We start from the raw sequence: 71922 nt of genomic DNA, 5'->3' as shown, positions 1-71922 counted from the left end.
CATCAAAATCTGTTTATTTCTTATGTGGACACAAACTTCCGGTATTATACAGAGTTGAGATGTGAAAGCTAGAGGTATGAAAATACATTGGTTAGAGGGGTTTGTGAAATTTAAGTGTGAAATGTTCAATAAATATTTTAAATTAGTGGGTTTCAAAACAATTTTGAAATGAGTATTTTGTAAAACCACCCAGTATAAATCTTGCCATGGGCTGCGTTTGAAGTTGTCTAAATATACACATCATGACATGGAACTGGAATAAGTACCATCATGTCTATTGTTTAAGAAACTCAGCATTTCTGAATTGAGGAAAGTCTATTTGCTGTAGTTGATGATCGGCATTGTTTAGTATGCTATTAGAATTTTAAATACGTAGTAGTAGTATATTTTTTTTTTTTTGTAAGTTAGAGTGAAAGAAATTCACCGACTAGTTGTGTGGTGTGATTGCTTTAAAAATATAAAGAGAAAGAATAGAAAGAAAAGAAATGATGTATTCATAATTTTCATACTTTACAATTGATGTTAAACTAAAGATTACGGGTAAGGAAGTCAGGATTTTTGCAATTAGGTTTTGTGCGTTGAATTGAGAAAGGTAGAGGAAATACTTTAGGCTGAGGGAAACGAAAAAAAGTCAAACAAGAAGGAAAGTGAGGAGGGAAGCAGATGAAAGATGAGAAAAATGAGGTGTAAGAAGTAGGCTAATCAGGCTTTGTGGAATTTGAATTTTTGACTTGCTAATCAGGAATGACTTACACACCATATCACTGCTGTGAGCTGTTTCATTCCTCTGCAATGTTTTCGTGAGCCTAAAGTTTATTCAGTAGTCCTGTTCTGTAGAATGGCTTGAGCCACCTTATGTCCCAATCTGTGAGCTCTGGAAGGTTGTCAATTTCTGTAATGTAACTTACATTTTTTTTCCTGTTGGAGCGATCCATTTTTGTATCTGTAGTTTTCAGGTTTTCCATGTGGGTTTGCTAATAATAATTTGATAAATGCAGATATGGTGTTACGCCATTTACTCCTCTTAAGGGGCTTCTTATTCAAGGTCCTGTCTTCATCAGTTTTTTCTTAGCTGTAAGTTGATAGTGATAATCTTTTTTTTTGTGGTGCTTGCTAGTTGCTATAGGAAAATAAATTTGATTACCACAAACTATATATGCAGATATCAAATATGGCGGAGAAGGTTCCATCATTTAAAGAGGGTGGAGCATTTTGGTTTACTGATCTTACAACTCCGGATGCAAGGTATATCCTTCCTGTTTTGACGGCAGTGACTTTTCTAATTACTGTGGAGGTATGTATTTATAAAGTTGTTAATCTTATTCTGGATCTTGTACTTTTTACGCTACAGAGCTGTACAAGACTTTTTACTTCCCTTTGTGCTTAAAATCTGTACGGCTCTGGTTTGCGTCTTTATTGTCTAATTATTACCCCGTCTATCTTGTCTCAGTTGAATATGCAGGAAGGTATGGAAGGCAATCCCGTTGCTAGCACTATGAAAAAGTTTTCAAGAGGCTTAGCTGTTCTTACTGTCCCATTCACCATGAGCTTTCCAAAGGTATTACCCCCAGTCCCCCACTTAAGTTATCTCGAAATATTTGTGCATTTAGATTTGATCTGGGATTATATCATTTGATCTGATGGGTTGATGATTAAGTGAGGATAGTCACTAGCTGTTTTAGTTTTAAATTTATATCGTTGTCCCAAAAGAACGCCATCCAACAATTGGGCTGATACATCTCCAGCAATCTGGTGAAAAAAAAACTAATTTGATGCAGGATTGACACTTGAAGAGCTCAAGTAGAGTGGTAGTTTAAATAGCTATTTGATGAAAAACCTCACCTTGGGTGGTACTCTGCTGTTGGGTTTGCAGGGTGATGCACAATTGGTTGCATAGTTGCATTTGTTGTTGCTTTACTGTTTTTTTTAATGCTCCCTTTTCTATATCTTGAATTCATCTTAATGTATTCTTGGAAGTAGTGTATAGAACAAGGTAGAGGGATCAGAACTAAATCTGTGTTTGATTCAACTTATCTTGTGAACTTAACCTCATATGAATTTTTCTAAAATTATCAGTACTTATTTATCTAAACTTATTTTGTCTCAAATTGTATAGTTATTGTTTAAAATTTTCTGGAAAAAAACATAGGATAAAAGCTTGTTGTTTGACTTATTTTGTCTGAAATTATCTATATTTATTTGAACTTAGCTTGTTTAAAACAAGTCAAAACAAGATAAATTAAGTTGAATTAAACATGGCCTGTGACAAGTATTATTCTATGTCATGTAGTATGAGGGATGGAGTTGGAAAGTTATTTCGGACTCCTTTATTTTAATTCTTAAGAAAATATGATAAGCAATATATATTTTGGGTCCCTTGTAAATAGTGCTGACAATCTCTAATACGACACGACAACACGACCGAAACCGGCACGACATGAACACGTAGTTACTGAGAGAAAACACGAAGTCGACACGACATGACACGAAATCAAGCCGAACACGACCCGTTTAGATAAAATGGTCAAATTATGCAATTATCTTACATTTTACATAGTTTTTGATAAATTATATGAATAACACGAAATTAACACGAGACTAAACACGAACACGACACGACATGACTTTTTGCCGGCTCTACTTGTAAAACTATATGTTATTAGAAAATTCTCGAAAGTCACTAAAAAACATCACTAGGCTTTTAAGTGCTCTCGCGAATCAAAGAGAAGTGTTAGACCTTGCTCTCTTCACCTTAAAAAATAATATTCAGTAAAAATATTCAGTGTATTAAAATTAATTTTTAATCGGTAAAAATCAGTAATTTAAAGAAGAAATATATTAGAGAATTGTAACATTAATTTCAGTTCAGGAAATTTAATTTCATTTCAGTAAAAAATATCCAAGTTCAACAAAATTAATTACTTTTTAGTAAAAATAATTTCAGTTGAGCAAAAATGAGGCGAAGAGAGTAGGGCTTTAGAGGGAAAAAAGTAGATCTCTACCCTTCATTCATGCTTGACCTTACAGCTTTTTCTTTCACTCCATATTCAGCATCTTCAGTTCTAGCCTATTCTAACTTAAAATTTCATAATTAGTGTTGTATATATAGGCTTGTTCTCCATGTGTCATCTCTAGTCAATTAATAAAACAATTTGCATGTTTTTAGTCCAAATGGCAAGTGTCAAGCCCATGTTAGAGTGTCAACTGTCAAGTATTTGACTCAGTTCTTGAGGTGTAATAACAAGTTTGGGTACCTTAGATTCTAGTTGTCTTGTCCTCCCTGCCAGCCTAATTATGTTACTGTGGGTAAACAGCTTAGAGAGGTGGTAGTTCCACAGTTTTGATGCTATGTGCTTGTCACTAGTGACCAATATGATCGATGATTTATTCAATGATCCCTGTAGATTTGTAAATCCTGTGATCTTTCTCTCTCAGCTCTGCCTCTCCCGTGCCCACCAAATATCTCCCTGTCACCAAGCCCTTCATCTGATACCTCTCTTAAGTCCAAGCTTATGGTTTAAATTTATGAATGATGACTTGAGTTATGTATCAGAGTATCAGATGTTCAGACTGAGGAATATGGTAATAAGGAGGGATCTTGAATCCTGGATCTAGATGTTATTTGGTTGGTAAAGAATGAAATTCCCTATCAATTTTCTTTTATAATGTTGTTCTATCAAATTGCCTTATCTTTCTCTTCTCATTTTTCTCATCCATTTTGGACTTCCTCAGCCATTTCCACTCCTAATCTTTTTCTATGCTGCTTCAATACCTTCACCACTTTATCTCCTTTCTTTGCTCACCTTGTCTCATGCTCTCTTTTCTTCCCATTTACTACTAGCTGTTGCATTAAGTACCTTCCTTTGTGTGATGTATGCAGCACGGACCTTGCTGATGCCAATGAGGATCCAGCAGGCCTCATGATGCTAATGAAGGTGTAGGATTGGAGGCGCTGATCTTGAGAGAAAGAAGGCCGGGCTGCTTAGTTAGGTCAGGGGAAGTTATAGCAAAGCCACATGGTTGGAGAAAGGTGTTTGAACTTTGAAGTAGTACGAAAATAGAATAGTGGATAATAAAGATCTAGAACTGATGGTCATTTCCAGTTGAGAAGGAGATAGAATGACGAGGACAGTGGATTTGGGAATTGTTGGGGGCAAGAGTCTTGAGGTAGTAAAAGCAATCTGGCTACAAGGGGTATAGTGGGGAGTGCCTGTAGACAGAGAGAGCTATGGGTAGTGTGTATCATCAGGGAGGAATTTTTGTCCTTACCCTGCAACTGAAAATCTTAGATTAATGTTCAGTACCTGTAAATTGTTAAGTGGCAACTGACTTTTGGAGGTGGGGGTGCAGAATGGAGACGGTACAGGTGGAGAAGAATTGATATGACTAATGAGTTGGAAGGGAACACTTTGCATATTTTCTGGATAAACCATCGGCTTTTTTGCTACAAAATAACACTTGAAAATTGGAGAGGGTTTGCTATAACGAATTAAACCTTCACTGACCAAATTTTGTATTACATTGTTTCTCGGATTATCCACAATAACCTCCAAATTACCTATTCAATTCCAAATTACCACAATGAAGTGTTGGTGATAACTATATAACGGTGATGTATCTTTCCCTTTGATTTTTCTTTCTGATTTTCATTCACTTTCATGACTTCATCATATCTACTCTCAATCCATTTACAATTGGCAACCTATTCTTGACCTTACCCATTTTTTCCCACTAAATCATTTTCTATCAGCCCTTCCTTCTTGTTGGTAGGGCTCTTGGTGTTCCTCCTCCCTCAGATTTAATTCTCTTAACATCACCCCCTCTTCCTACTAGCTTTTCAACCCCTTCCATTCTTCTTCCCTTGCAAGAGTCTCAACTCCCTCTTCCTCCACTAACATTATTGTAGGCTTGAGTAGCTTAATTTTAAAAAGCGCACCTAGGCGCTGTTGAGGCGCTGGGGAAATCGCCTCAGCGAAAGAAGGCGTAGTGGGGTCCAAAAGGCGCTAGAACGCGTGCGCCTCCTACCGCCTCAACCAAGGCGCAAGGCGCACCGCCTTTGCCGCCTCGTGTTTAAATGTGCGGTAAAAGGAAATAAAAATCTGAAATTATTAATAGAGACAATTTTTTTTTTCAAAATGTGACTTTATCCATTCTTTAAAAGTTTAAAGTGATAATCGAGCAAAAGCCCTTTATTTATTGTATGAAATTACTTCAATTTAACCCCTAATTGGAGAACCCTAAATTTTTGAAAACCCTAATTTATGGGATGCTAACCAATTCACAAAAATGACGGCTGCTGCAGTAACAGAAACTGCCTGAGGGAATTTCGCGGCGGTTTCCGGCACCAAATCTGCCGGCAGCGGCGCCGGACAAGCATTTTCTTCGATCTGCTCTTCATTTTCTTCTTTCATTCTCTCTCTTCGATCTTCTTCATTTCTTTTTCTTTTGTTTTTCTTTTGAATTTTTTATTAATAAAGTAGAGCTAAAGTCTGCCACTTCTGACTTTTTTCCTATGTGACCCCCCACCGGGTCCACCCCCTCTTTTCTGATTATTTTCATTTAAAAATGTTATAGAGCACTTGTTTTTATTAGTTCTTAATTTTTTTTATTAGTTATTATACTCTAAATTTGATTTTTTTTACAAATTTTTTTATACCAAAACATCAGTAAAATAAAAATAAAATTAAATAATTAATTATACTTAAATTATTTTTAATAATTAAAATCTTAATACCAAAATAGCAGAAACAATAAATTTAAATTAAATTAAAAAATGTGCGCCTCGGATAGAAAAGGCGCTCGCCTCCGCTTCGCGCCTTGCGCCTAGGCTCTGGGGACCCTTTGCACCTAGGTGCGCCTCGCTCTTTTTAAAACTAAGTTGAGTAGTAACATGGAAATTAGTGGCCAAGAAATCTAACCTTTGCCTGCCATAGTAAACTGTGGTTAGCCTTTGTTTTATCACAACTAAGAGGATACTTTGGCAATCCTCTTGTTTTCTAGTAAAACCTTGAAGCCTTTCATTCATATTGTTTCTCGAGGATGGAGTTTTATGCCATTAGTGTAAGCCAGGGTTACTTAATACAATAATACGTAGTACGCTTATGTGGAACAAGAACGAGATTGCAATACACTAGTTATGAGAAAAATAATATGGTTGGGGGTTTTGTTTAATACGGTATTTGAAATCATATTGCGATAAGAATAATACACCCTAGTATGTATAAAGTTATTTTTTTTAAGTCTTGGGAGTAACTAGTGTAAGTCTTGGGAGTAACCAGTATAGAAGGCTTAAATCAGGAGTTTGTGGGGGAAGGAAGAATTAGGTAACCCTGTAAAAGAAACAAAGTGAAATAGGAAAGCAAAAGAAGTAACCAATAAACCCCTTCCTTGTTGACCTATTCTCTCTCCAATACCCCTCCTTGTTCAATCCTATCTCTATGCATTGAGATATCACAATACGCTAAATTGGGAGTATTGATACGCAAAAAGTATTTAAGTATTGGAACAATAGTTTTAAATTGGAGTTCGCGGGTGCAAGGAATCAATATTTAGGGGAAGGGCACATTAGTCATAGTTTATTAGTAGTTACTTGGGGAATAAGCTAGAGGTTTGTTAGGGGGTATTTTCTATAGATAGACCTCATTAGGAGGAATAATCATCATGTTGAATATTATTGAGGATTGTTATTGGGATAGAGTGAGCCTCTCGAAAGCTCATATTAGGAGAGAATCCACCTCTCGAAAGTGGAATTATCGTTCAATTAGTTGTAATTCTCATCTTAATACTATAATCATCTTCTTCCTTCTTAATTTCTGCCATTATTAATTTCTGCCATTATTAGTGCTGTAACCAAGCTAATTCCTAGCAGTGGGGTGGAGGGGAGTATTTGGTAACCCTGGTGTAAGCTCTTACATTTTGCTTTTGGTAGTAATATTAGATCTGGAAGTGAGAGAAATTGGTTCCTTGGTTGATAGGAGAGATTATTTGAAGAAAAGGAAAAAGAAAAGGGGGAAGGTTGGCCTCTATTAATGATAAAGATAATTGAAGAGAGAGAAGAAAGTAGGAGGGATCCAAAGTTGTTATGTTATTGTGTAGCCGTTACCATTATGGTGAAGTTTGGTATGAAATAGCTTAAATTCTATTGTGGATACTCCTGAAATAGTAACATAAGTGCTATTAAATATAGAGTTACATTTTACAACACCCCCCCCCCCCCCCCCCTTTTTTTTTTTAAATGATATACTTTCTCAATTCACTTTTAATTGCATAAGGTTGGCCAAAATTTTTGGTAAAACTGTTGCAACTAAAAGTGAACGGCGGAAGTATAAAGATCTGTGACCGATTGACCGTGTAATCGTTTTAGAGATCGTTTCATGGTTTAGAACACTATTGATCATTTTGCAATTTGCATTGGCTGCACGCATCATTTACACTATTTATCATGGATCCTTAGTAAGATGGAAATAAAACAAGGGATTTATAGTGAATTTGTTTTAAAATCTAAATATTCTATAATGTCTTGAACAATGTTCATCATAATTTTTTCTCCACCCCCTAGTGTGTATTTTTGTTCATTCTTTTTACTGTGTAATTTGATGGTAATATGTGGTGATATAATGAAGCACATTTATGCACTAACATGAACATTCACATGAGGGTATATCCACTTCTCATAATTAGACTCAACCTATTAAACAACTGTTAAGGATAAAGTTTCTGGAACAGGTATGAGGCTGGGGGTTGGTTCTAATTACCTCGGTGTTTCTTATCTTCTAGTTCTGGCATGTTTTAATTTATATTGTGCTTTGTTTAGTTGAAGCTATGAATAGTTCATAGCTGTTCTCTTAAACAGTACATTTCCCAGATATTTCTTTGGCATGTAGTGTGCGAGGTTCTTGTTAATTATCTGAACTTGCCATGTTATTTATGTTGATATGTTCGAGTACTTGGTTCATACTTCACTAGTTTCCGATCTCCAAAATAACTTCCAAAGAAAATGGGTTTGGATTAATTGCAAAAACCATTTGTAGTCACATGGAATGTACATGTTTGTCAATTCCTATACATCAATGAGATGTCTATATTGTACGGTGTATGTACTCTTTTGATCTTTGGCTATCAAGTAGGCAACTATACTCATTTTATGATTTATAATAATTATATCTGCAACCTTTGTGAGCATTCTATAGTCTGAGCTTGGTTGAAAGCATGTACAGTGAGTAGTTTTAGATGAGAACAACATAATTGTAATCTCGAAGTTTATCACTGTCTTTGTTAAAGCTGTAAACTCTAGTGTATTATCTATCTGGTTTAAGATATCTACTGTTATGTATTAGTACATATCCATTATTGACGGGACATGTGAGTAATAAATTTCATGCATGTCTGTGCAGGCTATATTTTGTTATTGGATTACTTCTAATTGCTTCTCCTTCGCATATGGAGCTGGTATGTTTTCCATTCTTCTTTTCTGTCTACTGTACTGGTAATGTACTTTTAATGTTTATGCTCTTTCATTTGAAATACTCCCTCCAGTCTAGAATCGATTGTCACATTGCCTTAATCTCTTTATCAAGGTCATGATGTAATTTATACAAAAAGACCCTTCATTGCTGTTGTGCTATATTTTTCCTCTTCTCCACTTTATTTTATTATTTTAGTAGTCATGTCACTAATTTGTAAACCATTACAATAAGAAAGATAACTTTTCTAGATCACTAAAAAAAAGTCAAATATAGCATACGTGAGTATTAGACTAGTGTAATTTCGTACTACACTTATTAATATCTTGTTAGAACGATATAAGACTAGTCATTTCTTCTGTTTAACATTGTGTAAAAAATGTAAATTCTCATGTCATGACCTAATCTTTGTGACGTTTTTGTAAATCTAATATCTACAGTGCTCAAAATTCCTGGTGTAAAGAAGTCCTTGGGAGTCCCAGATGTACCAGTGCCACCTCCTAACTCACAACAAAAAACATCTGGCTTCTCTCTCTTAGAAGCTCTAAAACAAGCCACTGCACCCCCAAAAGCTCCTGCTGCATTACCTGCAGCTGCTGATCAAGCAAAATCTATCGATGAAAAAACATCATCATCATCGGCAGTTCTCAGTCAGCGCCTTAAAAGTTTAGAGAGAAAAGTGAAGCAGAAAAAGAAAAACAAGAAGCGATGATGGTGTTCTCTGCTCTTATTTCTATCATCTTGATTTTTGGTATTATTTGAATTTTTATCCACCTTATACTACAGAATAAGTGTATCATTATTAGGGAGAGTAGCAAGATTTTGCTTTATAGAAATTAGAAAACTACAGGCTTTCTCATTGATGGTTTTGAAGAACAAGCAGTCGGAGCGTATACATGGATGTATCTGTCTGTTGAGGAGGTTTTTACAGACAGCAGGCGGAAATATCAGAGCATCTTTTTTTGGCTATAAACCTGATTATATAATTATTATTGCAGTTTTCTTTTCTTTTTGTTAGTTGAGTTTTAAATTTATGTAGTTTTCAATGCAAATGAAATATAACACTCTGGAATAATAAGTACGGAGTATGAAAAGCATATTCATGTGTAATTTCATTTCATTATTTTTACAATACCTGTTTGAAGGGTGTTATGTTTACATTTATGTATTGAAATTGTGCCAAAGTTGATTTGGGACTAGCAAAAGAAATAGAGTATTTTTTAATTGGAATGTAATTGCGCTTTTCTTAACTAAAAATTGTGCTCTCTTTGTTTAGGAAAATTGACACGCTCCCTTTGGCATGAATTGTAGACAGGGATTATGAAGTGAGTTGTTTAAGGTAAAAGCTAGTGAATATGGTAACTAAAATTTAATAATTGTGGTCTTTTTATTATTTATATTAGTTTGTCAATTATTCTAAAACATTTAATAGAAGAAAGTGTATCAATTATTTTGAAATGAAAGGCGTTTGAAATTGATGCATCTCAGTATATTACATTCTCAATAAAAGAATAAAGTTGAAAACAAAAGAAGGCATTTCATTTTTCATCTTGGAACATCTTTACAATTATTGGGTTTTTTAGTCACCTTTACCATTATAGAGTACTCCATATAAGATAAGTTTATTTAACCAAAAAAAATATAAGATGAGTTTAGTACTCCCTCCGTCCCTTTATTACATGCCTGTATTCCTTTTTGGAGTGATCAAAATTAAATGTCTGTTTCTATTTATATGTTGTACTTTTTGCCAATATTATTCTTGTTTTGATGATTTGTCATCATTTTTCCTTTTCTTTTTTGTACTTTACATCAATTCCCAATACTTTCTCTCTCCTAATTCTCAACCACCTTTTTCTTTTTCTCTATCTCTCTCTAACCCCACATGCATATTTGTACTCCCAATTTTTAGTTTTAAGGAATTTTTAACTTTCTTAATTCCCGTGCAAATTGAGAAATAGGCATGTAATAAAGGGACGGAGGGAATAGTTCGTATAAATGCAAGTCCAATTACTCATTTTACTCGTAGTACTGTAGAACTTGTTCGTATAAACATAACAAAACTTAAATCTATCAGATACTCGTGTCATTGAAGTGGCTTCTGAGCTTCTCTCGGAGATTCTGAGGTAATTTAATCTTTCTATTTTCTTTCAATAATCAAATATCAGTTTCATAATCTGGGGTTTAATTTCACACAATTGTAAATATAATTCAATTTAGGGCTCTTCTAAGGTAGATTACTGAACTATTAGTTATAAACGATGAAATTATGAAGGAAAATCATTGTAATTGCACCCACGAATCTATAATTATAATTTAGAATTTGGATTATGGTGTTTGATTACAAATTATGGTTTTGAAAACTTTGAATTGAACTCACAAGCAACATATTATGTCCGCCACTTATATGTATGTATGAATTATTTCAAGTAAGTATGAATTTATTATGGATTTTTCTTTTTGTTAGAAGTTGTATCTCTTGGAGGGGTTTTGTCTTTATTTTATTATTCAACTTATGTAGAATTTGAGATTGTTAGTTAGTTAGCTATTGGGACTGTTTGAAATTTCAGTGACTAATCAATGAGTTGATTATGAAATATTGGAGGGGTTTGATTGCCACATCCTTTTCCTGGGTCATTTATAAGGAATTGTATTAAAATTTTGATGTCTTTGACATGCCACGATATCGTTTTTATTGTTCTTAGTTGAATCTGGAAGTTAATATGGAGTATTGAGGTTTATTGTGTGTATAAATGATTTTGTACCATGTTAAGATGAAAATGTGATAGTTTAAACATATTTTTATTGAATAAAAAAAAGTGAGAAATCATTTTGTATGGCTTATAACTTTATAAGTAGAATTGGATGATCATATATAAAGTGGTGAATTTGAGTATGCAAACGTAATATCATTTTTAGTATTGCTAATTAAACCATGGTATATGCAACTGTGCATGTCTTCATGGGGCATTTAGGGGACTGGAAGAAATGACAACGGACTTAAAAAATTTCCAGTAATTATATAGTGGATTGTGAAGCTCACAACCTTTGATGTCACTAGCTTGATTGTTGTGGTTGTTTGTTTGTGCAAACTAAAACATGGTATGCACGTAATGGTAAGGGTGGCTGGGAATCTGATCGAAGAATAACTGAAGATGGTACCTGGTGTTACACTTTATTAAGTTTCAGTTGATGAACTGGCAGTACGTATATGTATTCTTTACTTAATTCCTTGATAATGTGGGTCGCTTGTTGGATGTGTGAAGGCTTAAAGCTTCTATAGGAATCTAAGGTTCAGGTTCATGTATACATCCTTTCAATGTATGAAAATAATCTGAATTTTGAAGCTTAATGCTTTGAAGCTTTAACGCTTTTCAAATTAGTGATAATTGGGCTCTAATCTTAGTGCTGCCACATGTTGCAGTTGTTCTTGCCCTAACGCTTTTCAAAGTAGTGATAATTGGGCTCTAATCTTAGTTGCGGTGTAATCATTCTTGCTTAAGGGTCAAGGTAGACTAGTCTATTAGTCTGGTGCCTCTTTCCATCATAGGATTATTTTGCAAATGATATGCATTGAATGATGTTGTTATCGAATCAGAGCTCATCGGGTAGTCTGAACCGTTGTGCTTGCTACTAGCCGCTGTAGGCTGCAGTTGCTGATTTTCTTATAACCTTCCATGTACTGCCAAATTTATTAGATTTTAGGTGAGAGGAAAGTGTTATGAAAAAGAAAGGGAAAAGGAAAACGTCAGTCACTCAGTTGTATTTTAAGGTATTGAGAGGTGTGGGATTCTGGATGTTAAAGTTGGATGCCTTTACACCAATCTTACTTCTTGATTATCTAGATATAAACACCAATGAAAGTAAGATACTCCTCTGTTTCACAGTGCAGTTGTTTCATGAGTATATACATATTTACGCTTTCCGATATGAAAATTATAACTCTCTCAATCTACAAATAGTCTTCTTGTGTTCTTTTTAGGATTTCTACAAAATATCTTCCTATTACTTAAAATGGAAACTTAACTTACTCAACTCCATATAATGTGGAGCACCCACTAACTTTTTCTCACACGCCGTTTATATCTCATGTGATGTGGGTCCTCTAACTCACTAATCTCTTTCAATCATTTTAATTTCACTCTTATTTCCCCACTATATACCATAAACCTACCGTATCCAACTGATATATAATCCTCAAGTGTGTCTAAACCTCACAAAAAGGTAATTTGTTGACAGAGGAGGGAGTGCATTGTTTTTGCAATGATACTGTCCAATATGGTATGTTATGTATGAAATTATATGATGTCTTTTGCAAATGCAGTAATTTTGAATGTTTTTACTGTATTTGTGATTATGGATGATAGAAAGCATTCTTGGTGTGTTCTTGAAGAGTTGAATCATGGAACAAGTGGGTATGCAGCATTCAAAATCATAGGCGAATCTGTAGCTATTGGTGCTGGTTTTGCCTCTTGTTTGCAATAGTTGCTCAACGCCTTAAGCTCTGTGTGTGTGTGTGTGAATGTATAGCTATAAAATTGCTTTTCATTTTTGGTATGCAACTTAATTTTCCATGGCTTTTCAGGATGGAAGGAGAGGGAAACTTTGTATCCAATCTCGATGATGAAATGAAGGAAATACTGGCAGAATTTATGGTGGGAGTTATACAGTTTGAAGAGTTAGTAGAAGTTGGACGGAAGTATCTCATCAGATTTCAGCAGGCGCTTGAAGCTCTCCAACACCCTTCAATATATGAATCATCAGAGCTAGGCAGGAGCATCACCAAAGCAAACAAAACCAAGAGGATTAATGCATATGTAGAAGCTGGGTGCATCAATGCTTTCAATAACACAAATGATGTAAGTCAGATGAATACAAGTTTTGGTGACCTTCGGGATTGTCTAACCCAAGCCAAAATCATATTAGACAAACTTGAAAGTCTTGTGGATAAGGCAGGCAATGCCTTAATTATGAACCAGAGCTCAGAACAAGTAGTTGCTTCCCAGAAGCTTAATGCTGCTGATTGCGCGTCATATATAGCAGTAATCTACAGCATGTTAAAGAGAGACTATACAATGCAGAATAATATTGTTTCTTCATTGAATTTTACAACATCAAATGGTGAATTAGAGAGCTACTGTCTGATGTGGATGTTAAGGCCGTTTATAAATGATGATGTTATACATCAAGCTTTGAGACATACAAGTATTAGATAACCGATTTTGCTTTGGGTGTTCTTTCATCATCCCTTTTTTTTCAGAGTACTTGGATCTTGTTGAGTTTTAACAAAAGTAACTGTATCTTTAATTCATCATAAACGACTGGAGAAGTTTGCTTGGAAGTGTATAGTGAGATTTTGTCTGATACTGAATAGAAGTTAGAATTCTACAGGCTATCTTTCTGTTGATTTTGAAGAAATTGTATACTCTGTATGTCTGAGGATCCGGATGCTCATTAGTCTCCATATTGGTTTCATGATGTATTTGTCTTGTGGTGAATTTTACGACGGTCAGCAGCAATTTCTGAGTATGCTTTGAGGCTGTAATACTGTCATAAATATTTACAATTGTAATTTGTAAATATGAGATGGAGCTGGTTTAAGATATTAACTCGCAAGTTTGCATTTTATAATTTTATAAAAATTATTAATCCTCAATATAAAGGAGTATATGCAATGTCAACAATCTCAAATTGCTAAAATTTGAATTTTGTTTCAAGACCTGAAATCAAATTCCGTTTATATTATTTGTCTTTTAGGACACTTTATAATCAATACTGTAAAACAAAAAAAAAAAACTATACGCAGATTACACTTTGGATTAGATATGTAAATTACAGTGTACATTACAAAAATAATCAGTCTCTATCATTCAGAAGTGGTTGCTTAATAAAGAAGGCAGATACATCAAGTTTTCGTTGTCGAGCAATGAATCTATTGGGCCTAGATAAGTTTGGGTCAATTGTGTATTAATGTTGATTTATGGGCTTGTGGGTGTGTCAATGGTGGTAGCTGAAAAAGGTCAATTTGTTTGTTCAAAATATTAACTAGACCAATTTCATACGGATCAACTTTTGGTTTCGGTTTAAAGCATAATTAAGCATGTTACTTGTATTTCATCAAATTGGGATTCTCGAAGCTAACAACAAATGAGTAAGTTCTTATAAGACCGTTCAAAAAAAGAGGAAGTTTTTAAAGAGAGAACACACACATATTATAAGGAGCAATTTGCTCGAAAAAGGGTAAACGATTAAATGTGTGCTTTCATCCTATAAAAGGAATTAGTTTACTTGTTCATAAGCAACTTGTACTTGTTTGTTAACTGATTGAAACTCATACGGATTTTTTCCATATTTTTTTTTTTAGATTTTGACCTATTATTTTAAAATGTTAAATTACTCACTCGTAAAAAATTTTCATTACAGACATTTCTAAAACTTGATTCAAGAATATAATTGTCATAATAATATTGATGACAAGTCAAAATCAAGAAGTCAATTTTAAGTTTATAGGTAAGGAGTACTCGGGGAGTTGACCTAATGCCTTAATAAGAAGAGTACCTTAAGAAAGAAGCTTTAATGTCGAAGCAATTAATTTCTTGGACTTTATAAAGTTGTCATTCAGCAAAAATAAAGTCATTTAGATGAGAGATTTAGAGTGAATGGTAATTTTATAGTAGCATTCCTATTAATATTAATTTAAAAGCACATGAAATTCTGATTTATAACCTACGTGTACGAATGACATGGTTGAAGTTGTAAATGTCAAATGTAATTTGATTTGAATCTTCAACATTACATGCATTATATATGTTTGAATTCCTGATTATGAAAGCAATATTGATAATTAGCTAGCTGTACACTATCATTTTCATGTGTATAATTTCTTTCATAATTCATTGTTATCCTGTTATTAAGTTTGCTTAATCATAAGATGTGGACGGCTGTATAATTAAGCTATATAATGAGGTTAGTGGCTCATAATTTTGTGTTTTATTTGTTACCTCAAAATAAGAATATCTTAAACACGTTAATGGCCTGTTTGGAAGCTTGTCATTTCATTTCAAATGATGGAATTGTCTATAGATTGAAACCGAAGTATCATATATGCATTAATACCTTACCAAAGTCCCTCGTCTAGGGTTTGTATGTCCCTCGTCTAGGGTTTGTAGTTTTCCTCGTTTTTTCCCTTCTTCCAATACTCGAACCTCCATAAAACAATCATTTTTCTATTACTTTTCCTATTCTGATCATGGCTGAGGATTTGCTGAACGATTTTGAGAGAATAAGATTAACTGAAGATGAGTCGAAAGTCATTGGTGCGACATCTGATGACCCGGATGATGATGAGACGAAGAATTTGATTGAATTATCGTTGGTAGGGAAACTTATGACCACGAAACCTTTCAATGTAGCAGCGATGAGACGAACCCTAACTTCGGTGTGGAAACTGCACGACAATGTGTCAATTAAGATGGTGGAATCGAATCTCTTTGTTTTCCAATTTGTCAATGAAGCGGATAAAGAGATGGTCCTTGATGGTTGCCCATGGTTCTTTGATGGAAAACTTCTGGTCCTTAAAGAGGTGAATGGTGATGAACAACCCTCGGAAGTTGTCTTCAAGCACGCTCCAATGTGGGTAAGATTGTTGGATGTTCCTTTTAGTAAACGTACCAAGAAGTCTTTAATTGAAATTGGGGATTTTTTGGGTACTTTCTTGGAGATAGATGACTTGGATCCTCTGGGGTGGGGGGAGTTTGTGCGAATAAAGGTAATGATTGATGTCGATAAGCCTTTGCGAAGGGGTCTGTTCTTGGCTGTTGGTGGTTCAAGCTCAAAGTGGGTGTCTTTAAAGTATGAACGGCTAGAGGATTTTTGTTTCTTCTGTGGGAAGTTGGATCATACGGAGTTGGGGTGTTCTTCCAAGGATGAAGCTAGTGAAACTGATGATGAAAAAGTCTACCAATATGGTCCTTGGTTGCGTGCTTCACCTATGAAAGCTTCTCGTAAGCCCATTGCTGAAATTGAGAAGGAGAAAAAATTTAAAGAAAGGCTGTCTTCTGTGAGAAAAGTGCGTGTTCCCAGTTACCATGACGCTAATGCCATCAAGCTTGGTCCTCCAAGTGTTGCCAGGAAACTCAATTTTCCCCCTCCTCGCCCCCGTGAAGCATCTTTGGTGAAGGTAGTTGATGAGAAGACGTCGAAGTCAGTACTTAGGCTGAAGAGCGTGGTGGAGAAGGATGGTGATAATCCAAGTGAGAATAGAAGTGAAGAATCCCCTAGTCCTGAGTTCGAAGTGGACACTAGTGTGAGAGTTGTGAGGGATGGTGATGGAGTTTCTGATATGGAGCATGACTTGATTGATAATCCGGAGGTTGTGGTGAGAAGGGAAAGGAAAATAATAAAGAGGAAGGCTAGTAATCCTACCAGTGGGACCGAGGAGCCTGTTTTTGGAAGCAAGGACAAGGGAGTTGGAGTCAAGAGAAATTTGGATGATATTGTGTTCTCTGACTCAAATCTGATGGAGTCTCAAACTGGAAAGAAACAAAAATCTGGAAGCTCACATATTACCGGAGACGGGATAAATCAAGTAAGGGGTGTTGGAGTCAACCAACCCCTTGAAAAGCCATGAAAATATTGTGTTGGAATTGCAGGGGAGCGGGCAACTCCCGTGTAATTCGTGCTCTCCATTATTGGAGTCGTAGTATTTGCCCGGATATTGTTTTTTTGCTGAGACCATGATTAGTAAATTTAAGTCAGAGAATTTGAAAACAAAATTTAATTTTCCAAATTCGATTGGAGTTGATAGTAGAGGCAAGTCGGGTGGTTTATGTGTGTATTGGAGGGAAGGGGTGGATTTCTCTTTAGTGTCTTTTTCGGATCATCATATTTGTGGGGATGTGAAGGAGGTTGGTGGTAGAATTTGGAGATTCATAGGAGTGTATGGGTGGGCTGATAGGGCGATGAAATGTAACACTTGGTCCATGATGCGTGAGCTGTATGTCGAGTCCCCTCATCCTATTGTTTTTGGTGGTGATTTTAATGAGATTTTAGGGAATCATGAGAAGTCTGGAGGTGCTTTGCGTGACCAACGGGCTATGGATGCGTTTAGAGAGGTTCTTGATGATTGTAGTCTAAGGGATCTTGGCTATGAAGGGTCGTGGGTTACGTGGGAAAGGGGTACTTCATCAGGGGAGATTGTGAGGGAGAGGTTGGACAGGTTTGTGGGCTGTACGAGGTGGTGTTCCTGGTTTAACGAGGCTCACGTTATTCACTTAACAAAGTTCAAATCAGATCATGTTGCCCTCCTCCTCGACACTGATCCTATGGTGCGCAAAAAGAAGAAAAAAAAGAAGAAAAGGTTTCGGTTCGAAACTTGTTGGTTGCTTGCTGAGGGTATAGAGGATGTTATTCGTGACTCTTGGTGTGGAGCTCACCATCTTGACATGTCCCATAAATTGCTTACAGTTGCTCAAGATTTGACTAAGTAGAGCAAAGATACCTTTGAAGACTTGGGTGAGAAGATAGCTGTTGCTGAAGAGGCGCTCAAGGAGGCTCAATTACGCTCGAATGTTCAACCGAACTTTGCTGAGTGTAATCGGTTAGAGGCAATTCTTGATGATTTACATGAAAAAAATGAAGCTTATTGGTTTCTAAGATCGAGAGTCTCAGAGATTAAAGACGGGGACCGCAATACGAAGTACTTCCATCACAAAGCATCCCAAAGGAAGAGCAAGAATTACATTAAAGGACTCATGAATACTAAGGGTGAATGGTGTTCCGAGAAACTTGAAGTTGAAAAAATCATCCTTGGTTTTTATGGTTCGTTGTTTACAGGGGGTGAGATTGATGATGATTTGATCAATGAGGTGCTCTCTTGTGTGCCGAATCTTGTGTCCCAAGGTATGATAACTCTCTTTGCCGTCCCTACCCTAAAGATGAAATTTTTGTTGCCCTCTCTCAAATGAGTCCTTGCAAGGCCCCGGGGCCGGATGGTTTACATGCTATTTTTTATCAGAAATATTGGCATATTGTTGGTGATGATGTGACTTTATTTGTCAATAATATTATTTCCGGTAGAGTGTCGATGTCTCATGTGAATCGTACTAATGTGGCTCTCATCCCGAAAGTTAAGGACCCTACATGTATCCCTCAATTTCGGCCAATTTCTCTATGCAATGTACTGTACAAATTAGCGTCAAAATCTGTGGCTAATAGACTTAAGCCCCTTCTCCAGAGTTTGGTTACTGAAAATCAGAGTGCTTTTGTCCCTAAGCGTCTTATTACTGATAATGCTCTCATTGCTCTGGAACTTTTTCATACTATGAAGAAGAGATCTAAAGGTCGTAGGGGTTCGATTGCTATGAAACTGGATATGAGCAAGGCTTATGATCGGGTTGAGTGGGAATTTTTAAGGAGATTATTGACCAAGTTGGGCTTTGCAGGAGCTTGGGTGGACACCATAATGACTTTTGTATCTACAGTCAGCTACTCATTTATCATCAATGGGGTCCCCTCGACTGATCTCATCCCTTCTAGAGGTCTTCGTCAAGGGGATCCTATTTCTCCTTATCTTTTCATTCTAGATTCTGATGTTCTTTCTAGAATGTTACAGTTGGCCTCGGAGAGAAAAATGATCCATGGTGCAAGGGCTAGCAGGAACGGCCCCGAGATTACTCATTTGTTTTTTGCAGATGATAGCCTCCTTTTCACTAGAGCTACCCAACAGGAATGTTCAGTCATTGTTGATATTCTCAACAAATACGAAGCAACTTCCGGGCAAAAAATTAATTTGGAGAAGTCGGAAGTATCTTTTAGTAAGGGGGTTCCGTTGCCTTCCAGGGTCACTTTTAGTTCGGTTCTTGGGATGGAAATGGTTGATAGTCATGTGAAGTATCTTGGTTTGCCAACTGAGATAGGGAGGTCAAAGAAAGCGGTTTTTGCTTTTGTGAAGGACCGCATATGGAAGAAGGTTCAAGGTTGGAAGGAGAAGCTTTTGTCTAGGGCGGGAAAGGAAGTTCTCTTAAAATCAGTTGTGCAAGCAATTCCTACTTACCTCATGGGAGTATATAGATTTCCTCTTGGCTTGATTCAAGAAATTCATAGTATGATGGCTCGGTTTTGGTGGGGGTCGGATGAGAAGGGTAGGAAGATACATTGGAAGAGTTGGGATGCCTTGTGTCAACCGAAATATCTTGGAGGAATGGGGTTTAGGGATTTGGGCATTTTTAATCAAGCACTTCTTGGAAAACAAATATGGAGACTCGCTACTAATGAGGGTTCTCTTGTGAGCCGAGTCTTGAAGGCCAAATACTACCCGCATACTTCCGTTTTTGAAGCTGCTCTTGGTCCAGTTTCGAGCTATTCTTGGCAGAGTTTGTGGAGCTCTAAGGCCCTTGTTAATGAGGGGATCTTGTGGAGGGTTGGTGATGGTCGAAACATAAATATATGGGATGATCCTTGGCTCATAAATGAAGGCAGCCGCTTTGTTTCTTCTGCCAGAAGACCTGATGCTTGCGATACTGTTGCTGAGCTTATTGATGGTGCTACTTGCTGCTGGGATATGGGGAAGCTAGAGGACTTATTTAATGAGCAGGATAGGCAGGCCATTTTAGCTATCCCAATCAGTGAGAGAATGCCTAGTGATGCCCTCACTTGGGCTTTCTCGAAAAATGGCTTATATGAGGTAAAATCAGCATACTTGTTGGGCATGTCTCTTGCTTTGGATGATTTTGACAAATTCTAGGTTGAGATTTAGAAGGCGAAGACAACCCCTAAAGTGCGCCAATTCTTATGGAGATGCTGCTCAAATTCTCTGCCAACTCGCAGCATATTAGCTCATAGGCATCTGATTGATGATCAGATTTGTCCCTGCTGCAATTCGGCTAATGAAACAGCATTTCATGCTGTAATCTTATGCCCCGAATCTTACCAATTGTGGCTGAAAAGTGGTTGTGAGGAGGCCCTTAAATTTGCTACTGCTGATTCCTTTGGTGAAATTTTGCTATCATGGGCTAAAAACTTGCAGGAGGACGTCTACCAAAAGAGCTTGTTTCTTTCTTGGTTTATTTGGTATCGCCGCAATAAATGGGTTTTTGAGAAGGTATGGGATGTGTGATTCTTAGGCATATCAGACTTGTGCTTGATTTTGATGAATACATTGAAAAAATATACGGGGGTACATCTCCTCCCTCTAAGACTGCTGGTAGAATTGTCTGGCAGCCCCCTCCCTCTAGTGCCGTGAAAATTAATGTTGATGCCTCTATCTCCGATGATGGTTGGGTGGGACTTGGCGCTATAGCTCGCGACAGCAGGGGACATGTGTTATTCGCAGCAGTGAGCAGGTTCAGAGCACATTGGGAGCCCTTGATTGCAGAGAGCAAGGCTGCTCTGTTTGGCTTGAAGAAGGCTAGAGAACTAGGCTATACAGACATCATTCTAGAGTCTGATTCACTGCAGCTAGTCAAGATCAAGAAGAACTCTTTCTCCTTTGCCTTTGTAGATGGAATTTTAGAGGATATTATTGCTGTTAGCTCGAATTTTTCTTCCATTTTGTGGTCTCATGTAAAGCGTGAGGGTAATTTCGTTGCCCATCACCTAGCTAGGTTAGTGCCGTTTGGTCGTGAACAATTGTGGGAGTACCTAGTTCCCGATGAGGTTTCCCCGTATGTACTTTTGGACAACCTTTCATTGAATTAATGCACTAACCACTTTCTTTCAAAAAAAAATGATGGAATTGTCTCAAATAGCCTGTTTGGGAATTACTAAAATTTGCATTTGGATTTGATTCAAATTCTAGTCTTTCAATATTAAGGTTCAGTTTACAAGATTTATACTTAATTAAGAGCACATAAATACGAATTCTTTTTGATAATCCTGACTAAATAACTCCTATAACACCAACAAAGTAATTCTAAGAAAATTTGTAAATTACAATCCAAATAGCAGACCTGTTTTGAACTTATCACCCGTTTAATTTTTATTTTATTTTTAATTTTATTTTACCACCCTTTAAATTAAAAACGCATTTATTTTCCACCTTTTTCAAAAATCCGGTGACTTTTATGTCAGTGGGCCCCACCTAATGGCTACTAACGACTATATTAAGCCTTTTGACTGTTTTTTCCCCCGATTTTTTTCTTTAAAACGGCTCCCAAATTCAATTCGCAATGCCTTCACCAATTTCCACCAAATTCTCATGAAAATTGAAGAAACTCAATTTGCAGTAAGGTATGATTCCTTTTTTTTTTCTTAAATTAGGGTTCTTCACCCATTGCAATTGAGGTAAATTGGTGGATTTGTGAATCAGGGTTATTGGGACAAATTAATTGTGGGTTTTCCACAATTAGGGTTCTTGGGACAAATTAATTGGGGTTTTCCACAATTAGGGTTCTAGGGACAAATCAATTAGGGGTTTTCCACAATTAGGGTTCTAAGGACAAAACAATTGGGAGTTTTCCATAATTAGGGTTCTTGAGACAAATTAATAGGGGGTTTTCCACAATTAGGGGGTTGTTGAACACTTGACAGAGAATTTATGAAGAAAGAGGAAGAAGATTGATGATTTTTCAGCAATTTATCGAAGAAATTGAATGAGGGAAGGGTTTAGCTGAGTGCAATAAAATAGTGAGAGGGTGAAATTGAGAGAAAAGAAGAAAAAAAAGGGAGGAAAATAAGTTAGGTGGGGCCCACTGACGGAAAAGCCACCAGATTTTTGATAAAGGTGGGAAAATAAACATGTTTTTAATTTAAGGGGTGGTAAAATAAATAAATAAAAAAAATTTTAACGGGTGATAATTTCAAAACAGGTATATATATATGTGTGTGTGTGTGTGTGTGTGTGTTTGTGTGTGTGTGTGTATGTGTGTATGTATGTATATATATATCGAATTAAATTAGATTTAAATTGATGGTGATATACAAGCTATAATTATATGATGTGTGGGATTAGAACTTGGTTGTTGGACTTGTAGCTAATTAACTGGTAGCTGATTGAATTAAATAACATTCTAACAAATTATACCTGGTCTTTTCCAATCAGGTTATAGCTAGCTCGACTCTAGTAAATTTTGTAAAACATCAATTCCTTCCTTTTTTTTTAGTTCAATATATGTATTTGGTGCATTATTCATTAAATGATGACTCTGACTTAATTCTTTTTTAATTACTAATGCAAACTCTCATAATATCAACATTGTACAATTTATATTATAAAAGATTAAGATATTAATGGTCAAAGTTACGTATTAGCAAATTTGTCAATTAACTTTGTTGCACTTAAATAAAAACAAATCAAGGGAGTAAATTCCAACCATTAACAATTGTTTTTGGGGTTCATTATTTTATTGCTGCTAACTCATAAAAAGCATCTTGTCACTCATTTTTAGACAAGGCCTTAAAAGAAAGAAAACGATAAACATACTCATAAGGGTTACATAAGAAGCTAAAATAGAAAATAACTAATTATCAATTACACCAATCTATATGTATTTGTGTCATGAATTCTCAATTTTTTATTTTTTTGACACTGGAATTCTCAAAATTATATTCTTACAATTACAGAAAATGTATTCATTTTTTATATGTTTGCTACATGTTTAAAGAAAAAGAAAAAACGTGAATGGAAATATGGAATTGTATAGGGGGGTCAAATGTGTCCGAATCCTCTATCCCACTCTTATGTCCCATTCCATTTCACATTCTTTTTTATTGGTCCACGTCACTTTAAATATCAATATTAACATTAAAAAAAATTTAATAGCAAATTAAATTAAATAAATTTTACATAATTTATATTGTAGTCCTTATCTATTTTTTTTTCTCCTTTTACAATTACATTTAATTCAATCTCATCATTTTTTTTTCTTCATTATACTACCTCCATTACTCTAGAAGAGGACTAAAAATGAGAGGCGGTAGTCATGGGAGTAGGGGGCGTGGAAGAGGTAATGGCTCAAAGAATGGTTCTACTAGTTGCAAGAGTTCCTTAGAAAAAGGCCGTACTCGCAAAAGACATTGCACAAACGATCAGGTATTTGGATTATACATATAGTCTTATAATTACTACCCTGCAATATTTTTTCTTATAGAAAATTACTAATATTCAAGCTAATGTATAACAGGCCAGCAGAACAACTTTTTCAGAAATGAATTATACTCCTATTAAATCGATTATACCATCCCATTGTCAAATAATTACCCAATAACACATTTGAGTTATACTACTCCTTTCTTCTACGAAGATATTGACAGTGTTGACCTTGACTCAGGAAGTTTAACTCAACTCCTAAATGTAAGTTTACATATCTTGTAGTACTATATCTATTGAGGACTTAATAGAAGAAATCATACAAGCATTTCTTAATAGGGACATGTCAACAGTTGGAGCTCCACAAACATATAATGATCAAGAAGACGGATACCTTTTTAGAGGTATATGACATACTTTTTTTATTGAACCAAAGTATATGAAATACTTGTAATATTTGATAATACTTTTCTTAATATTTTATATTTTAAATAGTTGGTTGGCTTGATACTTTGTAACTTTGATCTCTTGTTGGTATGTTGCAGGATAATGAATCACATGTTCCATGACTAGATGGATAGATCTTATGGAAATTATGGCCTAGTTTTTTCGTCTGTGCTCACATCTTTTCATCAACTAAGCTAATCTAGTTCCCAGCTTGCTTTTATTTTTGTGTGTATGTTTTCTGCATTTTCAATTTCCTAAAGGTTTTGAATTTACAATGAAGTTGTATCTTTACTCAATTATGAATTTTTATAATAATGATTGATATGCTCGGATTGTTTTATCATGTCTATCAAGGGTTCTTCTAGAGTAATGGAGGTAGTATAAAAAAAAATGATGAGATTGAATTAAACGTAATTGTAAAATGGAGAAAAAAAAATAGATAAGGACTAAAATATAAATTATGTAAAATTTATTTTATTTAATTTGCTATTAATTTTTTTTTAATATTAATATTGATATTTAAAGTGACGTGGACCAATCAAAAAGAATGAGACATAAAATGAGACATAAGAGTGGGATAGAAGATTCGGACCCGGGTCAAATTGGCATGGTTGAAAAAGTGGGTCTAGGAAATGATCTTCACCAAACATTAATGAAGGTGTGCTGTTATTATGTACATTCTCATTAAATTGACAAATGACAAGTACATATTTACTGATCCGTAGAACCAAACCTCATTGGGATTTGGGACCGATCCATATACGGCGGGAGTACTAAATTAAATGATGTTGGATTTAATTTGCATTTTGCTCAATAAATCCATTTTTGGAGTGGTTTCAGGATATTCTTTTAATTACTACTCCATACTTTTTATAAATAAATCATTTATTATTAAAAGAAAAATAATATACTCTGTACTTCGTAGTTGTGAAAAGTATTATTGTACTCCGTATTATGTAACCAATATGTGAAATTTCATTAGATCATACTTTATACATTGAGCTACTCTAAATCTTTTTATTTTTGTTTTACAGTTTCATTTTAAAAACTGTAAACCGATAAGCTATCTGGTGTGGTATTTATTTTAATTTAAGCGAGTATATATATACTTGTTACAAAGTATATACTAGTACTTCGTACGAGTAATAAATATGATCAAACTTTGCGGTGCCTTACAGTCTGAGCCTGAACATTATGTATATATGCTTGGATGTCATGGTATCAACTACTAACAACTCAGCCTCTTTTGTTTTGGCAACTATAATTCTATAAACCTTACCTTTCTTCCAACCAGATAATAGCCCCACTCAATATAAAGGAAAGAGCTCTCTAAATGCTCATTTACTCATTACTGCATGTACAGGGTAGGCAAGGTTTCACCATAATTCTGGAGCTCATATTAGTTTGCTATCATATAAGGATTGTTCCTTCTTTTTGAAGGGAAGATCAATTCATTAATAAGAAGTCATACGGCATCTACAAAAAAAATCAGAAATGATAAATACAATGAAAATTGAATCAAATAACAATTCTAATTTTGTAGAACTACGATCGCGAGCGAGAATTGACATTGAGGAATACCCTCGTCTCTTGAATCGCTGTCCTCTGCAACCTTCTTCTACAAGGGGGTCTTGTGATTTTTGATAGTCTTTGAATTGAACAAAACCTGATTCAATTAATTGTAGTCGTTGGTCTGACAATTTATTCAACGCCGCACGAACCACCACCAAAAAATTAGAACTTCCGATGACAAAAGGAAAATCATCTACACCGATCAAGACCATCATAAGGATGGGATCTATTATTATAAGCGATTAAAAAGGAATTTGGGGGCTTACCACTGATCAAGAAACCAGTGATAGCCCCTACCAATAATCACAATAGAGATCAAGGATAGAAGGATGAATGAGGAAAAAGGGAGAAGGGAGAAGATCGAAGGAAAACCCTAAAACAAAACTGAAAAAAAACCCTAGCAAAAAGTTAGGAAAAACACCTTTCCAAGGAGAAATATAGAGGGAAAACCCTAGTAAAAAACTTGGAGTAAAGAAAACTGTAAGTTTGACTTCTTTTTCTTAATGATCGAGTTTTTTAAGGATTGGTCCTTCTAGAGGGATTATTCGTTGCGGGGTATAATACAATAGATAAAGGGGAAAAACACAAAGGGACGTAATTAAGGAAGGAAGTGAACACTAATTTTGGATGACCGGTGAAAAACTTTACAATGAAGGGTAGACATCTAATTAGTGTATTACATTCATTAACTAAAATCGCCTTAACCCACGCCCAAATTTGATCTTATAACTACCCTCTTATAATAATAATAATAATAATAATAATAATAATAATAATAATACTTGTAATAAAAATAATAATAGAGAAGGGGGAGAGCTTATCAGATTGTTTAATATTAGATCGGATCTAGTATTAACATGAATACATGATCATTTCCTAATGTACAATGAGGTTGGTACGGAGATAACTTTGATCTATCTAAAATAATAGTATGACTTTACATAAATTATATATGTATTGTTAATTCATAGTGGGCGATTTTAAACAACCAAATCCATTGTATAGATTGAATAACTAAAAGCTTCAAATATAAAAAATCTTTTGGCAACCTGGTCAATTCCTTCGTTTGACTGTAATCTTCATGAATTTTTATTAAATTATTTACACATCAGCAAATGAATTTTAGTGCATAACATGAAGAAAAGAAGAGGTCCTTTAATAATCTTGGTCACAACTCGCAGAACAAGATCATATGAATTTTCCAACTTTTTGTAATCGGACAATTGGAGGGAAGAATATTAGAATAATACTTCATATTCTAGTAGGGCTACCATACATGGAAAGCATCGTTTGTGTTTAATTTGTTAAACTAGTATATGGTCCAAACGTTGTACCAGGTTGTTATTTTGAAACACAGATAGATTATTATCGTGCGATGCATGATTTGAACAAATAAATTTTTTAAAATTTGTTTATTATTTTTTTTCATATAATAATTTTTAGAAATCCCAAAATAAATAATACATCAAATATTAAAAAAAAAATAGAGGTTATAGAAAAATTGAATGATGAAAGGGGTAGCTGAGGAAGCGTTAAATTATTTAGATTGTTTTTCGGAAATTGATACTAATAATAATATAGCTAATCAAAAGTTTAAAAAAAAAAAGCATAAACTTTCAAAAAAAATAAAAATAAAAGGCATAAAATAATGTTATCATGAATAATTTTGAAGGGAAAATTTTTAATAACAACTTGACATGTGTCTAGCATGATGTCAGAGGTTGTTATTTTAGTATTATTATTATAGATGTTCATAAAAAAGAGAATTAAAGAGAATAATCCTCCATTGTCTTAGAATTATTTTTGAGACTATTCCGCATTTTTTTTTTTTTTTTTTTTTGTGTGTGTGTGTGTGTGTTTTTTAAGTAAAGGTAAATATATTTATGTGTAAATAGAGAACATAAATTACAATTGATTAAGATGGTAAGAAATGTTATCTTACAACCATGAGGTTTAGAGCAATGTTAGTGATGATGTGGCACACAACTAATGCAGAACTACGTGACACATAAATAATTTTAGGAACGCTTTTTAATATACTACCTCCGATTTTTTTTTTTATGAAAAACATTTAATGAGTGTTAGGTATATGATGTATCAATTGGAAGAAAGCAATTCCTTACCTCTAATTAATCGAAATATTGTATAGATTTAATTTGAATTTTTTTTTGAATTAAGATGTTTGGTTCTTTATTAAAAATCTTGATTGAAATGCCCCGCCAAGCCAACACTTAGAGATAGGTAAAAAAAAAAAAAAAAAAAAGAAACCTTGAGACAATGTTCAGTATCTCTAATGCACATACGTGTGATGAGAATTTCTTGTTTAGGGACAAAGTTGAGTATCACTACCCCAATAAGCTAGGTCTGACATTTAATCATAGCAATTAACTCTATAGATGTTTATAAGGCAAGATTGGTCAATGTACACCTCGCATTCACATCCCACTCCAATAAGACGGGTTTGGGCAAGGGTTTGGCGGGTGGTGCCAATTCCCACACACCCCATACCTACCTAACCAACCCTTCTAAATATGTCTCTTTTTGTATGGTTCATATAATATCTTTTCTTAATAATCATATTAAGTCCATGTGCACAAAACTGAAATGGCGAAGTACTAAATTATGTTAATTGAAATCTAATTTGATAGCGAGTGAGTATATTAAGCAACGGGGCAAGCAAGGTGCATATTAACCAATCTTGTCTGTTATGCTCACTTCAATTTTAGATAAAATCTAATTTAAGTTAGTAAAAATTAAATACTATAAAATTTTATCAGATTTATGCCTAATTGCTTACAGATATTTTTCAGTAAAATATAATTAGAGATAATTTTTTTGATAAATTAAGAACTGTGACATAATTTCCCAATAAATATATCTATCTTATCTAATAAGAAGCTAAATTATTACACATAAATCTTTACCCTAAACTTATCAAACGACATCCAATTAACCCGAACGCGTGGGTGCACGCCCGCCCGCCCGCACCGAATCCCTACATCCCGGAAGTAGTTTGAATCTAGATCAAATGGGTTCCTAATAAATGTCCCTGAACCCGTCAAAATTCTCATACTAGTCATCTATACAACTAAGTCATTATTATTATTTTTTTAAAAGCAGAACTCAAAACACAGAGTTTTGTGGTCCTCTCTTTCTCATAATTTCTCTGGTTATCGCAACCAAAACTTATACACCGCATTTCTCAACTTCTTCTATTACTCCTAAAATCAGTTACCTTCTTTTAGAGGAGAGAGAAAACCAGAACTTCGAAGCTCTCAACAATGGCGGAAACTAAGAAATACGTCTACGAGATCGAATCCTCGAAGCCTCAACAAGAAGGTAAACCTTCCGTTGGACCTGTTTATCGCAGTATTTTCGCTAAAAATGGATTTCCTCAACCTCCTCCTGGAATGGAGACTTGCTGGGATATCTTTAGGTTACTTTCTCTCTTTTTCCTTTGACTTTCTGTTTTTTTTTTTCAATTTGATAGAGTTGATCGATTTTGACTTTTATATTTTTTTTTTTTTTTTGAATTTGATTGATTTTTGTTTTCGATTGATAGAGATTTGCGTTTTTGATTATTGAAATTAGCTAAATACTTGTGGAATTGAAGAATTAGAATAATGTATTCTACATAATAATGTTAAATTTGTATATTTTTGGAATGCTAATTCAAGTTGCATTCCTTTAATTTTTATTCTTTAATGTTTAATATTAGCTTGATTATATTAAGAAATTATGCATGTCAGATTTAATTTGATTTTCATCCTATACGAATGCTGCTGTTATATGTACTGTTCACATACAACGATTAAAATTTTCAATTCAATTCTTTTCCTGATGCTCTTACTCTCCTGTTACGTTTTCGGTTTGACGGCGATTGGCTCACCAAAAAAAAAAAAAAAAAAAAAGTCAAAACCATGAAAACTTTTAGAGGCGGAGGAGTAGTTATGAGTAGTTCATAGGAGCTGGGGTAGTCAGGAATCAGGAGGAATGGGTAGTTAATGTACGGAGTACCTAACAGTAATTACACGTTTTGCAGCTTTTATGCTGTCTCCTCTTTGTTTTATACTTCCTCAATTCTGTCATAATTGCTACAATTGGGTTTTTATGCAATTTACACACTAGTATGTTACAATCTATTGTGTCTTTTACGTAAGGAATAATAAGTAAGGCTTTGTTAGATTCGTCTCGATGTATATTTTCATAATATCATTTTTTGTATTTATTAATTTCTAATTATAGATGATTGAAGATATTAAAGGTTAACGTATTGCGTCTAGATGCGTGAAAATCCAATTGTCGTAATTAATTGAGAATGGAGGAAGAATTAAGGGTAGTCTACTTTAATATTTCGTGAAAAACATACGTTTTTCTTGAAAATCCAGCTTATGTAGACATCCTGTGTCCCTGACCTTGTGTCTGAAATGGAGGAATTTGGATTCCTAGAAGCAAGTCTTCTCAAGCTTAGGCTCTCTATCCATGAGGATGGAATTGAATCAATGTTGGGTATGTTTTCCGGACTCTGGATTACAAGTTGCTGCTAAGGTTTAGTCATTGAGGTTCCATGATTCAGGTTCTAGATACCGGAGTATACGGCCAATATGGGTATAGGATTTAGATGCTAAGATGATCAACAATAGATGGAACTCCTGTTATTGCCTTGTTCAACCCCTGGATCCTTTGACTCCATCTGATCCTTGTCATAGACTCTAGTCACATACAAAGTACATTATTACAACCTTTGATTATCTGGTAGAACCGTAGAAGACATTAGTTTTGTCTTGAATATCATAGTTGGGACTTCACTACAGTTTTCTTCTATGCCCTTTCCTGCTGTTTGTCTTGACAGATGTTATTGGGCCAAGTGGTTTTCCACAAATTTCTGTTTCCAGTTTTTAGAGAAGCGATACTTAGAAACTTAAATTAGAGTAAAAACAAGCTAATATTTTTGAAATGTGGCTTAATTCGACAACTTGCCATATACTTCAGTTGGGCACTTGTAATTGTAACTAATTATGTGTGCATTGGGTTGCAAAAGGGTTGCAAAAGAACACCCGTGAGCATACATGGGATGGAGGTACAGGTGCTTGGATTTCTGAATGCAAATTCTCTGAAGCTTCTTGTCAAAGATTTCTCCTTTGACTTTGAGGGATGCAATTGAAACAACCTAGGCTATATTTTCCTGATTTATAGTTGAAACTGCCTTCCTGGCTTGAGGTTTAATGTTTTAATACCTGGAATATGGCATGGACTTGGGTGCTTTGAGTGACCAACAGTAGTTGGGTTTTTCACCCAATCTAATATATGTCATGTTATTTGGACTCTTCATTACACCATTTACACCTCAAGGAAGTACCTGTGTGTCGGACCCTTGACACTTTGGACATGGTTAGGTCACTTGGACACTTCATCTGGATCAAAATAGTGAAAGTTTTTTTTTTTTACGAAATAGCCGAAATTGGACATTGGGACATGTACTAGGGTTAGACATGGGTACCTGAGTCCGAGTAACATAGATGTCAGATTGTCACAAAGCTCTTGTAGCATACAACCTCTTATCATCTTGTGGAAGACATTAGTTTTGACTTGTACTTCATAGTTGGGACTTGTATACAACTTTCTTATATGCCCTTCCCTGCTGCTTTTCTCCTCCTATTGTCAAGTATTGTTTGGCCTTTTACAATTTTATATTATGAACAGTTTGCTGCCTATTTCCAATCTATCATTACTAGGCATATACTTGACTTGATTTAGCATACAGACTGAATTAATGTTATTGTAAAAGTTTTCATCAAAATATTTCGCAGTACGAGTTCAAGCATGTGATCCGGCTCATAATAGTAATTAATATGCTTCTATTGCAGTATGTCTGTGGAGAAGTACCTTAATAATCCAATGCTTGGTCATCGTGAGATTGTGGATGGAAAGGTATGCAATTTTTGCTTTCCTATTACTCTATATGATATGAAGAGTAGGATATTTGTATTGCATGATATGAATCACAAGCTCCACTCTTTGATCTGTCTTTGCAGGCTGGAGATTATGTATGGCTTACTTACAAGGAGGTTTATGACATTGTCATGAAAGTGGGAAACTCAATTCGTCATTGTGGCGTCGGAGAGGTAAGCTTTCCCTGGCACAATTATTTGTCAATATTGTGCGAGCTCTGGGAGCTTTCATGTGTGGGTCTCATCTCTCTAGTAACAGTTGACGAGATAGTGTTTGATAATAGGGCTAGTTGGTGGCTTCAACTAATACTTATATTTGTGGGGGGGGGGGGGGGGGGAATCCCTTCTCCTCTCTCCTAAGGCTTTAGGTTGCCCCTTGCACGACCAATACCTCTTTCAATGGCGCTTTCATAAATAATAGCACCCCCAAACTTGTTAGTTGATACCATCATTCTGTACACCACAAAGCTACTTGTTCATTGTATTGTGTATTTGTGCTCAATTCCTGCCCATAAAATGGTTCTTTTGCTGTTCTTATAATAGTATAATATATATTCCTGTCAGGGAAACCGCTGTGGTATCTATGGAGCAAACTGTGCAGAGTGGATCATGAGCATGCAGGTACAATTTTAATTATTTTTACATCCCTTTGTTTCTGCCCCTTCAAGATATAGTCTTACGTTGTTATGCGGTTTGAGGGTCACCCATCTTACTTTTTTCTATACATGTGATGTTTCTCCTGATAAATTATAAGATCCCAAGGGAAATTAGTCCTTATCTGAACTTTGGTAATACATCATTAAAAATCGGAGGTTGGCTGGAACTACAATTTGTGTACATTGCTGATTACTGATTTTTTCTATTATTGATTCAATTTTACAGGCCTGCAACGCCCATGGAATCCGCTGTGTTCCTTTGTATGACACTTTAGGTAATAGTTTTTCCTTGTATGAAGATCTACAACTTCGCCATCTATAATCCTGTTTTGTGAGGGATACTGTCTGATTACCTGTAGCATACAACCATTATCCTTTCAAACTGTTTTATACAATGACACTGCACTTTTACCACATAATTTTATTTATTTTTATTTTTTTGTCAACTGGGTTTTCATCTCTCCTGAATTTTTTATAGGGTCGGGTGCTGTGGAATATATCATTTGCCATGCAGAAGTTTCAATTGTGTTTGTTGAAGAAAAAAAGATTTCTGAGGTATGTGACTGGCCTTGGTTCATTGGTTCTTGGTGTGATCCATAAAATCTTAACTATCTGAATATGTTTATTTCAAGCAGAACGAGTAACTTATTATGGCCTCTTGTCTAATGATAGTTTTATAGCTACGTACCTAATTGACTTAACTAAGTTGTATATTTTATTTCTTGTTTTTTCCCTGTATATATATGTTTGTATACGTTGTTGACTTAACAAAGTTCTATTGGGTATCTTCTCCCTAATTAAAGTTTAAGAATTTAGGAGCAATGTTGTGCTTGTATTGACACTACCTGTTTCTGTACTTTGCTTCAGCTGATTAAAGCTTTGCCAAACACAACGAATTACTTGAAAAGTAAGTTCTCTCTGCCATTTTATTCTATTGAACTTGTACATATTATTGTTATGGAGTTTTTATAAGTGAGTATTTTTGCAGCTTTGGTTAGCTTTGGGAAGATCACACCTACGCAGAAAGAAGAAGTTGAAAAACTTGGTTTGCAGATGTATAGTTGGGATGACTTTTTGCAGTTGGTAAGTGGTATAGTTTGATGCTGGAGTAGTGGAGTGTACTTTGACCTTTTGATTTTAACTTTACTGCTTTCTTTGCATTTGTTCAACTTTATTGCTTTCATTTGCTATTATTGTTGCCTAGCTGACTGATAGATATAAATTTTGGGGTAAGAAGTGTAATGATGTAATATAGTAAAAGGGGTTTGCCAAAAATGGAATAAAGTGAAAGTGCTAATTTTTTTTTGAAACGGACAAAAATGGAAAAGTTAAGAACTTCAAGAACAAGAGGGACTGGGTGCACCTTTGTATCTGTAACATTTTATGTGACTCGGATTAGTAACTGGGACTGTGTACATCTTTTGTATAATTTGCTAGCTTGTCTCGCTTTGTTGTGATAACCGATGTGTGGATGCTTACTAGCTTAGTTTTTTAAGTCTTAGGTGGTAGTACCTAACACTGGCGGTCAAATTTTTCTACAACCGTTGCCCCTTGTAGCTCTCCATGGACCGAAAAGTTACGAGGGTCTGTGCAATTTCAATTTAACAGAAGTACAAGTACCTTATTTTTTGTTTCCTTTAATTTTAGAGTATTATTTTTCTTGTGTGTGTGTGAGTGGTTTGGATATGTTTTCTTAGAATCTAAATGAAGGTCTATTGTGCAGTTCCACTTCATCTAATTCATATGACTCGCGAGGGTTAGCCTTTTGATTTTTGCCTGTTTACTGCAGGGTGGTGATAAAAATTATGAACTGGCAAAGAAGAGCAAGAGTGATATCTGCACAATAATGTATACTAGTGGAACAACTGGTGAACCAAAGGGTGTACTTATATCAAATGAAAGTATTATTACTTTAATCGCTGGTGTCAACTGCCTTTTAGAAAATGTGAATGAACAGGTGATTAATATAGATTCTTGTGGTGTTAGTTTCTTCACTCATCAGCAAAATCTTGAATTTTCCATCATACTTATTTTGGGCTTTTCTATGTATTTTCTGCAGTTGGGACCAGATGATGTGTATCTGTCATACTTGCCTTTGGCTCATATTTTTGATCGAGTGATTGAGGAAGCCTTTATCTCTCATGGTGCACGAATAGGATTCTGGAGAGGGGTGAGTAACTGCTTGCTGTGATGTTTCTAGAGTAATTATTGTGATATATTGCTTTACTCTAGCATTTTAGGAAGATGATTATTAAAAATTATGCTTGGTATTATTTATCAGGATGTCAAGTTATTGCTTGAGGATATTGGAGCCTTAAAGCCAACAGTTTTCTGTGCTGTTCCTCGTGTATTAGAGAGAATCTATACAGGTACATAGGGAGATGGGTTGTAGAATACTAGAATGAATTTGGTAATTTCCGAAAAGTTACTGACTGCTGCATTTGCAGGCTTGCAAGAGAAACTTCGTGCTGGTGGTTTGTTAAAACGTACACTTTTTGGTTTTGCATACTCACGGTAAACATTACTCTTCAAGTGTAACCAGGAATTCCTGGAATTGCTTTAGTTTTTTTCTTTCACTAGCCAATGCCGGGATTTTATGATTTTATTTAGTTTTTGTATTATCCCTTAGATTAGCTTCTTGTTAATTAATTCCATCATTGAATTACTATCCATTTATCAATGACCTTTTTTCTTAAAAATACTTCTATATAATGTGCAGAAAATTGAATAACATGAAGAAGGGTGCCAAGCATTCAGAGGCTTCTCCAATATTCGATAAACTTGTTTTCAGTAAGGTATAACTCTTTCCAATCTCTCTCTCTCTCTTTTTTTTTTTTTTTTTTTTTTTTTTTTTTTACAATATTTTCCCCTTTATTTTGAACTATTGCTCTGTTGTTTTATTATCTAACTCGAATTTATTATTTATTATTTATTTTTATTGTATATGACTTAAATCAGGTTAAGGAAGGCTTGGGGGGGAAAGTGAGACTAATACTATCTGGAGCCGCTCCACTAGCTACTCACGTGGAAACATTTTTGCGGGTTGTTGCATGCTGTTATGTTTTACAAGGATATGGTATGTTCTATAAACTAACTCATATATGAGAAGGGTATCAGATAGATTGACTATTTCTGGGCTTTTACGCATCAGATAGTTGATTGGAGATACTGACCCCATTTTACTTGTCCAGTTGTTCACTGATTTGTTGCTCAGATAAGTTTAGTGCTTAAAAGGGCTTCCCAAGTTCAGTTTACTACTACGATAAGCTGTAATAAGTCAATCATAAATGAAAATCAAGTGAAGAGAACACACCTTTAGTTCAGCTCAAAATTACACCTTTAATTAGTAGTTATTGTGCGCAGAGAGATTTGCATTTTGAATTGTCAAATTGTCATGGGTTGACAACACTCAAATTGCAGTCTCTGCAGCTACTTCTATTCTATTTGGTTCATTTCTTTACTGTATTTCCTTTTCCTTAAAGATTTTTTGGCTGAAAGTGATAGCCACTTACCAGTATACAAAGGCCTAATCATGCTGGATGTATGAAGCTTACCCTTTTGCATCCTGGTAACAATACTTTATGAAAGGAAATTACTTTATATGGAGCACAAGGGTTGCAAAACTTCCGTATTCCCTCCTGAAATTAATGGTCTCATTGTCCGACTCTTAAGGATTGATCATAATTTCACGTAAAATAGCTGTCTCCTTCCATTCTTTCTCAAGTCTCCACCATTCCATATCAGTGGGGGTAAGTTAGGAAATCATTCATAGTCTGTTTATTTTTTAAACAGCTATATTGGACATTCCAGAGTTGTATACAAGACTAATGTTCCCTTGCAGAGAATATACATGTCAGGGGATTGTTGATACTAAAATACTTTAGTGTTCAACTGTTCAGTTATATACTGTACTTTTTAAAGACAGTAACTATTTCTTGAATTTTTATTCTCTTCGTAATAATAATGCAGGTTTGACTGAAACTTGTGCGGGAACATTTGTTTCACTGCCAAATGAGCTTCAGATGATTGGGACAGTTGGCCCTCCACTGGCAAATGTGGATGTATGCCTTGAGTCTGTCCCTGAGATGGGATATGATGCTCTTGCTAACACACCACGTGGAGAAATATGTGTTAGGGGAAAAACCCTCTTCTCAGGCTACCACAAACGAGAAGACCTCACGAAGGAAGTCTTGATTGACGGATGGTTCCACACAGGTTCGTAAAAGTTAAATGAACTTTCTTGTGGTAGTGTCTAGTGTGTTGCTAAACTCTACATCTTTTTATGATAACTTGCTTATGAGGTTGCATATATCAGGTGATGTTGGAGAATGGCAACCAGATGGAAGTCTGAAAATCATTGACCGTAAAAAGAACATTTTTAAGCTTTCACAAGGGGAGTATGTTGCAGTTGAGAACTTGGAGAACATATATGGCCTTTGTTCGGCCGTTGACTCGGTATTATCCTCAAATGTTCATTCTCTGATGAATAGTTTTTTGAATTCCCCTGTTTAATCATATGACCAATCTGGTGAAACCAGGAGTTAGTAAAGGAAATTATCATCTGAAGCTAAAAAAATCCATACATCATGTAATTTGCTAATGTTTTAGAAAACAATAAAAAAAAAATTACCCAAGATTTCTAAAAAAGTTCTAGCAAATTACGTAAATGTTACATTGTCTTGAGCAAAATACATTGACCCTTAGAGTTTTCTATTTTTTTTTTTTTTTTCTTTCATGTCATATCCAAAAAAAGGCATCTCAAAAAATGGGGAACGGATTTTTCTTTGAATTTCATGTCTCAATAGTTACGGAATACTTAATGTTATTGGCAATTTGGCATTGTCAGCTGACATAGATTTCCTCTTACCTGGTTTAAGATGTTGTTCATATATATACATGCAATTGTTGTTCATCTGCACACACTGATAGTTCCCTCTCAATTTCAGATATGGATCTATGGGAATAGTTTTCAATCATTCCTTGTTGCAGTTGCTAATCCCAACCAGGGTGCACTTACACGTTGGGCTGAAGCCAATGAGATAAATGGGGATTTCAATGCTCTGTGCGAAAATCCCAAGGCAAAGGAATTCATACTGGAAGAGCTCAAAAAGATTGGAAAAGAGAAGAAGGTAACTTTATCCTCCACCCTTTCTAGTTGGTAGTAAATATCAAAAATTTTGAGCTCTTCTGACTTTCATTTTGCTGTGAACAGCTAAAAGGCTTTGAGTTTATCAAAGCTATTCATCTGGACCCGGTGCCCTTCGACCTTGAGCGTGACCTTCTCACCCCAACATTTAAAAAGAAGAGGCCGCAGATGCTTAAATACTATCAAGTGAGTCATTCTTGTGTGCCCCAGAATAGATATTATTAATGTGTTAAGAACGAGCTTCGAAATCCTAACTTGGCCTGCCTGATTCCCTACCCCCTCTTCGCTTTCTTTCCCCTTAATAAACCATTAATAATATGTAAAGTAAGAAGTCTTGAATAACTTATTGCCTGTCCGTAGAATTTAGATGAGTTCCAATAATCCATCATAGACATAAATACTTCGTAATACAACTATGCAGAGTTTAAAGATGTGTTCTGATCTTAATCCCTGTGATGCAGAGTATTATCGATGACATGTACAAGACTGCAAGTTAACCAAGTGCTTGAAGACCTGCTCTTATCACTATTTATTTAGCTCACTTTGTGCTTCTTGTTTTTATCTCTTGATCCCTTGTACATTTATGCTCACCTACAGTTGATAAAATTACAGGTTACAGTTGCAATAGTGGAAATCAAAAATGTTTGGAATCCTTCTACTGATGTTTTTATGTAAGAAAATATGAATAGTCATTTATGTAAACATTATATATGTGAAATTTATATTCTTATTATTTCAAGGGTCGGATAAACATCTGATCATTTGTGGTACTAATTGTAATGTCTGACCAGCAGACTCACAATACGCTTAGAAAATAATTATATCTTCCCTTGAATAATTGATCTGCTCATTTTCTAGATTTTATTGTTGTGTTTCTAGACCATGACACTCCTCATAGTGACCTTCACAAATGATGAGTTCAAGGAATTGATGTTCGTGTTTAAGGAACCTGACCACATAATCAAAACTTACGCACAAATGAGGATCTGTTTGGAGAATAAATATCGAAGTGCAAGTTAATGCGAGATTTGCAACATTATTTGGAAAATCTTCATTGGTAATCTTACATTATGTCTAGTTAAGTGATTATCACATTATGTCATTTGAACAACATAACATTATTAATGGTTAAACGCTGACTCAAAGTAACTATAGTTATATCAAATCACCCATTTTCCTAGCATATTTTATCTGGTAATTTTCCATTGATCTTGTTGCCGCCTCTTAACTATGATAATGCACGAGATATATCATTTGCCACCATGTAATTGAAGAAGTTAGAAGGGGATATAACTATTGGGAAGTTACTTGTCTTTTTCAAGGGCTTAGAATTTGAGTTTTGGAACACTCCCATTTATAAATTGATTAGCAAATATAACAAGGCAAAATGCAAGGTTACCAATGAACAATTTCCATATTATTATTTTACCTATTACAAAAGGATTCATTGCATGTTAAAACGAGAAGGAAAACGGTACATTGGTCAACTTAACCCCTCATACAAAGAATCATGAAGTTACAACATGCACATCTGAACAATACAAAATGGTATTTTAGGTTAGATCTTGGCAATTCCTTCCATTTTAGTTATAGCGAACAAACTTCGGCGGATTCTAAAGAATCTAAAACATGTGACCATTCCTCATGCAGCAATCACGTCAGTCAACACTACTGAAGATGCATGATAAAAGTTCTTACAATACTTCGTTGATCTTAGGTTACAGAGAATATTGGTCATTGTTCAATTCTTGCAGCGGGTGACAGATGAGAACAAAACTGTGAGAGCTCATCCATATTTGGTGCCGCTATATCTACGTCTAAAGCTGGAGCAAGTGGTGGTGATAAGTGCTGCATGGTAATTAGCTCCTCTCTACTATACTTAATCCTTTGATCTATATCAAAATATTGATCAGGGGTTAGATAAAGACCACAATACAAATGACTGGCTAGATAAAGCAGTAAGAATACTATACTTGCCTAATGCCTCCTTGTTGAACAAGGTGGGTGATACGAATGATTTTCCTTCTCTTTGTTTCAACTTCGAGGCCTTCAAGCTCTTCTGTGACAGAGCTGCATTAGGGCCGGAGCAGTTAAGGTCTGCTGAAGCTAGAGATAGATGATCATGCCTCACTCTGATACCAGGATACTTCTTACAGAATGATGTCAGAGAATCAATGGTTAAAAGCCAACACCCTCTTAAATCAAGCACTTCTAGTGTTACAGGTGGGTTGAATGACTCAACTGCCCCATTGGTCAGAAGAGTACCCTGAATGCTAAGTCTCGCCAGCTTTTTTACTTGTGAGAGATATTCCAGGCACTTGTCGGTAAGGGCGGTGCTATTAAGTGATAAATGGCTTAGCTCCCTAGAACCTAATAGAGCATAGACAGCTGCATCATTCACTTTGGTCTTTTCCAAATCTAACCTTTCCAAGTGCTTCAGGTCCTGTAATGCAGCTAGCGAGAAGACTTCATCTTCATTGCTACTTGGATGAATAAAACCTGATAAAAAATGTCATTTCAACTTTTGCTCAACACAATTTAATACTTCGTATCAATAATCCGAGTTCCAAATTACCTTTAATATTTGAATTGCTCAAGTCAAGTGTCTTCAGGGAAGGCATCGTACTCATGTATGCTATGGCAAAATCATCAATTAGTGTGTGAGACAATGACAGAGCTTTAAGCTTAGGAACATGTCCTGCCAAAGTTTCCAATCCGGCATTGCTGACTTTTGTGTTGTTCAGATTTAAGTGTCTCAAATTTGCACCTATACAAGAAATTGCTTCAACAGCATCATCTTGTATAGTGCAAGAACTAAGATCCAAATGTTCTAGAGCAACCATGCAACGCAAAAAACCAAAATTACTAAGAGAGGTGTTTGATAGATTTAAGAAAGACAGACAGCTTGCCTCAGTAGTCGAAAAGACTATCTCGGCCTCCGAGAATGAGGACCCATGGGCAATCAGCTTTCTTAGGGTTACTCGATCACTTTTATCTTCCAATACAGAAAGGATGGCGCAATCACTCATGTTCAAGCTTTGAATAGACTGCAGATTTGGAAACTTTGTGATATTGGTCCAAGCTACATTCAAGAAACTCAACTTGGGAAAGTTCTTTAAAGCTGCAGCCCCTTCATCAGATACTTCACTCCCCCATACATCAAGATACTCAAGGTTTGTCAATTCCTATTATGCAGAGAAAATAGCGCAAAGCATCACATGTTACAGCATTTCTACTGTGAAAAAGTAAAGTATTGCAGGATTAAGAGGCCAGAAACATAAGCATCAACAGAGGGATAAAACCCTACCTGAAGGGAACTTAATGCCAAATCTGAAACAGGCAGCCCTCCTAAGTCCAGCGTAGATAGATTCCGAAGTGCAGAGAGAAGCTTCACACCATCAGCAGTTACTCCTGTCTGTGAGACGTGAAGTTTCTCTAATTGTGACAAGGATAGAAGATGCTTTATTCCAGAATCAGTGACTTTCATACATCTTGAAAGGTCAAGCTGCTTTAAGCTGGTCATCCCTGAAAATGAGAGATGAGCATGAGCTGGTTAAGCAGCATTCTCCATATACATGAAGTTCCAAACAGCAAGTTTTACAGAAAACAGGATATGCCACAAGACATCCAAGAACTTTGAGAATATCATGGCTAAAGATTTTATGTTCTAATTCAATACCGAAATCATAGTCACACAACTGAACCAGGAAGGAAAACAAAAGCCTCGGAAGAAAATGTAGACCTGCAAGAGGCCAAAGCGCAGGGTTATTAATCCGGTAGCAGTCTGCCACATTGAGGGAGCGCAAATAAGAAAATGCTCCCAAGTAAGCCATCCACTCCGCATCCACCGAGTTCTCCCCACTTAAATCAACCTCCTCTACACTAAATTTGAACACTCTACACAAAAAACCACATACACAGAACAAATCAAACATTGGCAAAATCACAAATGTGAGAGCATAAGAGATAAAAATCATAACACTAATTCATCCTATATCACTCTTGCTCTAAATTTCAGAGTACATTTTAGCTCTAGGTACACCCTAGGCTATGTTCTGCTCATTTGGAGTACAAGCTAGGTACAATCGTGTGTATAATAGAAATCGCTAATACACTCTCAATTGAACATCCTCAAAACAATTCAATTTAATACCAAAGATCCATATACTCTTTCACTATTCTACTAATTAGATTCCTAACCCTCGAACAATGTAATCAGGCAGCAAAAACATAGAATTAAAAATATAAAATGATCATCAATTCGTCAATTGACCCAACAATTGAACATAATTCAAACTCGATCAAACAAAATCGAATTTCATCAAAGTAAAATTTGACTATGAATTGAAGATACAATAATCATCAGTTAATACAATTCAAAAGGAAGAAAGAGAAACAAACTCGAGCAAGGAAGGGTAGAGAAGACGGCGATGCAAAAGGCGGTGGAGAAGAGCGGAAGCGAGCGGCGAAGGGAGGCGTTCCAGAGATCGGCGCTGCATCCGCCATTTATCGACGGCGTATCTGCTATCAGTTGCAGCATCAATGCACATCCTCGCAAGTCTACTGTCGATATCCGCCATTTTTGTGTATCTTTCTCTCTCCTCAAGCTTACTTCCTTTCATGGCTGTCTTTTGTTGACCACTTTTGTTTTCTACTTTGACGTTGTTTCTTAGCTTAGGAGAAAACAAGTTGTATGCATTTTCGGCTTGTGTTCTAAAATTGGTCAATAATGACACTATTGACCCTCGGAAATTTGACTCGAAAATGTTGTGGTTTTATCCGAATTCAAGTAAGGCGGTAATCACTTTATCTTATTTTTGCTGTAAATAAATTATTATTTTTCAATATATTTTTCTTTGAAGTACATGATCTTTATTGAAGTGAAATTATTTTCACTAAAACCTTATTTTTCTTAGGTGGACTGAACAGACCCTAATTTATAAAATAATGTGTCAAGTTTAATCTAGCAATTTTTCGTCCTGATTGATTCATTCATAAATAAGTTTTAGATCATAGTCGAGCATTGTTCCACCCAAATTCATAATGTAACAATCTAAGATAACAGAAGTCAAAATTTCTTCATTTTTAACTCAACTAATGTGTTTGATATGTCTACTTGAAGCTCAATTTTTAGTGCTTTGAAAGCAAGTTGTAGGTTTAAGGTTTGACTCATTATATTTTATTTTAGACAGGTTTAATACAGAGTAATAGTATATACTCAGGTATCAACTAAGTACAACCTACCAAATTTGAAAAACTACTTTAGTTTAGCCTTGAGTTAAACTAAAATACGGTCCCTCAACTTTGTCATTAGTAGCATATTTGATCCCTTATCTTTGAAATGAGGCAAAAAGGTCCCTCAACCACCCTTACCTCACCATTTCTGGTGGAGGAACTTTCTAGTCAACAAAGTTTAGGGATGTCAATGCCAACTAAGCCAAAGTTCAAGGATTTCCAGTGATGAGTCAGCAAAGTTTAGGGACTATAATTATTTTTTAAAAGCAAAAGTTTAGGGACTTGTTAGATCATAGTCAATTAATTAAATTAAATACAAACAAAAGTTTTTTTTTTTTTTGAAACGATATAAACAAAAGATTAGAAATTCATAAAGTGAGTTTTTTTAATCAAATATTTATAAAGTGAGTTGGCAAGAATAAAAATTGCTAATAAAATTTAATAATCATGATATATTTTATATTTTTTTTATCATTACTTTACTTCCTACCATTTTTTCGTAATCAAATTTTATACAATATATCCCACCTAAACTCATTAACCACACATCCTCAAATCCTAACTCCTAACCCTTTATATATTCCACACACCAAAATAAATTTAAATAAAAATAAATAAAACCGAAAAATATAATGTGTTTTCAAAGTGAGTGGGTAAGACAAACCCAAACTTTGTAATATAAAACTAAATAAATTTATGAAACTAGAATAAAAATAATACCACCCCACAACTTTATCTCACTTAATTTTTCATGAGTTTATGTTCTAAAAGGTTTTCAATTTTTTGGGTTTTTGTGTGTGAATTTCAAGGGTTTTTTTTTCTATTTGTTTTGTGTTCTAAATGATTTTCAATTTTTTTGGGTTTATGTGAGACAAATTTAAGGGTTTTCCTTTTTTTCTTCTTTTTTCTTGTGTTAATTTCTAGGAGAAAATAATAACTTCCTTAGATCATTAACTAAATGTGTTTAACTGAAGTAAATGGCGACGATCATACATTCACGCTTAAATTATCTCACTCATATATTTTTAAAAAGTAAATAATTTTTACTAAAATTAAATTGGTTTAGTTGAAATGAAATTAGTTTAATTGAACTAAGTTACACTTAGGGGTTAAAACTTATAATCACTCTTGTATGGGAGCATCATGTGTCCCTTTAAGGTCTCTAAACTTTGGCTTATAATAATTACATTAGCCACCTCACCCTATAATTGTCCCTAAACTTTCATTTCTAATTTAATTAATGCCAACTCATCAGCTAAAGGTCACTAAACTTTACATTTAAAATCATTAAATTTATTGCCACATGTGCACCAAGGTCCCTAAACTATGCTTAGTCAGATAATTTGTACCTGAAAAATGTGTCATTGGTGGTTGACAGACCATTTTGCCTCATTTGAAAGTTAAGGGACTAAAATGTTACAAATACCAAAGTTCAAGGACCGTATTTTAGCTTAACTCGTCCAGCCTTGTCCTAATAATTCTTGCATCTTTCTTTCAAAAAAATAAAATTGCTTACTCCCTCCGTGTTTTAATAAGTGTTACACTTATCAAATCCGGCCATGTTTTAATAAGTGTTACACTTCCTTTTTTGGCAAAAAACTACATTAAAATATTATATCTCTCTCCTCTTATGGTCCCCATCCAAATCCACTACTACTTTTTTTTTTATTATATATTTCCTCTCACATTCATTACTTTTCAATAAACTATTAATCCCACTATCTTTCTTTTACAATTTTTAATACTCCAACTACCCCACTTACCTCTTATTTTATTTAAGTCAATTAAATTGCCTAAAATCATATGTCGGTCAAACTGTAATACTTAAAAAAACACGGAGGGAGTACTTATACAACTAAAAATTGCTTACTTATGCAACTATGCCCTTTCATAAAAAAATTTATCATTAAAAGTTGAATGCTTCTTCTTGATATTGTATCAACAAATCTTGCTTAGGGGTGAACATGGTCTGGTTTGGTGCGGTTTGAGTCCAAACCAAACCAAACCACAAAATACGGTTTGGTTAATTTTTCAAACCAAACCAAACCATATTAGTATTGAAACCAAATCAAATCAAACCGTAATAATACAGTTTGGTGCGGTTTGATTTGCGGTTTATGATGAGACGATATTTTTTCCTAAAAATTGTCAAATATTACTTAGTAAATTTATAATAAAGTTTAATTAATTAGCTCAAAGGGATTAAATTGTACTACAAAGTTATAATAAAAATAACTATCAACTAATAATCAAGTGCTAACACAGTAACACTTATAGTTTTCTTTTGATTTTTCATGTTTTTTTGGTTTTTTTTTTTATAATATATAATAATTATTTTAATTTATTTAAAATTATATAATATTAAAATACGGTTTACTGGTTTACGGTTTGGTTATAATTTTTGAGAAACCAAACCAAACCATAAACCGTGTTTACAAAAAAATTGAAACCAAACCGTATTTTTACAAAACGTAAACCAAACGGTTTGGTCTGATTTGATTACGGTCCAAACTTGCTAGACATAATACACTATGTATATGCAAACACTTTTATAATGCAATCAGATAATTAATCACATAATAAACTATTACTTTTTCTGTTCATAAATAATTGACACAATTAATTTTTTTTAATTTTTTTTTTTTTTTTTTTTTGGTTTTTCAGCTATATATGATCATTTCTTTTGCCTATTACATTAACAACAAAAATGTATAAGTGTAAAGGGATATGAGAGATGATGAATATGGAGTAACAAAAAAGTATGATCGAAATGAAGATCATAAAAAGAGGGATATATGATAAAATAGCAAAAAAAAAAATACAACCTTTGATAATTATATGATTACATCAAAAAAATTATTAATATTAGATAAGTAAAGATATTCTTCATTGTTGAAATTTAAGCATTGTCCGATAAAAAAATGAATTTATGTTGCGATCTTTATAAATTGAGGAAACATATGGATAGACTAGTTAAAGTGAGATTATTAAAAATTAAAATGTGTCAAAGTATAATTGATTTTTGAAGCTGCCAAAAAATGAACTTCTAAAAAAATGGCAGCTACCAAAAATTCTCAGGTCCAAGTAACCGCGACATCCTTAAACGACACGTTGTCCAAATATTGGGGAGCTATATACTTGTAACCTCTGATGATGAATCATCCACCGATTAAACTTCTTTATCCACCTTACATCTGTACCCTTTACTTCAATCTCAGCCGTCCACCTACACCCCCCTTCTTTCAAACTCCCCTGATTTCGGTCATCAGAGTTTGCGATATACCACATTCACATTTCTCACAAGCATGTACTACATACTACGTATACACTTTCTACCCTCGAATTAAAGTACCGGTCACCGTTTACTACTAGAAGCTGTAACTTATCGTACACAAACCCTCAATCATAATTACTATATAATATATTAGATGTATGAATCATGTAACAAGAAGATGATTCGGTACAATATCAAAATAAACTGAATGAAGTTGAATGATAATATGTATACAATGTTTTGTGGATCATCATATCACTACTCTATACATACGTGTTAAGTAAAGTGACAATAGTTTTAAGTTCTAGACGGTCAAATTAAAAATTGTTTGAGAAGATATTTATACGTGTCAGTTTAACAAAATTTATAATAGAACAATAGACAGACTGAGTAAACCGAAGTATCTCATTATTGAATCCAATACAAAGTTTACAAGGATAGACCCTTTACTATGAATCATGCATATGTGTCCACCTTGTATAATAGACAATCCTTTCTTTTTACATACAGTTAATGAATCACCTCTTGCCTAGTTATATATCCTATATATATTTACATAGAAAGTTGTAGAAACAATAAAACATCTTCCAAACAACCGATGAATCCACTTTTCTTCTATACCACTCTTCTTTCTCTTCTTCATCCTGCTTTTACTAGTGAAGAAATGTATCACCCAAGTAAGTCCATCAAATTAAGGACATCTAAACTTATGATAGGTGTAATACATAACCGGCGCCGCCAGCCGAAGAGGACTACTCTTCGGGGGTCAAGGAAAGTTAACCATGATAAACACAACAAAACCAACGTGCCGTTTTCGTGTTTGGTCGATGATAAAGCGGCGAGTCTGAGCAACTCGGCCGCTTCAAGCAGTCCGCAACTAAACAGCTACGAGGTGTCCTCGTCGTCTTCGTCTTCGTCACCATCGTCTACTACAACGACGTCCCCTCAAGGTAATGAATTGTACTTGTATTGTTTTTGGAAACTTAGCTTATTGATTAGTACGTAGTGGTTTACATGCTGATCCCACGTTTATTTCAGGATTATTACAAACTCTATAATTACTTTAATTTATTAATCATCAATCCTTTTTGTCCCTCTATGTGCTTATGGTATTTGATGTGCATGATGTATGCAAAACGAAAATAAGGTTATGAGGAGTTTGTTGTCTATTCAACATATAAAAAAAAAAATGGAATACTTATTACTTACTCTCTACCCCTCCGTTTCACATTGTTAGTTCCATAGAGTACTATTTTAAGCGTTTTAAAATGATGTACTCATATAGAATATATATACTCCTAACATTATTATAGGGTGAATAATTTTCATAATCTATGAATAAATTAATCTAATTTAGTGTTTAAAGAGTCAAATAATTCTGATTGATTAATATATATATGGTAGTGGATTGCTAATATGACCTCACTTTACTAAATTGGTCACTTTTTAGTGCATAACTTCCTTTTTTAACATCTTAATTTATTTTTCTAATTTTATCTTTCTCCAACCATAATCTCCACTTTTATTTTATTTTATTATCTCTCGCTCCTTATTACTAATATTTAATAAGTCCTTACTATTTCTCTCTTTCTTTTTTATTATTTTCTAACTTTTCAAAAAGTAAATCTTACTTACACTATATTTTACTCGAATTTAACTCTTTTTTTTTTTTTAAATTAATCGATAATAAAAGGAGCACTCTTCTTTAAAAGACTTACTAGTACCTATTCTTGTAAATTAGAAGCAAGCATCATGTATATTATATTTAAATCTATACTTAAATAGGCGGGCTTGAAGTCAACCATTTTTGTACGGAGTAAACGATTATAAACCCCTTTCATTTTATATTCACTTATTCGCATGTATATTTTACATACGTTCTCATTAATAGTGAATTAATACGACCATCATGTATATATTCACGACGTATTTATCGACAATTTTTAATGGTAGTAATAGTGATGAATTTGTCTACAAAATACAATTCAATTTTCTCATATACTTCCTAAGATGATCATAGAATACGTTGTATGCTTGTTTCCTCCAATATACTTACCTAGATCAAAGTTGATAATGATAACTAAATAATGAAATATAGAAGAAAAACGTGTTTGTGGTATAAGATTCTAAATTTTCAAGACAAGTTTCGATACTTTGTACATTTTAATCATTTAAATTTTTTTACAAAATTTATACTTCGTATTTATTTACTTACTTATTCATTCTATTACCATATACTTCGTATCTATCATACAATTAAAGCTATGAATATAATAACATCTCACTAGAATGAATAAAATAAATCCCTTCAAGAATGAAATTATATAGAAGTTCAAGATTGAATTTGCTTTCAACCTCTCTTCTTCTAAGCTTCTATATATTTTCTGCTTAATGATGACATATTCAATACTTTTTATACATATCATGGAGTATATTTTATTGTAGTGCATGTTAATTAATTAATAAAAGTAGGTTTATATATATATATATATATATATATATATATATATATATATATATATATATATATATATATATATATATATATATATATATATAAATAATAGTACACGTTTGTTCTTTCTTATTTTGTTGGGTTAAAACTTACAAGTAAAGAGCCAAGACACGCGGATAATATGTCAATATATATAATAGCTAGACAAAATTATATAACTTGCAAAGAATTCAACAAATTAAACTAATTAACATCCCGTGCATATGTTCTTCTTTGCCTATGGCCAGATCCGGATGTAATTTGATTGCACCCAACCCGACAAGAAATAGTTGGAAATTTGGAATGTTATAAGCCAATAATAATACAATTGTAAAAAAATACCACTTGATTGAACATTTAATTGACGTACTCCTCATCAGGTCGGGGGGTAAGGGCGAGTTTCCTTGTACCAAAGTCTTTGACCTGTACTACTAATACAAGTGGTAGTATAATAATTAATTTAACCAACAAATAGCAAAATACTAATACTATAGTGTATATATATGTTTATTTATGTGCAGATGATCGTCAAAACAGTGTTAGTGAAGGGGAGCCAGTATTGGGTTTGGTTAAAACTGAGGAGCTAAGCATGGATGCACCAACAAACACCACCATCTCCCACGGCGTAATCTCCGTGATCGGACGCCGAAGATCCATGGAGGATGCTGTCACTATTGCCCCTGCTCTAGTCCAAGTCACTAAGTTCCACTCTACCAGAAGGGGAAACGACAATAACTTGCCTGATCAGTTGATGAGTTATGATTTCTTCGCCGTGTATGATGGACACGGTAGCTATAGGGTAGCACAGAGGTGTAAGGAGAGGCTCCACCACGTCGTGGCGGAGCAGCTCCTTGTCGCGGGCCGGGTGGATCACTGGGAGAGTGTGATGACTACCAGCTTTGCTAGGATGAACGGTGAGGTAGTCGCAGCGGAGGATGTTGCTAACACCGAGGAGGCGGTAGAGTCTACCGCATTGGTGGTCATGGTAAGCAAGGAGGAGATTGTGGTGGCTAACTGTGGTGATTCTAGAGCTGTCTTGTTCTGTGACGGCTCCGTGCTACCCCTGTCACGTGACCGTAAGGTTAGATCTCGATCACATTTCCCTTCTAATAATAAACAACCATGTCCATTACCTAAGGTTTCTGTTTATGCAAGTTATTCTATTCTAATCATCTTTGATTCCTTTTTCATATTTGATTCAACTTATCTGGTCATGATTCTTAATTTTCTTACAAATTTAATACTCCATACATCGCTATGATTGTATCATATACGAAGTATGTAATAAGTTAGTTTTAGACTTCAAGGTCTCCAAGTCATAATGATCTTATTATCTGATCTATAAATCTCAATATTCACGTTTAAATGATTATTAATCACCATTTTATATATTTGTGGCTAGGGATCATTGTGTCGTGGCTGGACTCGTGGTATCCTAATTTATAATTCCGCTTCCTATTTAATTAATGGTTTAGCAGGCCGGTTTTTAAAGGGGCTGATAAGGCTATGGTTAACATTTTATATACCTAAAGATAAGTAGGTTTTTTTTTTTTTTTTAATTCGGCTTTACCTAGTTTTATACTTCCTCTGTTTTTTTTAGTTGACACCATTTGACTTTTACACTATTCACACAACACGCTTTGATGACTCGCTTTTGTGGTTTATAAATACGATAAAACATATTCATGTGGGATCTTGTTTGAATCGTTTCAATGTACTTTTGTGGTATATTTTATAAATATCTACTTTTTATAATTTTACAATGTTGATAATTACAGATATTAATAATTAAAAACATGCGTTGGCAAGCGTGATAATAGAAAGGTGTCAACTTAAAAAAATAAAAAAAAACAGAGAAAGTATATTTTTGGAGCAACGTGTAAGATATTAGAATTTAGAGCTTTTCTATACAAGAAACGGAAATGTTCTTGACCCTTGAGGAGTTGAGGGTTCAACATACACTGTTCTACTACTTCTATAGTTGGGACTTGGGAGTAAAGATGGGCATGGCGGCACGGGCCCGGCACGGCACGGCGGCCCACTTGTGGGCCGTGGGCCGTGCCGTGAACAAAAAATTGAAATTCGGCACGGGCACGGTCGTCGGCACGCCGGCACGGCCCATGCCCAAATAAAACTTAATTAATTAAGTTTATTTATATAAACTTATTTAATTAATAAATAAATAAGTTTATTTATATAAACTTATTTAATTAAGTTTATTTATATTAACTTATTTAATTAAGTTTATATAAATAAACTTAATTAAATAAGTTTATATAAATCGATTAATTTATATAAACTTATTTAATTATTATAACACAATAAATCAATTTATATATATATATATATTAAAATAAAAAAATAATAAAATAAAAAAATTAAGTGGCACGGTTTGGCCCGCGGCCCGCCAGGCACGGCACGGCCCACGTGCCGTGGGCTGGGGTATGCCAAAATTAAGCACGGCACGCCCCGCACCGCGGCATGGCCAGCCACGGCCCGCGGCGGCACGGCACGGCCCGTTGCCCATGTTTACTTGTGAGCTAGCACTCTTACACTGTTACATTCGCCTTAAATGTATTTTCTCTGTTATGTTGTACATCATTTATACACAAGTGCAAAGGATCTTATCATAATGGTAACCTCTTGCTTTCACATAGCTAAGGAATATAATTAGAGGCAAGATAGCTAAAGAATATAATTAGAGACCAAGTTCAATTCATTATTACATTGAGTAGATATGTGTAAATTTGCGAGTAATAAAAAATACTACTCCATAGAAGACTATAATATTTATGGTCCTGATTAAAAGATTACGATGGCTAGTAAAACTTTTTGTACCAGAATGAAACGATTGTCATTTTACAACATTATTTATGTCCTAGCAAAAGTTTGGCCTTATATCGAATCAATCAATATCAATATCAATGTATATTCTTAAAACTCATGGCAAGACATGTTATTTTTCCATGTGTCACCAGTTTTGCCATTTGGCAAATGATATGATGCCACTTCATACCAGTCCATAAATGATTATAAAACTCAATATATGCATTAACCTTCATATATTAATGGTTAGTTTAATTGAAAAACTCTTCATTTGCATAACACCCTATTTAAATTTCTCTTGGGATGTAACTCCTAAATAATTGCACAACAAAAATTGGTAAGAAATTAAACATTATTCCATTTTTTTTGTGCATTAATTAATAAAATTGCAATTATAGAGTAAAAGATAGGTATGATTTGTATACATATATTACAATTGTGATTATTTTTTTTTTTTTTTGAGAAATATTACAATTGTGATTATAGAGTAATATTTTTTGTGCATTATTCAGTACGTAGTGTATATATTGACATCAAATTTTGATAAATCAACTCGAACCATATGATATCTCCTTGTTGATCCAATTGAATAATTTCTTCCTCCTTGTGAATGCAGCCTTATGAACGAGATGGAGTCAATATGATATCCGTTCCTGAGGTGACAGTCCACAAGCGCGGCACATCAGAATACTTCATGGTGATTGCTAGTGACGGTTTATGGGACGTGGTGTCAAACGAAACAGTCTGCGACCTAGTGAGGAAATGCTGTTCGGGTGAAGTAGTCAGTAGAAGAATGGTGGAAGGGTCAATAGGCAACTGTGCAGCTGCTTCTGCTGCCATGCTGGTGGAGTTGGCTCTTGCTCGCGGCAGCCAAGATAATATTAGTGTCATAGTGGTTGAATTGGGAAAGGGTCATGGCAATGCCGGAAGCTCAGCTACTTGATTGATAGTCTGAAACATAATTAGTTGTATGGCTAATTATTTTAACCCCTCCCTGAATTACATTATGCACTATACTCTTACAATGTGTAATTGTGTAATTGTAATGTTCTTTCTTGACTTACTAAGAGCAAGAAACGTTTTGTTGGGAGTGTTAAAATCATTTCCCGTCTTTAGCATACGTGTATCATATTAGACTTTCAGTACTTTCCTATTTTATATCGTGTTTTTTTAACTATCGATTAGTATGTACGATAGTTTTAGCATGTAGAAGAGAGTAGAAGTTGGATGTTTTTCTTAAAGACATAAATCAGTAACTGGTTTATATTTTCTGAGAGTTATACACAGATTTCTTACCAACTGTATGTGATTTATGTCTTAACATAATTATCAGTCAGGCTCATTGATCAATAGCTTCATTTTTTAGCCTTGTAATATCTGCATCTCTCCACATACTTTTGTTCTTTCACCATGTATTGGATTCGTTGCAGTATATTATTATGTTCGGATTGGTTATCTATTGCAAGAGAGAAGACAACGGGGTACTTGTACGTTTGTACAATTGTACTCCTTCCGATAACCTTACTGGCTGAACCACTTCAACTGCAGCCTGTGGCAGCACAGTATCGAATAACATTTCCCTATTTCTAGAGCCAAATAAGTCATACAAGTATATGCTACTATCTACACTATTTTAGGATGTTTAAAACAATAGAGAAGCCTTCCAATTCTTGTTATAATCCTTTCGAATTTTAATATCATTACTGGAAGAACTGCTTCAACTGCAGCTTGTGACATAACTTGACTACGAATTGCTGATAAATAAAGTACTTAGTAGTTGATTGGCTTTTATACTTGCAAGTAGTTAGGTTTCTAATAAGCATCAAATAAACTTGTTCATTATTCATAAAGCCCAATCCCATCAGAATAAGTTTAAATTGTTCTTCCCCAACAAGCAGGCGCGCATCTAAGGACTCGTGGATATTCTCATATTCAGGACTACAGAACAGGCCCTTAGTTATTCACCATGATCATATAAGTTGTGCCGAATAAAATATTTTGATTTCATTTGTTGGCGTTGTAGCTAGTGCAGCTAGCAAGTCATCAACAAATAAAAGTCCAGCACTTATACTTTATGCCCAATTGCAAATTATAACGCAAACCACTTGGCTCAACTAAGGAACAGCTAAAATTGCAAGCATCTACAAACATTTCGATCAGGCCCAATACATGTATCGTGATGACAGTAACACAGGTAACGCTCAGTGTGATCCTAACCACTTGGCTCAACAATAGAACAGGCAAACTCCAAACAGAAAACAGCTACAACATCTCAAACTGGCCCAAAACCTGCATTGCGATGACAGTAGTGCCCCAAGCTAAGGGCATATTAACCTCAGCTCAGACGTGTCAACCGAGCCAATAGTGTACTCTAAGTCCAACATCCCAGCTCAGTGTGTAGACTACTAGACTGTCAACTTTGAGCAATACATTAGAATTTGCGGACTAACAGAAAAACAATCTTTACTGCATTAACATAAAGTATGACATAGATTGTCAACTGATTGAATAATGATACCAACAAGTAGCTGAGCATAAGAAATTAAGAAGGGGTGAAACAAAACTCTTAAGAGAATTAGAGCTAGAAAACGATAATACACTATTACACAAATGCTGAAATCTATACTCATTCAAACCAGAAAAGGAAAAAATGTTGTAGAGTTTACAACGTCAAACACAAAACATGACGAAAAAGTCACACCTTAGAAGCACTCTCTATAGAACTACATGAAAGGAACTAAAAAAAGACTCCCAACAAGTTTCGCACTCTTCTCTCTTTTACACATCTTACTCTTGCAAATTCTATATATATAAGCAGCCAAGGCGAGGAGAAAGAGGATGAGCACTCATATTTAATTCGTCTCTTCACACCTTTCGTCCTCCAACCTTACACTCTTATTTACCCTAAAGCTTTCTTCTCCTACAGCCCTATCATCATCCAGTGATATATGTAGAACTATCAACTCAAAAAGAAAAAGAAAAAGGATAATAACTTGACTGGACTCTAGTATACGCTGCACAATTGTTACATCAACCCCAAGTTCATGAAAAATAAACTTGTGTTCCTGTTCTTGCTGAATTTACAGCCGTTTTTCCTTAGGAAAGGTTGTAACTTGAGACTGAAACACTAGCAGGAGTTGAAGCGTGGATGTAAACAAATTCAAGGCTCTTTCCAGCTGATAAGCCGCTCATCCATGCTGGGAAGCCGTATGTATTTCCATACTTTGAAAGACCCCAAACAGGACCATAAAGCTTGTTAATAGACAGCTTCATGTCCTTAATTGTTTTGTTAGACTTGTTAGTCACTGTTGTGGAGTATCTGTAGTATGTTCTTCCTTGGTGAACCCAGGAAGTTGTGACCTTCTGGTTGATGGAAAGGTGAGCAGATGATGAAGCTGCAATGGAAGGAAAAAAAAACAGTTCGTTAAAGGTGAAATAATCCCTTTACTTTGCTGCAGCCAGACCCAAGATCAAGTCTAATTTGCTTCTTGAGAGTCATTTAAGGAAAGCAAATCAGTACCTGGAGCATGAACTGGTTTCACATGTCGTGCTGGAGTAGGATAGAACTTTCGCACAGGTGCAGGCTTTGCCTTTGGTGCAGGAGTTGGTTTGGCCTTTGGCGCCGGTGTTGGCTTAACATTTGGTATTTGAACTGCAAGTTGTCCAAAGTCATTGTTAAATACTCACGTTCGATCCACTTAATATATTTCTGAATGTTCTAGATTGTGACCATTAAATTTACCTGGGAGTAGCTGGTTGTAACCACTGTGACCAGTCAGACGAGCTAGAACACCGATAAGAGGAGCATTGTTGTAGGTGGCTGGCTCAGTTTGCTCGTAATTGTCTCTTTCATCAGCAAAGTTGTCATAGGCATCAGGCCCACCAACGGTAGCACCAGTAAGAACATTGGGATCACTTGATTTCATGCCATACCATGTTGCATATCCTCCCCTGCAAGTGACAAATGTGGGGTTCTTCTTGTAGGAAACAATGGATGAAGCTCGGTGATGAACATGTTGTGGATAGTTGCTTCCATATCCAACCATGTAACTTGTTGCTCTTGGGTTGTCTCCAAGGATGTAATCAATCTGGAGTTTAAGAAATTAGCAAAAGCAGTCTTAATCAGTGGTGATTTCCAAAATAAGGACAACAAACTCATCAAGCCGCTTGCATATTGAGAAGCAAAGTAGTCAAGAAGCACATAATTATACCTGAGACTTAGCAAATGAGAAGAGCTCAGTTGGGGCTACACGGCCAGCAGAACACTGCATGCTTGAGCGAGCAGAGGTAAGGTAGTCTGAGTAAACGGTAAGAAGGAAGGATGCACCGGTGACAAACTGCAAGTTGTTCCACCTCTGACGGAAGATCAGGCCACCGGGTGTTTTCTGAACATTCTTGCTTCCCTTTCCAAGGCATGCACACAAAAAGTATTCTGCCTTCTGCTGGTACCTCTCAAATACTGATCTATAGGGTCCTGCCTTGCCTTGCATCAAGAACTGCAATACAGATTTTCCATATCATCAATTAGAAAATGTAAGTGAACAAAAACAGAATTACAAGAGTTAACTTTATCTTTGAAGCCATCAATATACTTCAGTCAGATTGGAGGAATTTACCTTGGAAACAAGGACTTGAACACCGGCATACTTGACATCCCACCCAAATTCAGTCATTGCCCAGCCAGTTCCGCCCAAAGCTTCAGCATTTTTGGCAAGGTAACCCAAGTAGTATTGGTCATTGGTTGCCTTGTACATCCATGCAGCAGCCCATAGAAGCTCATCCTACACAAATTATAAATGCCACCATCATTATTTAGTTCATAAATAAAAATCTCTTTTTTTTTTGGCAGAATTGATTAAAATCTTTAACATGTACAATATTGCACTCCCCCACCCCCCCCCCCCCCCTCCTCAATCCCAATTGAAAGTTCAGAATACTCCAAGAACTCCATATCAATTTTAATTTGTTACTAACAAAGTACTACTTCAACCGAGTTACAATGTCATATCCAAAAGCAAATGAATGGCAAAGATGTCAAATTTTGTCCCATAATATGTTGTGAAACCAATTTTGATTCTAAGGTGACACTTATATATCATACAAAGTGTTTGTTGGACCTAGGTAGTCCGATAAAGAGTAAGGCTAGATGGCATACAATTAGCCAGATAACGTCCTCAACGGTATACAATTTCATATCCTTAATCGAAATAATAACTAACAAATCGTTAGCCATTAATATGAATTCGAGAAGTTGGTTAAGCTTAAGCATCATTTGTAGGTTTGCATCACTTATTTAATGTTGATGGTAATGTAGATTAAATAATTATACTAATTACCTAATTTAATTTAAGTAGGAGAGAGAAAATCTATACCGCATAACCACTGACTGAACGATAGTACTTCTGAGCCACAGTAATACTGCTGTCATATTTGCCCCTGTACTTGTCAGCAAACTCAAACAGCTGCAAAACAAAATTCATTTCATAATCAAACAAAGGTAAACACTAACCAATGGCATGCCATGTAATTATACAGAAAAGTGAAGGGTAATTATGGGAAAATATGTTTTGTCTCAAATGTGTTAGGATATTATGCTACCGACAGTTGATGTCACGTGACCCGTTTGAAGATTTTGCACTTTTATCGGATCTTAGAACATACGGCTGTGATTTAATTTGGGCCTTTTTGGGCCATCGTAGAATCTACGGTACAGATCTGATCTGGTCCCAAACCCAACCTCTAAATCTGTACGACCGTGATTAAAGGAGTTTTGTATTCAATGCTCCCATATACCCGCCGAAATTTATTCTACTCGTATTCTACCAATACTTAATAGGAGTACATTGTATTACTAGTTCAGATACACTAATCTTGTTCGGCTAAATTAAACTAAACTGAAATGAATCAAAAATATAATAATGAATTGAATTAAGTTGACCTAAACTGATTTGAGAATAAGTCTAAAAGAATATCGTGATAATTATATCTATCCCGAACTTTAGTAACACTTGGAGGGTAACATTATTATACTTGGTAGTTTTGCCACCTTTGGAAATTAACTTAAAAAGTTTCTAAGGGACAATTAGTAGTAGACTAGTAGTATGGGTGTGTAAGATTAGTCAAAGTCCAAATGTAATTAGAAATGCGGGCTTAAAACTCTAATATCGATGTATTCAACATAATACTTTCATTAAAATTTCCATAAAAATCATGCGTGGTAAAATGAATTATTTATGACTATGAATTGTAAATTTGCTTTTAATTTAATTTTATAGTATTAATTTCTGTTATTAGGTTGACCACTTTAAAAAAGCAATAGGGCAGGCGGTTAGGAAATAAATGTATAGGGGTGTTTTTGCAGAAGTAGCCCACGCTAAGCAACACAACACAACACCCTACGCTAAGCCTGACATAGAAAGAGAAAAAGTGTTCTGTCACAGTAACCGTCTCATAACTTCCTCTTTGGCCAATTTATTGAAAGTGAAACACACACACTCTTACACAGTCACACACCACTTTCACTTATTTATTGTCGCCCACTCCCCTTTTATCTTACCATCCATCACCTGTTAAACCCAAAATTGAATCGCTTTCATATTATCTCATCACTTAACTAATTTTTAACATTGTTGTTGATTTGGTTATTTGTTCATTTGAGGTATAAGTTTTTAAGTCATGTTTATAAAGAATTGGCTAACCATAATTAGACCGTTTTAATGAGATTGTGTTGTCACATTCGCGCCATTAATGCAAGCATAATTCGGTAGGTTAGTGGCCTAGTTCTGAAATATGACTCTTTATTTTAACAACTTTGTTAACCAAACAGTAGTTTATACTTTACCAACTAAATTAGATGACATACATTAATCCGCTCATGTTACAAACAGAGTTAAAAAAAGTATACCTGACGAGCATGAGTGAGAAGTTCTCTAGCATAGGCAGGGTTAGAGCGGTGGAAGACAATGGAGGCAGCGGCCATGGCGGCAGCTGTTTCACCGGCAAGATCCGAACCGGGTCGGCTTGGGTCAATCTTGTAGGCGGATCGATCAGTGGTCATATCCTCTGGCCTTTGCCAACAGTAATGGTCTGTGTTCCCATCTCCAACCTATATTTGGTCAAATTGAGTATAAAATTACATAATTTTTTGTTAACATTCCACTTAAAATTCACAAAGCCCTAAATAGTGGAGCATTTAAGTATATAACCATTTCCAATGCAGTCCAACTCAAATCAAACTTTGTTTTTACTTTTCAAATTTTAGCTAACCTATTAATTAGAATACCTAATTTCAGTTAAGAAAACAGAAACAATAATAAACTAACAAGAGAATGCTTGTAATACACAAACTCCTCTGGATTTTGGTAGCTCGAAAAATCAACAATAATATTTAAATTACAATTTTTGATTAATTAATGATATGTACTCTTATTATAATGGGGTTAAATTGTACTCCGAATCTAAAGAAAAGTATTTAAGCACAACAAATAAAATACTTTGTCAAGCATTTTGTTTGGTTTCTCTCAATTGAAGTAAAAACAGAGCACTCTGTTTCACATGAGAATTATTATATTTTAGAGTACAATTTGCACAAACATTACCAAACAAGAAAAAGTGTTGTTCAATAAACTTGTAATACTATCCCTATTTTCACAGAAAATCAATATGCCTTGTATACAACACGTCGACCAAAAATCACACACTTTCTCCATTTTCGCAACACTTTGACTTTTATCATACTCAAATACATAACTTACTTAATTCCAATACGGAGTAAGTTATAATTAAGAAAAAACATAGTCACATAAATCTTATTAGGCTTATCTTACGTTATTCTCATATCTTTTGTAAGAATTGTAACAACAACAATGATTTATAAATACGAGTAGGAATTCATACTCCGTGTGCATTAATAAGTGTGAAAGTCAAAACGTTAAATCAGTTATTAGCCGGGTTTATTTGTTATAAAGTAATAAACAATCTTTTGTAACAACAACTACCATATTAACAATAATATTAATACTATTATTAATAATACGGAGTAATAAATTAATAGTAGGTAAAATACAAAAATGAAGAAATTACCTCTCCATAAAGAACATTGGGCTCAGGGTGGGCCTTAATAAAATAATCAGTACCCCACTTAATAGCTTCAAGAGCATGGCCAAGTTCACCATTAGAAGCCATTTGTCCACCATACTCAATAACACTCCATGACATCATTGTTACTGTAAATGCCATTGGTAGTCCAAACTTCACATTGTCACCTGCATCATAGTATCCTCCCACAAGATCCACCTATACCATCACCATTTCATCTATAAATTAGCACACAATTCATTCTACTGCAATTTTCTTATTTAATTTGTCAATATTCTGATAAACTACCCATTCACCTAATTACCACCTAATCGACGTTACATTACTAGTTCAAATTACATTATTATCACATGTTGCAAGTTGTAACGTTACTAGTTTAAATTACATTATCGACATGACTATTAAGACTTACCCCGCTGGTCTTGCCGTCATTTAAACCGGAATGGGATCTCCAAGTGACCCTTTGATTATGGGGAAGTACCCCAGATCTTTGGGCTTCATAAAACAGAATGCCCTTACTTAAGGCATCACCATAATTATGAGCAGCAAACACCATTGGAACACACAATAGTACCAAAACAAACAAACTCCCCATTTTCATTTTCTCCATTGATTTATCCAATACTATAACACTTCTTCAAATTCTGGCAAAAACACCCAGGAATTTTTTTACCAAAAAAAACAAAAGTGTAAGATTGTTGCTATACTTGTGAAATTAACACAATGTTGGTGTGATTTATCACTAAAAATTGATAAACCCACCAAGAAAATGAGGAGAGATAATTGAAAAAAGGATTAAATTTAGAGAGAGAGAAGTGAAGAGAGAGAGAGAGAGAGAGAGAGAGAGAGGAAGAGGAGTGAGGGAAGCAAGGAGGAGGTGAAGGGGGTCTATATAAGAAAAGAGGGCTAAGGTAGATGCCAATTGTGCAGAAAAACAGGCAAAGATTATTTAATGTCAATTACATTTATTTATTTATTTTAATTTCATGAAATTAGTATTTTCTTTTTTATTTTTATTTAAATTGTTATTTTTGGAAATGGAAAAAAAAAATTGAAAAGAGAAAACGGTTGAGAAAAGGGGCAGTCATGTGGGAATGGTTCCCTCGTCTTTACTGGGAAGGGTCGGTGTGGACTTAACTGAAGAAGGAAAAGGGTAATTTTTTTTTTTTTTTTTTACTGTGGTTAATTTTGGACAGTTTTTTTAGGTTTTACAAGTATGATATGGACAAAAAAATATCAAATGAGTCATAAATTTATGTTTGTTTTACTCATTTCAGTTAAATTGGAGCATTTAATTTTACCTCTGTTGGTGGAGAATTTATTACTTTTGTCCATGGAGATGTGGGATGGGAACTCATGTTGTTTGGACTTTGAGGGATTGTTTCATATTATGATTGTGGCTGGTCAAAACTGTTCAAAGATAGTCTTAATTGCTTTTATTTTAAAGTAGGAAGAATAACCCTATTAAGCCGATATATCTTACTCGTCTATCTAGTTCATCTTTACATTTCAAACACATTGAAAGAGGAAATGACATTTATAGTTTGTAATTCATAAAATGATATTCCCTCCCTTTTTTTTTTTTTTTTAAAGTGCTCTACTTTCCTTTTGTTTGAAATTATATGTTGAAGGTTGGATTGAATCAATACCGGGTCAAAAGTTTCTCATAAAATTGAACATTTCTTGAGATTTTGATTTTGTGAGAAGAAAGTCATACAGTTTATAGCTCTTTTTAACTAACTGAGTACACCAAAAATACACAAGATTCGGCTCTTTCATCTAGTTTAGTTCTGTTCACTCTAGATGTAGTGGCAAAACACAGGCAACCAAAAGTCCTTAAATGAGACATATCAGGAACAAAACCATGTAATTTCTTGAAAGGAATGTCATCATTTATAGCAGATAGTGGCATTATATTGATCAAAATAATTGTACTAAGAACACTGTTAAGGAATGTCACTACAACTGGTTTGATGAATAATGCCATGTTTATTCAACAAAACCTTCATACTCCCTTCACCTAACTCTTGTGCATGATCAGATTTTACAATCTTAATCGCATAATTAAACCGAGTAGCAACCATAGCAACAAAATCATGTTAAATTTTGAGATAATATGTAATGGGTCTAGGCAGTTCGAATAAGGAGGAAGAGTGTTTGGTCCGCAAACAAGACTAGGGGGATTCTATGCTAAAATCAATTGACAATAGTAGGAGTACCTCCTCTATCTTATAAAGTGAAACCATCTCTTCTCTTTATTCAATGTGGGACACTCACGAGTGGGATATAATGGGTTTCAACATCAGCTCTAACAAATATTTTTTAGGAAACATATCGGCTTTAACTTGATGCTACTTCATTGATGGGTCCTGAGCTATAAGGCTTTGTTGTAATGCTTAAGTAACATTTTCACTCTGATCCACTTTTCATAGGCCGCCTGGAAAGAGATTATTATAAACATTTTAATTAACTCATCGATCATCAAAACTTATTATAGCGATGTTTGGTCATTCTAACTAAGTTAATTTAGGAGTTTGGTAAACAGCTTATTAAAGGTACTTTAATTAAAACATTAATCATTAATAATATCGACCAATGTATAACTATGTCATACAAATCAAATTTATATATACTGTCGTACGTTACTAATCCGTATTTTTAAAACAAGCTCCATGATACTGTCATATTTATAATCGTCTGATGTCATTAAAGATTCATATGTCATAATAATTGATCACCTTAACATATAGAAATACGAGTACTGAGCTAAGTTTGATCTGGTGGTAAGGAATGTACATTCCAACCTTGAGGTTGGGGGTTTAATCTTCACTAGAGACATTTTGAGGGTAGGGATCCCTTACCCTTCTCCCCTAAATAATAATAATAATAATATTTTCGCCATGCAGATGTGTTACTTTATTCCTGATATAGAGGTTTTGATGTGTGTGTTAACTTGATGGGATCTCCTCCTTTAATACAATATGGATTGTCTGTCTTTGAACGTAGTCGTGTTGTGTCGGTTGCAGTTCAGCAGAAGCGGGACAAGTATGGGGCACGCTGTAAGGAGAAGGAGGCAGTTGCATTGCTGAAGTGGGTACAAGCGTTTGCTAGGACTCAGAATATTGGTGCTTGTGCCGCTTCTCACATCGTCAGCGGGATCGGATTTGCTATAACTAGAGGAATGGGAGCCCAATTGTATCTCAGCTTCCCATTAATTTTTTGTAATTCGGTTGACTTTGTAGGTTTTTGTTATTTTTCATAATAATAATAAACCCTTCAAATTACCTAAATTATAATTTCGCTTTTATTTCATGAATATATTTTCAATTGTTCATTGAACATACCCATATATACTAAGACAAAAACAAAAGGCAAAAACTAACGAATGTTCCGGGGGCGTTGGATGAGCTTCCTAAAAGTAGAAAGATTAAATTAAAATGAACATTAATTACACAGATCGACGCATGATTTTGCATGCTTTCCCAAATTAATACCACTTTAGGTATTATTTTAAATGTTTATCCAACGCCTTGGGGGTGTTTTTTAGCAAGATTCAAAACAAAATAATGAAAATAAAAACTAAGGGTTTGTTCTGATTTACTGAATTGAGTTGAACTGAACTTAATCTTTTATGAAAGAAGGAAATTAGGAATTGAAGTGAACTGAAAATAAGATAAAGAGAATAGACCCTAAATTGTATTGTAATTACTTATATATAGAGTACATAAAACTCTAATGAGAATGTTAACCCCGTGCCACAAACTCAAAATTGGAGTATTCCGTAGTGAATAGAAGTTTAAAAACGAGTAGTGAAAACAAAAAGTGAGTAGAACTTTATTACTAGTCGGAGTATACAGACAAAGGGAGAACGAGTACCCTCGTGTAATATACTCTGTAATTGTAAGACCATAACACAGAAACAAGAATGCCTGATTGAGGTGAGAACGTACATACACTGATGACACCTGATCTAGGCCTGCCGTAGTGTAGTGAATAGTGATCGAGCAAATATCAACAAAAAAATGGCCTGAATTTCGGATTCGAAAACCCGACAGTCCGACAAACAATACTTGAACAAAATCATATAAATTTCCATTATTAGTCCTTAATTATACGTACCACCGACAGTGTCCATCATTTTCCTTTTTTGTTTTTTACTCTATTTTTCATGCTAAATCAAATAAATTACTCGTATCGTGTTAGTTTGAATCGTGGTATTTTGGTAAATAAGTTTGAAAATGACGAGGGATTATGAATGAAAAAAAAAAAGAGGGGTAAAACTGTAAAAGTGTATGTAGAGAACTAGAGAGGAGAGAGGTAGACCGTAGACGTGGTCAAAAAGGAGAGAGCCTCAATGTCAGAAGGCCGCTTTATTCCTAACTGCAATCAACGGCCTTCCTAATTAAACCTCATTTTTACTTGATTTTTTTGTTCTTTTTTTGTATTTTTCTTTTATTTATTTATTTATTTATTTATTTATTTATTTTGACACTTTTTCTAGCCAAAAGGTTTCCATTACCTGACTAAAGAAAAGGGAAAAGGTTGAGAACCAAATGATAGGGATCTAAAGTTTGAACTTCAATCTTGGTGGGAGATCTCCACTTTGTTTTGGCGGTAAATTGGTAATAGCTAATCTATATTCATGTAACTAATTAACGTAATTGTGTTTTATTCACCTTATTTATACTCCATAGTTCTCGTAACATTATTTTATATTATTAGAAGGCAAATTTTTATATGTGACTGATCACACCGTGTAGCAGAGGTTAGTGAGTTACTCACTCAGGGGTTACTCGAGTTACTCACTCAGGGGTTACTCGAGTTCTCCAATCAAGGTTTTCTCGAATTTTTTCGGTCGGGGGTTATGTGGGGGGTTCGGTCAGGGGCAACTCGTGGGGTTACTCAGCTTGGTCTGGGGTTACTTGAAGGGTTTGGTAAGGGGTTACTCGACGGGTTACTTGGTCAGGGGTTAATTGAAGGGTTACTCGATTAGAAATTACTCGAGTAATTCGGTGAAGGTTACTCGAGTTACTCGGACATGAGTTACTTGAGGGTTTATTCGGTCATGGGCCACTCGAGTTATTCGGTCAGTGGTTACTCATGTTACTCGGTCAGAGGTTACTTGGGGGTTTGGTCAGAGGTTACTCAGTTAGGGGTTATTTGAGGGGTTAGTCGATTCGGGGTTACTTGAGGGGTTACTCGGTCAGGAGTAACTGAGTAACCCCAACCACATAGAAAAACCCCCTTTATTAAAATTACGTTTTTTTTAAAAAAAAAAAAAAATTACTACCTTTATTTCACATTTTTTTGCAACTTTAAAGGGTGCACGGACTCCTAGGCAAAATTTGTTTGTGAGTATAATTGAGAGAAAAATAGGAATGCATGTTGTGAGAAGAGAGATAGAGAGAAATGACAACCTAAAAAGGAAAGAAAACACTAGTTTTAAATAATGTGTTGTATCCATTTTTGGCAAAAGTTGCAAAAAATATGAAACCGAGGTAGTATTTGAAATTTGGTAGCCTTTTAATCCTCTTTATTTTCATGATTTCTTAATATTTAGAGCTCATTTTCCAGTATCGGGTGACCTTGTGAACTACAGTATAATTTAAATTGGATGGTTTTTTACAATATTTTTTTTGAAAAGGTAATTTTTCCCAAAAAAAAAAAATGTGGTTTTTGACAAAATTTTCTTTCATATAGTATGAAGCTGGAGCAGTGAAGCAAACTCAAAGAACATTACTCAGTATTCAAGCAGAAAAACTAGGATAAACTTAAAATGATGGCGAAATATATACGATTTGTCATATTCTAATATGAATCCAACATTACATTATTTACAAGCACTACGATCATCTCTAGCACCAACATGCACAAGGTAAATTGATACTCACACAAAATATATAGAAGTCCATTACAAAATTTGCCCACTCCATATATATAATCCAAAATGAAATTCTTCCTTCATTTAATTTGTAATAATTCATTTTCATATGGTTCAAGATGAATATAAAAGCCCTGTTTGGTAAAAAGCTGAAAGCTGAAACTGATTGTCTTAGCTGATTTTGACTAGCTGATTGTATTAACTGACTTGACTAACTTATTTTGTTAGCTGATTGTATAAAAGTATTTGGTAAATAGCTGGTTGTTTAAAGCTGATTGAGTATGTGAAATGACCAATAAGCTAATTGTGGGGTAAGTATTTCATAAAAGATTTTAAAGTAAATGAACGTATAAGTATCATTTCATCATAATAATTGAAAAACCTCTTTTTAGGAGTTTTTTTTTGTAAAAAAGCTTATTTAGTGGAATAAACTCTTTAAATAAGCTTTTCACCAAACACTTTATGTTAGATTATTTAATAGTCAATAAACTAATATTGATCAAATAAGCTAATTTGCTTAAATAAACTGGTTACCAAACACAGCCAAAATATTTCACCCCACGCTCCACCGGCATTTAATTTTAACTTTAAAAAAAAAAAAAAAAAAAAGGAAAAGGAAAGCGGACGTCAAACAAAGTCAAAAGAAGCAAAACTCCGCAATGACCGGCTATCGCCAGTTATGTTACGTCCACGCCAGACGCCACCGCATTTTCACTTGCGCCGTCACCGCTTCTCCAGATCATCCCTTCTTTTCAAATTAAATTACACGACTTCATTTACGAGTACTCATTTCATTATTAAGCTCAAATTTTGATTGCCTAATATTTGCTGGCAAATTTTTAATTTATTTTTGTATCATTTCTGACAATATCAGAGCCAGCTTATGCAAAATTAACTAGGCTATTTCCATGATGCTGCTTTCTTAATAAATTTTTTTTTTTTTTTTTATTTTATTTTGCATCTTATAATTCGGACATTAATTCGAAACCTGAATTTACAGATATTTATTTTTATTATTTATCAAAATAATTATTAGAAAGTTCGAGGAAATAATTTAATTTGAGAAAATTAATTATATGATTCCTGACTGCGCGCTTCCAAGTTCCAACATATTTCATTGTTCGTGTCTTTGGTTCTGGCAAATCGTAGTTACATTAATTTTAGAGTGTACATTAATTTTCACAGCTCATGATTTTAATTTTAAATGTAATTACTCAACCCTAGATCTGATTTGAGTTAATGTACGTTTTGACAGTTCAAAATTCAAATATAGTGATCTGGTTTTTGTATTCAAAAATTATGGAGGAGTACAAGTTTGTAGGTAGCCTCTTTAATGTAGTATTAGAGTAGGTCTGTAAAAGATCCGAGTCGAGTCGAATTTTAGTTTGTTCAAACTAAGTTTGATAAGAAATTTTAGTGTTCGAGCTTTTAAAAATAATCTTGTTCAAGCTTGGCTCCTTAAAAATTTGGCTTGTTTGAGCTTTATTCACGAACTAGTTTGTTTATATTTCGAGTTTAATGTCGAGCTTCAACGAGCTTTATTAAATAAACGAGCGCTAATATATCATTAAACTTTTATACTCTAGTGCATCTACTTAATTTTAAATGAGAAGTTTTCATCCTTTCTATAGATCAAGGTAATCCCAAAGTTATCATGCCTATATAGGATGTACTCCGTAATAGTTTTGAATTTTTACTAATAAATATGAGTAAAAGATGTATAAATGTACTAAAGGTCTAGAGTAGTTTCAATATAATAGAGATTTTTCGAGCTTGAGTCGGCTTTGTCCGATTTTTAATCAGGTGTGAACAAACTTAATTATGAATGTGCACAAGCATTATTGAGTTGAATATGATGTTTTTCGAGCTTTGTTCATATATTTGACGAGCTTAAGATTATTGATCAAGCTTGTTTGTTACTTATTGATCAAGTTTGTTTGTTACTTAATAAATGAGTTTTGACCGAGTTTGTTCGCGAGTAGTTCATGAACGTATAAACTCATTTACATTCCTTACCGGAGTATTTGAGGGCCTGTTCTCATTGACTGAACTGAACTGAACTGAACTGAAATGAATATTTTATAAGAGAAGGAAATTAGGAGCTGAACTGAACTGAACTGAACTGAAATGAATATTTTATAAGAGAAGGAAATTAGGAGCTGAACTGAACTGAACTGAACTGAATTGAGCTGAACTGAATTGAACTGAACTGAACTGAACTGAACTCAGCTGAACTGAACTGAACTGAATTTCAACGTAAGAGAACAGGCCCTGATTACAAGTATTTTAATACTGTATCTATCTATTGCTAGACTTGTTACTTCGTTAGGAATTGTTCTCGTGAAAAAAATATTTTGTATTTAATTTTTAGATATTGTGAAATGAGAATGGACAACCAAAATTAATTTGTAAATGTTACTTCCTTTAAAGAGGCTGATTTCTTTACACTTCTCTAGTTTGAGCGAGTTAACTCTTAACTCATCATGTGTAAATGACAAGAACTTTCAACGCTATTCTAATACGAAGTATGTAGTATGTTATACACCATTATGGACCGAAATTGACGTTGAAAGTCTTGAGTTAAGTTCGAAAAAATTAAGTTAAAAAAATTCCCTAGAGTTACAATATAATCAAGTTACTCAAAATTTAACTAAATAGTAATATAAAGTAGAAGTTTTGTTCAGGAAAAATAAGTTGATAACCTATTTTTATTGAAATTTATTTTTAAACGATTACCTCACCAAACTAAATTTGGTTTAAAAAAATTCTTGCCATACTAATTTTATGTATTCATTTTAAATTAACTTACTATTTGGTGAAACTTTTTTATTTTTTTATAATTATAGTTAATTAGTGTTGGGTGTTTTGTTAAAGGTGGCTATGATCTTTAAATGGCATATTCACCCCAAATTTTGAAACTATTTTAATAATTAAGATTTGTACTAAATGAGTAATTACCTTTTACCAACCTCATGTTATTTATTCACTTTGAACATAATACCTTGATATAAAATATCTTTTAAAATAAAAAATATTACAATGCAAATCTCTTTGAATAATAGTTTGAAAATCTACACAAAAAAAATAAAAAAAATTGCAAATGTATGTTGATTGTTATTGAGTCGTAGACCCCACAATCGCAATCTGTTCCCCACCCCCCAAAAATATACATGTTCTAACCCTTAAATTAGTACTAATAAAACTTAATTTTCAAATTATTTGCAACAATTTAAGATAAAATATAAGTAGAAAATAATAGTAACATAATTTGTTGACATTGTACATGGTAAATGCCAGGACAACCAGAAAACAAGGAATGGATGAAAAAAAAAAAATTACAATTGAATTCCTAGAATGTTTCAAGTTGTCGATCTGCCCCACGCACAACTCCAACACTTGATAATTTTACTTTCATTTTGACTTTTTGGCAGTTATAATTACAATACAGTGTTAAGATCTCATCATATATTATTGGGAGAAAATAATAAAAAGTGAAGTTGAGAACTTGAGATATATTATTTCCCAAATATAATTTAAAAAAAAAAAAAAAAAAAGAAGTTGAGTGGATAAATAGTTGATTTAAATCTTCAACCACGTACTACTTTATGTACCTTAAAGAAACATTCCCTCTTTTTTTTTTCTTTTCTTTATGTCAAAGGTGTGTCTTTGTTGTCTACATTGTGGATTGTGGACTTTTGTCGATTTTATTTGGATGCTTTTTACCATTCACACTACTCATCTTGCTAGGGAGATCTTTATAATTCAAATGATTATTTATTTACATTCATTAAGCATGCATGATAACCTACTCAATAATTATAATCTATATGATTTTTCCGTATACTTTCTTATCAGTCATATTGATGATGAAATTAAGGTTATATTTGGCAAAGCATCATAGATTCATTGATAATTCTACCAAACAAGAATTACTTTTTATCAATTTCAACTCAATAAAATTTGATTTTACTTCTAGTGTTGCCACTATAAGCGGATATACATCGTAGACTAGGGGCGTGTTTGGCAAATTCCGAACACGCCCTACACTACTAGAGTCTACCTTGATAACATTACATTGTTGTTTCAGCTTTGAGCCTTTGATCCTTGTTATGGTGACCGTATTTCCATTTTTTTTCCTTTCAATTCGAGCATTGAATTTTATCTACTACACATAATTCTGTATGCTCTTTTGTTGAATTGATCACATTTATTACTCCATATATTTTTACTTTGTTCAGTTCCAAGGGAATAAACTGAGCATTTTTTGTTGTATGAACTTATCCCCCCCCCCCCCCCCTCCTTATAACTAGATTTAAATTGCTCATTTAGTGATATAATTATGTCAATCCTATTCGAAAATCCTGGATACGCTAATGTAGTCTAAAATAGTCTAGATTTGTACGTACTTTTTTTTTTTTTTTGACAAAAGATTTGTACGTACTTGTATGTTATTAAATTCATTTTAAATAAAACTATAAACTAAATAGACTCTTACCATAAGTCTCCGCCCTTAAAACAAGGAGTAATACAAGGTCAAAGCCAAGAGTGAAAGGTTAAGCTTAATAATAGTTCATCTTAATTAATTTTTAATAATAAGTTCAAATTAGTGGGGCATTATCCGCAAGTCTAGGATTGTTGTTCCATTATTAGTATACAAGCTTCCACGAGCAAACTGATGGACAATTATTATCTTTTATTATTGTAATTTTTTACGCAATTGTCCTTCTCCTGAAATAATTACACTTTGGAGTGATGTATTTATAGTTTAATTATAAGCTTGGTAGATTAATTTATTTACTTCTATAATTTATAAAGTTTGATTATATGATTAATTTTAGGGTAATGTTATATGTAGTCCTAAGGGGTATATATAAACATTAAATACACTCTTGAAAATTATGTAAAATTAGAAATTCATGATAAAAACACGTGTAAATCAATGTAATTAATGTTTATATTTTTATAATTTTTTAATATTTTACGATTTTTAAGTGTAAATTTAATGCTTATATGTAACCCTAAGGGCTATGTATAATATTTTCCTTAACTTTATCATATAGTTTTTTGTGTGCAACGAAAATAATAGTAGTTTGTGCGTGGCAGCATCGGTTTTGAAGTAACGTTGAACCATCATTTTATTAAAACCAGCTCTTCTCATGTTTCCACGTTATGGTTGAATTCACGTACAACTTTTTTTTTTTTTTTTTTTTTTGGGAGTTAGAACTCGTAGATCAATTCTTTTCTTCTCAATTTCTCATGCATGTGGATGATCAATTGATCAGTACTCCGTATTATTTAACGAAATTAATCATTAGCTCACGAGCCAAAATTATTAACGAGACCAAGGGATTATTAACTGAATTGAATATTATTAAACAATAAAATGTTTTTATAGTATACTTTGTATACGATATTCTTGTTCTTATAGTTAAGATAATAAGATTATAACTCAATTTTTAACGGAGGCTTTCAAGGAAAGAGTAGACTAGCTACAGGATGAACAATCGATATATGATGCGTTTTATCACCTAATTTAATTTCCGCTCATCTAAATGACTAAATATATATATTGTGTATCTGAACTTATTATTTAAGTAATTAGGGTAGCTTTTATTAACTCTTATCTAAATGTATCCATATTTATTTTTTTGATATAAATGAAAATAGGGTAAGTGAAAGTGTGAAACATGCTCTAACTTGATTAATTTTTACAAGGTTTTTATTAGCCTATTTGAGCTTGATTGAGATACATTATTTGCTAGTATCTCTTGTTAGGGCCTGTTATGATTTATTGAACTGAGCTGAATTGATTGAAGTGTTGAAGATACAACACGAAACTAGTATTAAAAACCAAATAATATATATCTAATATATAAAACAAATTAAACATTACATATACTTTTATACTTGATTCAAAATGTAATTATTATAACCCGAGCCCAAGGTTATTAAGCAATTATCTCCCAGGATAGAACGAGTTTCGTTTCTTATAAAATGGTGTTGTAATCATAAGAAACCACCGAACAAACTACATTAGAGTAACCGCAACTATATGGATGTTTGTCTTGAGAGAGTAAATAAAACTAATATTCCATGTTAATAAATCAGAACAACCAGCACCTATTTATATACAAAGAAACATGGATGAAAGAATGCAAGTAATGAAAAGATACAATTATCCATTATCACTAATGAATAGTTAATAATAAAATAATACAATTATTCACATTAACAATTACCAATGAAAAGTTTCAATTATCCAAATATACAATCCAATAGTCATACAACACAACTCTACATTAGATACGTAATTCTTCATTAATATAAAAAATATTTTTTAAAATAAAAATCTAACATTAATATAAAAAATATTTTTTAAAATAAAAAATCCAACAATCCCCCACATTAATGAAGAATTCCTCATTCACAAACAATTAAAATTTATCATGAAGCTGAACTGAAATGATTGGAGCTGAACTAAACTGAACTGAATATTTTATGAGAGAAGGAAATTAGGAATTGAACTGAACTAAACTGATTGGAGTTGAACTGAACTAAACTGAAAATAAGCTGAAGAGAACAGACGCTTAGCCTTGTATATGGAGTATTCAGTATATATACTCATATATAAAGTTGGGTACAATCCGTCTCACTTAAACTAAACAGCTAAAAAAATTACTGTTGTATGACTTGTATCTCTTATACGTAGTATATACCTTAGGTAAATTCACATACTCCGTTATAGATTGGTGAAACAGTTGTGTCACTTAAGGGCCTGTTCTCATTGACTGAACTCAGCTGAACTGAACTGAACTCAGCTGAACTGAACTGAACTGAAATGAATATTTTATAAGAGAAG

The 71922-nt window shown here is 34.2% G+C and overlaps 6 protein-coding genes across 7 annotated transcripts in view; 4 read left to right on the top strand and 2 right to left on the bottom strand.

Annotated features, from left to right (window-relative positions):
• The window catches only part of LOC145567779 (mitochondrial inner membrane protein OXA1-like), a 12637-nt gene extending 2945 nt beyond the window's left edge, over window positions 1-9692 (top strand). Inside the window, exons 6-11 of one of the 2 annotated variants that reach the window (XM_081627155.1) lie at window positions 999-1074; window positions 1163-1294; window positions 1451-1558; window positions 8394-8448; window positions 8903-9213; window positions 9313-9692. In XM_081627155.1, coding sequence (XP_081483281.1) covers window positions 999-1074; window positions 1163-1294; window positions 1451-1558; window positions 8394-8448; window positions 8903-9174 — 643 coding nt within the window. In that variant the 3' untranslated portion in view covers window positions 9175-9213; window positions 9313-9692. Of the gene's footprint in view, window positions 1-998; window positions 1075-1162; window positions 1295-1450; window positions 1559-8393; window positions 8449-8902 lie in introns of both variants that reach the window. The other variant, XM_081627154.1, reaches the window with a different exon arrangement.
• A 7502-nt stretch (window positions 9693-17194) lies between these two features.
• LOC145566865 (uncharacterized) lies at window positions 17195-18424 on the top strand. Its single transcript, XM_081626146.1, has 2 exons — window positions 17195-17785; window positions 17948-18424. Exons 1-2 carry the CDS (start codon window positions 17195-17197, stop codon window positions 18422-18424), a joined length of 1068 nt encoding a protein of 355 aa, XP_081482272.1.
• A 10203-nt stretch (window positions 18425-28627) lies between these two features.
• LOC145567777 (long chain acyl-CoA synthetase 4-like) lies at window positions 28628-38094 on the top strand. Its single transcript, XM_081627152.1, has 19 exons — window positions 28628-28939; window positions 31371-31434; window positions 31539-31628; window positions 32019-32075; window positions 32337-32385; window positions 32589-32665; window positions 32978-33017; window positions 33099-33193; window positions 33900-34067; window positions 34170-34280; window positions 34392-34479; window positions 34558-34624; window positions 34830-34905; window positions 35069-35186; window positions 36080-36325; window positions 36426-36565; window positions 37057-37239; window positions 37323-37442; window positions 37718-38094. Exons 1-19 carry the CDS (start codon window positions 28785-28787, stop codon window positions 37751-37753), a joined length of 1980 nt encoding a protein of 659 aa, XP_081483278.1. The 5' UTR covers window positions 28628-28784; the 3' UTR covers window positions 37754-38094.
• Window positions 38095-38658: 564 nt separating this feature from the next.
• LOC145567778 (uncharacterized) lies at window positions 38659-41939 on the bottom strand. The gene is made up of 6 exons (XM_081627153.1): window positions 41658-41939; window positions 40999-41153; window positions 40564-40781; window positions 39832-40441; window positions 39234-39755; window positions 38659-39148 (listed from the first exon to the last, which is right to left on the bottom strand). The coding sequence occupies exons 1-6, from the start codon at window positions 41876-41878 to the stop codon at window positions 38991-38993; spliced, it is 1884 nt and encodes a 627-aa protein (XP_081483279.1). The 5' UTR covers window positions 41879-41939; the 3' UTR covers window positions 38659-38990.
• Window positions 41940-48810: 6871 nt separating this feature from the next.
• LOC145566864 (putative protein phosphatase 2C 8) lies at window positions 48811-52028 on the top strand. The gene is made up of 2 exons (XM_081626145.1): window positions 48811-49340; window positions 51702-52028. The coding sequence occupies exons 1-2, from the start codon at window positions 48849-48851 to the stop codon at window positions 52026-52028; spliced, it is 819 nt and encodes a 272-aa protein (XP_081482271.1). The 5' UTR covers window positions 48811-48848.
• Window positions 52029-53638: 1610 nt separating this feature from the next.
• LOC145567776 (endoglucanase 6-like) lies at window positions 53639-60014 on the bottom strand. The gene is made up of 9 exons (XM_081627151.1): window positions 59595-60014; window positions 59168-59380; window positions 57990-58190; window positions 56458-56547; window positions 55702-55866; window positions 55297-55581; window positions 54828-55173; window positions 54606-54737; window positions 53639-54480 (listed from the first exon to the last, which is right to left on the bottom strand). The coding sequence occupies exons 1-9, from the start codon at window positions 59790-59792 to the stop codon at window positions 54182-54184; spliced, it is 1929 nt and encodes a 642-aa protein (XP_081483277.1). The 5' UTR covers window positions 59793-60014; the 3' UTR covers window positions 53639-54181.
• Between the last annotated feature and the right edge of the window lie 11908 nt (window positions 60015-71922).

This window comes from Chenopodium album, chromosome 11 (assembly GCF_948465745.1).
Source record: "Chenopodium album chromosome 11, dcCheAlbu1.1, whole genome shotgun sequence".
NCBI lineage: Eukaryota > Viridiplantae > Streptophyta > Magnoliopsida > Caryophyllales > Amaranthaceae > Chenopodium > Chenopodium album.
The sequence above is the reverse complement of the archived record's forward strand: the minus strand, read 5'-3'. Positions and strand labels throughout refer to the sequence as shown.

Excerpts from the sequence above, each read along its gene's own strand:
- LOC145566865 (XM_081626146.1), top strand. The coding sequence starts at position 17,195 with ATGATTAGTAAATTTAAGTCAGAGAATTTGAAAACAAAATTTAATTTT. Across the intron at positions 17,786-17,947 it reads TCCTCGACACTGATCCTATG|AGCAAAGATACCTTTGAAGA; the intron begins GTGCGCAAAAAG and ends TTGACTAAGTAG.
- LOC145567777 (XM_081627152.1), top strand. The coding sequence starts at position 28,785 with ATGGCGGAAACTAAGAAATACGTCTACGAGATCGAATCCTCGAAGCCT. Across the intron at positions 31,435-31,538 it reads GTGAGATTGTGGATGGAAAG|GCTGGAGATTATGTATGGCT; the intron begins GTATGCAATTTT and ends CTGTCTTTGCAG. Across the intron at positions 36,326-36,425 it reads TGACGGATGGTTCCACACAG|GTGATGTTGGAGAATGGCAA; the intron begins GTTCGTAAAAGT and ends TGCATATATCAG.
- LOC145567778 (XM_081627153.1), bottom strand. The coding sequence starts at position 41,878 with ATGAAAGGAAGTAAGCTTGAGGAGAGAGAAAGATACACAAAAATGGCG. Across the intron at positions 40,442-40,563 it reads TGGCATTAAGTTCCCTTCAG|GAATTGACAAACCTTGAGTA; the intron begins GTAGGGTTTTAT and ends TCTGCATAATAG. Across the intron at positions 39,149-39,233 it reads GTTCAACAAGGAGGCATTAG|ATCAAAGGATTAAGTATAGT; the intron begins GCAAGTATAGTA and ends ATTTTGATATAG.
- LOC145566864 (XM_081626145.1), top strand. The coding sequence starts at position 48,849 with ATGGATGCACCAACAAACACCACCATCTCCCACGGCGTAATCTCCGTG. Across the intron at positions 49,341-51,701 it reads CCCTGTCACGTGACCGTAAG|CCTTATGAACGAGATGGAGT; the intron begins GTTAGATCTCGA and ends TTGTGAATGCAG.
- LOC145567776 (XM_081627151.1), bottom strand. The coding sequence starts at position 59,792 with ATGGAGAAAATGAAAATGGGGAGTTTGTTTGTTTTGGTACTATTGTGT. Across the intron at positions 55,174-55,296 it reads TCTCATTTGCTAAGTCTCAG|ATTGATTACATCCTTGGAGA; the intron begins GTATAATTATGT and ends CTTAAACTCCAG. Across the intron at positions 54,481-54,605 it reads GAAACCAGTTCATGCTCCAG|CTTCATCATCTGCTCACCTT; the intron begins GTACTGATTTGC and ends CTTCCATTGCAG.